The sequence below is a fragment of the Triticum aestivum genome, chromosome 2A (assembly GCF_018294505.1).
Source record: "Triticum aestivum cultivar Chinese Spring chromosome 2A, IWGSC CS RefSeq v2.1, whole genome shotgun sequence".
NCBI classification, from domain to species: domain Eukaryota; kingdom Viridiplantae; phylum Streptophyta; class Magnoliopsida; order Poales; family Poaceae; genus Triticum; species Triticum aestivum.
This window is the reverse complement of record NC_057797.1, coordinates 57,428,786-57,500,874: the sequence shown is the minus strand read 5'-3', so window position 1 is coordinate 57,500,874 and position 72,089 is coordinate 57,428,786. Positions and strand designations below refer to the sequence as shown.

The following is a 72,089-nucleotide window of genomic DNA, read 5'->3' as shown; positions in this document are numbered from 1 at the left end:
AAGTAATCCCGTGGCCAAACACGTTGTCTTCTTATTTATCATAACATCATTCTGAAAAGTCGCTCTTTGACCAGGACTGGGTAACAAAGGCAAAGATGATCAGGTGTTTGGCCCCCCGTTCCCGAAGGCTCGGCCAATCCAGTACTAGCCAGAATGCTCGAGCCCGCGCCTTATCAGGCGCCCGCAGGGGAAGATAAAGGGGGAAATAAAGAGGCTGAAAGCAGGCCTCACTCATTATTCATCCAAACCAAGGGAATTAGCGCCTCCACGAAGGAGGACAACCAGGGAGAAGAATCTGAAATTCCCTCTCCCCAAGGAAGGAATAGCACCACCTATGAAGACCTGGAAACAAAGGTTTCCAAACAGGGGAAGAAATCTTCGCCAGAGGGTCCTGCCTCAGAGGGTACTCTTGCCGCACAGTGCCCGCAAGGGGATCAGCCCTCTACCGAGTTGTAAGTAAACAAAAAGTACTTAATAGTAAAAATATCCTACATTACTTCTGAAGACAATAACCGAAGCATATATGTTTGTAGTTCAGATCGTAGCCCTTCTCGACAGAGTTCGTCTTCGGGGGATCTTTTTCCGGAGATGATGGAGAGCGAAACACCTCCCCATGCCACCGCGCCTCATGAGGCGTGCGACCCTGAAGTGTCGTCGTGGAGGGTTTCTCCTAATCCGCCAAGGCCAAAGGGTAATCCTTCAGCCACCCGAAGTCCTCAGTATTCGGCTCCTAAAGAGAGCAACAGAAAGAGTCCGGAACCATACGGTGTGTGATCGGACGCACTGAAGGATCTTCTGGAGCAAGCGACCATCTCAGAAGCGCATCGTACGCTAATGGGCACGGTGATTGAGAGGATTTCATCCGCCGAAAGCGGGTTGCATGAAGCTTTTATGAATCTGTTGAAAGGCTTTGAGGTACGTGAAATAGTGTATGTTTTTGACAGTACTGCACACGTTAGGTGTGCCCTATGCAAATAGTAGCCCTTGAGACTCTGGTTGCCGTTGAGAATGGCGACAAATAGAGGATCATAGTCCCAGGTAATAATCAGGCAGCCTTCATGTGCAGGTGGCTGAAGGTCCGGTGGCTAGCCGGACTGATGAGTTTGCCGAGCTGAAGCGGCAATTTGATGCGGCAGATGCCAACATCGTGCTTGTCAACAAGCGGCTCGACGAGGCATAGGGTATGTGATATCTTCGGTAATCAACACATAGTAAGAGGAGCATGATGTCAGTATCTTTAATATGTTGTGACTGCAGATGGAGCTGCCGCCGTGGAGACCCTTTGGGCGGAACTTGCCCGAGCCAAGGAATAAGCCAGGAATAGTGATGCGGCCGCTCTAAAGGCGGTCGAAGAGCTACGGGCCAAATAGTCTGCGCATTGCCAAAGCACGGAAAAAATAGCCAAGATGGTCATTGAGTTGAAAGATGCCGCCGACCGTTACCAGCTTCTTGAAAAAGAAAGCTGAGCGAAGGCGACGGACCTGGAGAAGGCCATGGTAGCAGCCAAGGAAGCCCGCTCCAAAATCAGAGCGGCGAAGGAGGAGCTACGTCAAGCTGGAGATATCGTGGCTGGGAAGCCCTTTTTGTTGTGGACAAAGTTCAGAGATCTGAAGTATGCCCCTCTTGATCAACTATGGAGTTCTGTAGACGCATACGTGGATTTGGCAGCAAGTGCTGCTGATGCGGCCGAGTACTTCAAGGATCAAAAAGATCGTGAAGTGGAAAAGCTGTTCTGGTCACAGTTCCATGTTCCAGTGTGTCCGCTGCTGTTGAATGAGCGAATGGCCGAGTGGGCCGAGCTCCATAGGTTGTCCGAGCTTGCCATGAGGTCTGTTGTGGATCATCTGTGGCCGGAAGGGCCAAGGCCGAATATTTATTTTAGCTTAGTGCAACAGTTCCTTGGTGTTGTGCCGCACATCGACACTATGAAAAGGTCGGCGTGCATAGAGGATGCGTGTATGGCACTTGCCCGTATCAAGACATACTGGGTAGAGATGGAGGCCACCGCTATTGCAACCCAGAGTTCGGTCGTAGGCCGAGTACTCTGCCGAGCACTACTTTGAAGAAGTCCTTGAAGGCACTCCTTCAATAGAGGCTCAGTGCTCGAAGAATATTATATTCTAGTGACATGTATTCCCATTGTAAAAACAATGTTTTATTGAATTATAAAGGATGTGTTTATACTTTTGCCTGAAAGTATTATGATGCCTCCTGTGCGGCCGTTTATGTATATATGTATATAACCTGAAAGTTTGCAGTCGTCGACTTTAGCCCCCACGCATATAATGCAGGGGTGTTCACAAAAAATGTGTATTCACACTTGATCCAATGTCTTGGTCCATTAAGGAGGTGGTAGCGCAGCGAACGAGGCAATCGGACTATATTGCTTTAACACTTTCACTTAGCCATAGGAGTTTGACGGTGGGACTACTATATAGCCCCTGGTACCTCCGCGCTCGCCCGAATACGGTGCGCGTACGTACATGACCGGGAAACGGCCCTTTGTTAATGCGGAGGAATCCCGAAGATTCCGCTAAGTCATCGAGTGGTTGACCAGTCTTGCGCTTTATCATGACAGTTAGTTTTCGGCTTTCTCTACTAGGTGCTCATCCGGATGAACCAGGGCACAATCGCAGTAGTTCTCCCAGTGCCGCCTTAGCCGATAGAGCGGAATGTAAGGTAGCAAAGCACGGGAGCCGGGCAAACCCAACATTTGACCAAAGACATGATTCGGAGCTGATGCATATAAGGCCAAACTCGCAACGCCGAACACTCCCTAAGGTATTCGGTCTTTATAACATATGTCGGGCTGAACAATGCCCTTAATAATAAACCCCGAGTGTCTAGGTACGTGCAATATTCTGACGTGGCGAAATGCCAATAACGTCAGCATCCTTCTCGGTTGTATTGAGTATCCGAAGGATGTGAACAACAAGAGACAGTAAAAAAAAGGTTTACGCAGGGTCTTAATCTGAAAAGAAACCTTTGAGCGGGTCCCTGCTGCACGTCTGCGCCTATATCTCCGTTGTGTCGTGTCCTGGACGGGTGCAGCACGATTGTCATCTATAAAAGAGAAGAACTTAGGTGAAAGTTGTCGTGCCAAAAAATTGGTTATTCTCGATAAACCATTAAAATTCAAGATAAGTCAAGTTGAGCCGAACTAGCCCTGATTACACGCGGGAAGCCCCTGGTACCGTCTATGAAGGTTTAACCATCAAACCAATCTCAGGTATATCTAGTAATGCGCCGGACTCGTCGAACCGTGTCTCCGGTCTTGACGACCTGTCATTTATTCTGGTTGGTGAGGTCGTCTAGTGCTCGGCTGTTAAAGCCGCCGCACGTTCTTCCACGCGTAGAGAACGCTCAATATTTCCACTAACTGTGATGGTGCCACATGGACCAGTGTAGCGACCAGACCTCAAATGGTCTGATCTCTGTGCTTTGGTGTCATCCCTGGATCAGTAATGCTGACACCACACAGTACTCGGAGGATTTATAGAAGAGTAGCAATCACACACTTATTACATCGAGTGTCTCAAAAGAGAACTTATTACGATAAATATGGCTTAAGGCCATCTAATAATGTTAACAACGGAAGGCTTGGAAGATAAGTGAGTCCATCAACTCCAACTGCATCACTTCGTATAGAACCACGACCTAAAAACTCCTTAATCGTTGTCTGAAAAGTCTGCAACATTAACGTTGCATCCAAAAACGGGTCAGCACATGGAATATGCTGGCAATGTAACACATAGAGAGTAATGGAATGAAACAGCTATACTATATGCATATTTGGCTGGTGGAAAGCTCTATGGTTACAGTTTAATTTGTGTAAAGCCAATTTTTCCCTACTTCAAAGGAATAAATTTATTTAACTATCATGGTAGTGGTTAAACATTGAGAATGGTTGACAGCATTCTCAATCCCAATTAAGCATCATCATTAAACATAACCCAACAAAATTAATTTAGAGTAACATGTTGAGATTCACATGAAAATCCAAGTACTAGATATTCAAGATGTCCATAACCGGGGAAACGGCTAATCATGATTAGTTTGTTACACTCTGCGGAGGTTTGCGCATTTTTTCCCACAAGACTCGATCGACTCCGTTTGGTTTCTCGCACTACATGGTGTTTGAGAAGACGGATGACCGAGACATAGTCTTTCAGAAGCGCTTGCACCTTACGATCGGGTAGACCGTACCACCTACATCCCCTACATCTGGTAGTCTACCACTGTAAGAGTTCGCACAACTTAGCCAACTATGCTAGAGCCCATAATAGCTTGTGGCTGCACACGGAAGTTTCTAGTATGAATAGTCTCATGATCCCTTTGAGCCTAGGTGGCGGTCCAAAAGAAAACAGGCAAGTCCTGGAATACCCAGGTGCCTCAATCCACCCAGATGTGTGTTTAAGTTGCCACCTTAGATAAACCATTAATTAACAATCTCACATCTGTCATGGATATCACTCACCCAATCCACGTCTACTAGCATAGCATGGCATAATAAGCAAACATAGAAGTAACTCCCAAAGGTTTGATAATAAACAGGTATTAGGTACTACCTCAACTACTTCCCATCCCACAATTTAATTAGATCCTAATCAAGCAATGTGTGAGGATTGATCTAATGCAATAAAACTGGGTAGTAGAAAAGGTATGATCAAAGTGTTACTTGCCTTGCTGATGATCTGCGAAACCTAGAGATTCGAAGTAACAAGCGGCGCACTCCGGGTATTCTATCGCAGACAAACAAACAAGCATACAATAAGTACTCATCTAATGCACAGGTAAAACTCAAATAAGAGATCTAACCAGAAGGTTCAACTTAAGAACTCCGGTTGGCAAAAGAATCAAATTGAACGAAGCAACGAAAGTCAAACGGCGAAAGAAAACAACTTCGTTCTAGTAATCTGGATCTAGGGCAAATTTTACAGTAGAAAAATCTTGTTTAAGTTGGTTAAACGGATAGAGGGTTTTGAGACGAAACTCTAGGCGCTTGAATCGCCTGATTCCGATAAACGAGCAAAAAGTTAGACTAAAACGAAAATCGGATCAGGAATCGCAATCAGAAAAATCGCGGATTTAATCCGAGAAAAAGAAAAATGATGAACGCTCGCTAGAACGAACGAATGGACGAACGCTCGCTATTTAAATAAACTGGCAAAACTGATCTATTTAAAAAAACCGAAACTAAAAAAACCAACGAAAACCAATCTTTTTTTAAACGATGGCACGGAAGTCGAGGCGGCGGCGAACCTCGGCGGCGGAATCCGGCGGGCTGCGGCGGCTGCGGCGGGAGGCGGTGGCGGCGCCGGGCGGCGGCGCGGGGTCGGGTCAGGTGGCTGGGCTAGGGTTTCCCCCGGGTGGGCTGCCCCAGCTTATATACCCTAGTCGGGCCGGAGTCCTAGTCGGACACGGCCCGTTAGGTCGGTTCGTTTTTTTTAAATTATTCCGCTCGGAAGAAAAATAAAAAGAAATACTAAATGGACTCCAAAAATTCCAAAATAAATTTTCACGGGCTTCTAAAATCAAGCCGCACAAGGTGAACATTTATTTGGGACCCAAATGCAATTTTGAAAAACGCAATTTTTTCCTAAATTCAAATAAAACTCCGAAATAAAATCTTATTTGATTTTATTATTAAATCCTCAATATTTCTTTATTTTGGGAAAGTCATTTTATTCCCTCTCTCATATTTTGTAATAGAAATAATTGATGATAAAATAAATAAAATCAAATGATCCTATTCTCAAAATTTGAGAAAACTCAAATATGAAAATAACAAAATCCCCAACTCTCTCCGTGGGTCATTGAGTTGCGTAGAATTTCTAGGATCAACCAAAATGCAAAATAAAATATGATATGCATTGTTGATCTAATGTATAACATTCCAAATTGAAAATTTGGGATGTTACAAACCTACCCCCCTTAAGATGAATCTCGCCCTTGAGATTCGGGTTGGCTAGAAAATAGGTGAGGGTGGTCCTTGAGTAAATCTTCCTCTAGTTCCCAGGTGGCTTCATCCTCCGTGTGGTGGCTCCACTGAACTTTGCAAAACTTGATAACCTTGCTGCGGGTAACTCGGCTGGCAAACTCGAGAATCTTAACTGGTTTCTCCTCGTAGGTCAAATCGTTATCCAACTAAATAGTTTCCAAGGGCACTGTGTCTCTCAACGGTATGTCAGCCATCTCCGCATGACATTTCTTTAACTGAGAAACGTGGAACACATCATGAACTCCTGACAATCCTTCGGGCAATTCCAACTTGTAGGCCACTTCTCCCATACGCTCCAAAACTCGATATGGTCCTACAAATCGTGGCGCTAACTTCCCTTTAACCCCAAAACGCTTTGTTCCCCGAAGTGGAGATACTCGAAGATAAGCTCTATCTCCAACTTCGTAAACTGTCTCCTTACGTTTAGAATCTGCATAACTTTTCTGTCTGGAGTGGGCTACCTTGAGCCTATCGCGGATCAACTTCACCTTCTGTTCAGACTCTTTAATCAAGTCAGGTCCAAACAACTGGCGGTCTCCAACTTCGTCCCACGATAATGGTGTCCTGCACCTCCTTCCGTACAAAGCTTTGAAAGGGTCCATCTTTAAACTGGTTTGGTAACTGTTGTTGTAAGAGAACTCTGCATATGGCAAATTATCGTCCCAACTAGATCCGTAATCTAGCGCACAAGCTCTCAGCATATCCTCCAAAATCTGATTGACTCTCTCGGTCTATCCATCTGTCTGTGGATGAAAAGCTGTACTGAATTCTAGCCTGGTACCCAAAGTTTCGTGCAACTGCTTCCAGAACTTTGAGGTAAACTGGGTTCCTCTATCTGATACGATACTCCTTGGAACTCCATGCAAACATACGATCCTGGTCATGTATATCTTTGCCAACTTAGCACTGGTGTAAGTGGTCTTTACTGGGATGAAATGAGCTACTTTTGTCAATCGATCGACTACAACCCAAATTGAGTCATAGCCTGAACGGGTCCTGGGTAATCCCGTGATAAAATCCATGCCTAGCTTATCCCACTTCCATTCGGGTATCGGCAATGGTTGTAACAATCCTGCTGGCTTCTGATGCTCTGCCTTTACTCTCTGACATACATCACAAACTGCTACACACTCCGCAATATCCTTCTTCATTCTGGTCCACCAGAAAATATCCTTCAAATCCAAATACACCTTGGTATTTCCTAGGTGAATCGAATATGGTGAATCATGTGCCTCTTGCAGTATCAACTTCCTGATCTTCGGGTCATTGGGCACGTAAACGCGGTCTTCAAACCATAGGGTGTCGTGCTCATCCTCATGAAATCCTTTAGCTTTTCCTTTGCTCAGTTTCTCCTTTATAGCGGCAATCTCTTTGTCATCTTTCTGAGCTTCTCTGATTCTATCCATCAAGGTTGACTGAATCTCCAATGCTGCTACATAGCCTCTCGGAACTATTTCCAAACACAGTTCATGAAGATTTTCTGCTAACTCCCTTGGTATTTCTCCCGTCATTAATGTATTGACATGGCTCTTACGGCTTAATGCGCCAGCTACTACATTAGCCTTTCCGGGGTGATAATGCAATTTCATGTCATAATCCTTAATAAGCTCCAACCATCTCCTTTGTCTAAGATTCAACTCCTTCTGGGTGAAAATGTACTTCAAACTCTTATGATCCGTGTACACCTCACAATGATTTCCAATGAGGAAATGTCTCCATGTTTTCAATGCATGCACTACGGCTGCTAATTCCAAGTCATGCGTGGCATAATTCAACTCATGAGGTTTCAGTTGTCTTGAGGCATATGAAACAACTCTCCCTTCCTGCATAAGCACTGCTCCAAGTCCTCGACGTGAAGCGTCGCAATACACCTCATAATCTTTGGTCTGGTCTGGCAAAATCAATACTGGTGAGGTAACTAAGCGTTTCTTCAACTCCTGGAAACTGGCCTCACATTCCTCTGTCCATATGAACTTGGTATCTTTCTTCAGCAACTCAGTCATAGGCTTCGCAATCTTTGAGAAATTCTCAATAAATCTCCGGTAGTATCCTGCGAGTCCAAGAAAACTCCGGATCTCTCCAACTGTTGTTGGGGCTTCCCACTTGGTCACGGTTTCAACTTTAGTGGGATCAACTGCTATACCTTCTCCAGATATAACGTGTCCGAGGAATCCTACTTCCTTCAACCAAAACTCACATTTGCTGAACTTGGCATATAATTGATGTTCTCTGAGCTTTCCAAGTACCAAACACAAATGCTCCTTATGCTCCTCTTCATTCTTCGAGTAAACCAGGATATCATCAATGAACACTACGACGAACTTATCCAAAAACTCCATAAACACTTTGTTCATCATGTTCATAAAATATGCAGGTGCATTAGTCAGACCAAATGACATAAAGGTATACTCGTACAGCCCATACCTGGTGGTAAAAGCTGTCTTCGGAATATCCTGTTCTCGAATCTTCAACTGGTGGTATCCTGATCGCAGATCGATCTTGAAAAATACCTTAGCTCCTTGCAATAGATCAAACAGATCGTTGATCACTGGTAGTGGGTACTTGTTCTTGATCGTTACTTCATTCAATCCTCGATAATCAACAACCATCCTTAACGATCCATCCTTCTTCTCCACTAGTAGTACTGGCGATCCCCAAGGTGAAGAACTTGGGCGAATATATCCTTTATCCAGTAACTCCTTAATCTACTTCTTAATTTCCACCAAATCCTTTGCGGGCATCCTATATGGTCTCTTTGATATTGGACCTGTGCCTGGCAATAGCTCAATCAAAAACTCAATATCTCTATCCGGTGGCATGCCTGGCAACTCCTCTGGAAATACATCAGGGAAATCCCTTACCACTGGTACTTCCTCCTGCACAACTCTTGTTAAGCAATTTACTTGAGTCCTCTTTGGCACATGCCGGGATACATACTTGATCCTTCTCCCTTCTGGGGTGGTAAGCAAAATCGACTTACTAGCACATTCTATATTCCCTTCATACTTTGATAACCAATCCATGCCTAATATCACATCCAATCCTTGGGATTCCAATACTATTAGGTCTGAGGGAAAAACATAGTTACCAATCCTTAATGGTAACCGATCACACCATAGACTAGCCACATACTCTGCTCCGGGCGAGGTTACTAACATGGGTGACCTAAGGGCTTGGGTTGGTAGGTTATACTTATCCACAAATCCCCTTGAGATGTATGAATGCGATGCACCAATATCAAAAAGAACGAGTGCAGTAAATGACTTAACCAAAAACTTACCTATTACTGCATCGGGCTGAGCTTCAACCTCCTCCACGCTAACGTGGTTCACCTGTCCCCTGTTGAAAGGGTTCGGCTTCTTCCCAGAACTTCCATTGCCATTTTGGCCTTCAGGACATTCATTGGCATAATGTCCGGTCTTCTGACACTTAAAACAAGTGACTTGGCTTAGGTCCTTCTTGGCTGGGGTTGATGGGTTGGTGCGGTTCTGGCCGTTGCTTCCTCCATTGCCATTACCATTCTTGGTGCCATTGTGATCGTGCGATCTACCTCCTCCATGGGTATGCTGAAAATGTCCTCCCGGTCTAGGGGTAAAACGTGGCTTCTGCTGAGCTCCTGAATTGTACTTCCCTTGTCCATACTTCCTCTTGCGATTCTCAATTTGTTGCTGCTTCCCTTCAATCATAAGAGCACGATCTACCAACTCCTGGTAGTTGTTGAAGGTTGCTACCATCAACTGCATGCTCAACTCATCATTCAGTCCTTCCAGAAACTTCTCCTGCTTAGCTGCATCCGTAGCGACGTCATCTGGGGCATAACGTGCTAACTTACTAAACTCCTCCACATACTGGCCAACTGTCCGTCCTCCTTGGCGCAAGTTGCGAAACTCACGCTTCTTCATGGCCATAGCTCCTGCTGAAACATGGGTAGTACGAAAAGCCTGCTGAAACTGGTCCCATGTGACAGTATCAACTGGGAAAGTGGCTGTGAAATTCTCCCACCATGATGTTGCGGGTCCTTCTAGCTGATGTGCGGCAAACTTCACCATCTCCGCATCTGTGCATCCTGCTGTGGTCAACTCCCTAGCTGTCTTGCGGAGCCAATCATCTGCTACTATCGGCTCGGTGCTACTGGAAAACACCAGCGGATTCAGCCTAAGAAAACGGGCTAAGTGGTCAACAGGTGGTGGTGGTGGTGGTGGGTTGTTGTTGTTGTTCCCTTGATTCTGATTCTGGACTAGCAACTGCATCAATGTGTTCTGCTACTGGATCAACTGGGTGAGCTCCGATGGAAAGGCAAATCCGGGGTCACGTCTCGAAGGCATCTGAGGGTTTAGAAGAGATGAGATATAAGAATAGAGGGGGTCTAAAGAGAAAACACTACCCATATGCACATGAGGCAAAAGCAAACAATTCACTTCAATCAATCAAACAAAGGCATACAATCAATCTAACTATCGCAAAAGTGCTCGGACTACTATATTTACATGGTGGACTACTTCTACTAATGGGGTGGTCTACTAGAAATATTCTTCGGTTGCAGACTCCATGATATCTGCTCCAGCTTCATCAACATGGTCATCATCGCTACTATCTGGTTCCGAGTCGGTGCCGTCGATGATGATGTAGTCTTCCGGGCTAATTTCTTTGGGTTCTTCGTCTTCATCTACTGGCGTAGGGCCTCCCATAAATATTCCAATCTTCTTGATCAGGTCGTCATTCTTCTCCACCAATACTTCAATTTCCTCTTCATAATCTTCACGTGTAGCCTTTAGTTCTTCCTCCAGTTCATTGATTCTTGTCTTAGCCTTCTTCAGATCTATCATGTCGGCGCACATCTGGTTCTCCTGTCGTCGAATGTGCTGATTTAACTCCTGGATAAAAGCTGCGATTGACCTATCCTTCATGGTGTTGATCATCTCCCAGTGCTCATCTCGGCGTCCACAAATCTGGTAGATAGTATCCTTGAGATCCTTGTGGTCGACTTCTCCAATGCGTCCCATGGCGATGTGAGCTGCCATGCTCTTTCCTAGACTCCAAGTTGGTGCATCAAAAGAAAACTCTATGGGCTCAGTGACTGGCATGAACGTCCTCCCTGAAACTTGAACTTAAATCATCCAGTGCTCTTCTTCAGGTAAAGTGGCGTTGTAGGTTCCCGTGAAGCTTGGTACTCCTATGTTCAGGTATCTAGTGACTTCCTTCAAGTGTCATCCAAAGGGTGTATCTTCATCCGGTTGTGTGAACTTGTTCCTTGCATCCGCCATCCTAAAGAGTAGAAAATATGAGAAGTCAGAAGAGAAGAGAATGGATAGTGATCTAGGTATTTTGCTTAGTGGTCGTGTCCTACAGACAGCATGTGCTCTGATACCATCTCTGTAGCGACCAGACCTCAAACGGTCTGATCTCTGTGCTTAGGTGTCATCCCTGGATCAGTAATGCTGACACCACACAGTACTCGAAGGATTTATAGCAGAGTAGCAATCACACACTTATTACATCGAGTGTCTCAACAGAGAACTTATTACAATAAATATGGCTTAAGGCCATCTAATAATGTTAACAGCAGAAGGCTTGGAAGATAAGTGAGTCCATCAACTCCAGCGGCATCACTGAGTATAGAACCACGACCTAAAAACTCCTTAATCGTTGTCTAAAAAGTCTGCAACATTAACGTTGCAGCCCGAAACGGGTCAGCACATGGAATATGCTGGCAATGTAACACATAGAGAGTAATGGAATGAAACAACTATACTATATGCATATTTGGCTGGTGGAAAGCTCTATGGTTACAGTTTTGCGTAAAGTCAATTTTTCCCTACTTCAAAGGAATAAATTTATTTAACTATCATGGTAGTGGTTAAACATTGAGAATGGTTGACAGCATTCTCAATCCCAATTAAGCATCATCATTAAACATAACCCAACAAAATTAATTTAGAGTAACATGTTGAGATTCACATGAAAATCCAAGTACTAGATACTCAAGATGTCCATAACCGGGGACACGGCTAATCATGATTAGTTTGTTACACTCTGCAGAGGTTTGCGCACTTTTCCCCACAAGACACGATCGCCTCCGTTTGGTTTCTCGCACTACATGGTGTTTGAGAAGACGGATGACCGAGACATAGTCTTTCAGAAGCGCTTGCACCTTACGATCGGGTAGACCGTACCACCTACATCCCCTACATCTGGTAGTCTACCACTGTAAGAGTTCGCACAACTTAGTCAACTATGCTTGAGCCCATAATAGCTTGTGGCTGCACACGGAAGTTTCTAGTATGAATAGTCTCATGATCCCTTTGAGTCTGGGTGGCGGTCCAAAAGAAAACAGGCAACTCCTGGAATACCCAGGTGCCTCAATCCACCCAGATGTGTGTTTAAGTTGCCACCTTAGATAAACCATTAATTAACAATCTCACATCTGTCATGGATATCACTCACCCAATCCACGTCTACTAGCATAGCATGGCATAATAAGCAAACGTAGAAGTAACTCCCAAAGGTTTGATAATAAACAGGTATTAGGTACTACCTCAACTACTTCCCATCCCACAATTTAATTAGATCCTAATCACGCAATGTGTGAGGATTGATCTAATGCAATAAAACTGGGTAGTAGAAAAGGTATGATCAAAGTGTTACTTGCCTTACTGATGATCCGCGAAACCTAGAGATTCGAAGTAACAAGCGGCGCACTCCGGGTATTCTATCGCAGACAAACAAACAAGCATACAATAAGTACTCATCTAATGCACAGGTAAAACTCAAATAAGAGATCTAACCACAAGGTTCAACTTAAGAACTCTGGTTGGCAAAAGAATCAAATTGAATGAAGCAACGAAAGTCAAACGGCGAAAGAAAACAACTTCGTTCTAGTAATCTGGATCTAGGGCAAATTTTACAGTAGCAAAATCTTGTTTAAGTTGGTTAAACGGATAGAGGGTTTCGAGACGAAACTCTAGGCGCTTGAATCGCCTCATTCCGATAAACGAGCGAGAAGTTAGACTAAAACGAAAATCGGATCAGGAATCACGATCAGAAAAATCGTGGATTTAATCCGAGAAAAAGAAAAACGACGAACGCTCGCTAGAACGAACGAACGGACGAACGCTCGCTATTTAAATAAACCGGAAAAACATATCTATTTAAAAAAACGAAACTAAAAAAACCAACGAAAACTGATCTTTTTTTAAACGATGGCACGGAAGTCGAGGCGGCGGCGAACCTCAGCGCCGGCGGCGAGGCGGTGCGGCGGCGGCGGCGGGCGGCGGCGGCGGCGCGGGGTCGGGTCGGGTGGCTGGGCTAGGGTTTCCCCCGGGTGGGCTGCCCCGGCTTATATACCCTAGTCGGGCCGGAGTCCTAGTCGGGCCGGCCCGTTAGGTCGGTTCTTTTTTAAAAAAATTATTGCGCTCGGAAGAAAAATAAAAAGAAATACTAAACGGACTCCAAAAATTCCGAAATAAATTTTCACGGGCTTCTAAAATCAAGCCGCACAAGGTGAACATTTATTTGGGACCTAAATGCAATTTTGAAAAACGCACATTTTCCCTAAATTCAAATAAAACACCGAAAAACTCTGAAATAAAATCTTATTTGATTTTATTATGAAATCCTCAATATTTCTTTATTTTGGGAAAGTCATTTTATTCCCTCTCTCATATTTTTGTAATAGAAATAATTGATGATAAAATAAATAAAATCAAATGATCCTATTCTCAAAATTTGAGAAAACTCAAATATGAAAATAACGAAATCCCCAACTCTCTCTGTGGGTCATTGAGTTGCGTAGAATTTCTAGGATCAACCAAAATGCAAAATAAAATATGATATGCATTGATGATCTAATGTATAACATTCCAAATTGAAAATTTGGGATGTTACAACCCGGCATCTTAAGCTTAAGAGAAGCGTAATGTGGTACCGCATTAAAACGAGCGAAAGTTGTTCTTCCGAGTAGTGCTTGATAGCCGCTTCGGAATGGAGCAATGGCGAAGTCTAACTTCTCACTTCGGTAGTTGTCGGGTGAACCGAATACAACCTCTAGTATTAGAGAGCCCGTGGAGCGGGCCTCTAGGCCTGGTATTACTCCCTTGAAGGTAGTATTACTGTGGCTGATTTTTGTCGGGTCTATCCCCATTTTACGGACTGTGTCCTGATATATCAGATTTAGACCACTGCCGCCGTCCATTAGGACTTGTGTGAGATGGTATCCATTTATTATTGGGTCTAACACCAAGGCAGCCAATCCTTCATGCCGAATGTTTGTCAGGTGATCCCTGTGGTCGAAAGTGATCGGGCAGGCCAACCAGGGTTTGAACTTAGGGGTGACGGGCTCTACGGCGCGTATGTCTCAGAGTGCATGTTTGCTTCTCCTCTTCGTCACGTGGATCATGTTTGCTGTTTTAACCTCTGGTGGGAATTTTTTCTGTTCTCGGTGCTTTGCTGGCGAGGTTCGTCCTCGTCTTCGCTTGGTGTCTCCCTCCCCTTGTGTTCGGCGTTTAGCTTACCGGCCTGCTTGAAGACCCAGCATTCTCTGTGGGTGTGATTTGCAGGTTTATCGGGGGTGCCATGAATCTGACATAGTTTGTCTAGAATCTTGTTTAGGCTGGACGGTCCATCTCTGCTGCCTTTGAAAGGCTTTTTCCGCTGACCTGGTCGAGAGCCCCTGAATCCGGCGTTTACCGTAGTATTATCTGGGCTGTCTTCTTTATTTTGGTGCTTGCTTTTACTGCGTCGTGGTTTTCCATTGCCATCACTGACTTCGGATGTGCTTGGGTCACTGGTGCTACTGCGGGCTAACCAGCTATCTTCGCTCGCGCAAAAGCAGGTCATGAGGCTTGTCAGGGCTGCCATTGTTCTAAGTTTTTCTTGGCCGATGTGTCTGGCGAGCCATTCGTCTCGGACGCTGTGCTTGAAAGCTGCTAAGGCTTCGGCGTTCGGACAGTCGATGATTTGGTTCTTCTTAGTGAGAAACCTGTTCCAAAGCTTTCGGGCTGACTCTTCGGGCTGTTGAATTATATGACTTAAATCGTCTGCATCCGGAGGTCGGACATAGGTCCCTTGAAAATTATCCCGAAAAGCATCCTCGAGCTCCTCCCAACTTCCAATTGAGTTTTCCGGGAGGCTTTTCAGCCAGTGCCGAGTTGGTCCTTTAAGCTTGAGGGGCAAGTACTTGATGTTGGGGAACATAGTAATTTCAAAAATTTCCTACGCACATGCAAGATCATGGTGATGCACAGCAACAAGAGGGGAGAGTGTGTCCATGTACCCTCGTAGACCGAAAGCGAAAGCGTTAGCACAACGCGGTTGATGTAGTCGTACGTCTTCATGATCCGACCTATCAAGTACCGAACGCACGGCACCTTTGAGTTCTACACACGTTCAACTTGATGACGTCCCTCAAACTCCGATCCAGCCGAGTGTTGAGGGAGAGTTCTGTCAGCACGACGGCGTTGTGATGATGATGATATTCTACCGACGCAGGGCTTCGCCTAAGCACCGCTACGATATGATCGATGTGGATTATGGTGGAGGGGGGCACCGCACACGGCTAAGAGATTAAGAGATCAATTGTTGTGTCTATGGGGTGCCCCCTGGCCACGTATATAAAGGAGTGGAGGAGGAGGGGGGCGGCCAAGAGGAGGAGGCGCGCCCAAGGGGGGGCAATCCTACTCCAAGTAGGTTTTGCCCCCCCCCCCCTTTCCTATTCCAACTAGGAGAAGGGGGAAGGAGGAGGTGGAGAGAAGGAAGGAGAAGGGGGGTCGCGCCCCCTTCCCTTTCCCAATTCGGACTAGGGCAAGGGGGCTGCGCGCCACCTCCTGCTGCCTCTCCTCTTCCACTACTTTGGGCCCATGAGGCCCAATAACCCCCGAGGGGTTCCGGTAACCCCACGGTACTCCGGTATATATCTGATAACCCCCGGAACCATTCCGGTGTCCGAATATAGTCGTCCAATATATCAATCTTCATGTCTCGACCATTTTGAGACTCCTTATCATGTTCGTGATCACATCCGGGACTCCGAACAACCTTCGGTACATCAAAACTCATAAACTCATAATATAACCGGCATCGAAACGTTAAGCGTGCGGACCCTACGGGTTCGAGAACTATGTAGACATGACCGAGACATGTCTCCGGTAAATAACCAATAGCGGAACCTGGATGCTCATATTGGCTCCCACATATTCTACGAAGATCTTTATCGGTCAGACCGCATAACAACATACGTTGTTCCCTTTGTCATCGTTATGTTACTTGCCCGAGATTCGATCGTCGGTATCTCAATACCTAGTTCAATATCGTTACCGGCAAGTCTCTTTACTCGTTCCGTAATACATCATTCCGCAACTAACTCATTTAGTTGCAATGCTTGCAAGGCTTAAGTGATGTGCATTACCGAGAGGGCCCAAAGATACCTCTCCGACAATCGGAGTGACAAATCCTAATCTCGAAATACGCCAACCCAACAAGTACCTTTGGAGACACCTGTAGAGCACCTTTATAATCACCCAGTTACGTTGTGACGTTTGGTAGCACACAAAGTGTTCCTCCGGTAAACGGGAGTTGCATAATCTCATAGTCATAGGAACATGTATAAGTTATGAAGAAAGCAATAGCAACAAACTAAAAGATCAAGTGCTAAGCTAACGGAATGGGTCAAGTCAATCACATCATTCTCCTAATGATGTGATCCCATTAATCAAATGACAACTCATGTCTATGGTTAGGAAACATAACCATCTTCGATCAACGAGCTAGTTAAGTAGAGGCATACTAGTGACACTCTGTTTGTCTATGTATTCACACATGTATTATGTTTCCGGTTTAATACAATTCTAGCATGAATAATAAACATTTATCATGATATAAGGAAATAAATAATAACTTTATTATTGCCTCTAGGGCATATTTCCTTCAGTCTCCCACTTGCACTAGAGTGAATAATCTAGTTCACATCACCATGTGATTTAATACCAATAGTTCACATCACCATGTGATTAACACCCATAGTTCACATCGACATGTGACCAACACCCAAAGGGTTTACTAGAGTCAATAATCTAGTTCACATCGTTATGTGATTAACACCCAAAGAGTACTAAGGTGTGATCATGTTTTGCTTGTGAGAGAAGTTTAGTCAACGGGTCTGCCACATTCAGATCCGTAAGTATTTTGCAAATTTCTATGTCAACAATGCTCTGCACGGAGCTACTCTAGCTAATTGCTCCCACTTTCAATATGTATCCAGATTGAGATTTAGAGTCATCTGGATCTGTGTCAAAATTCGCATCGACGTAACCCTTTACGACGAACCTTTTTGTCACCTCCATAATTGAGAAACATATCCTTATTCCACTAAGGATAATTTTGACCGCTGTCTAGTGATCTACTCCTAGATCACTATTGTACTCCCTTGCCATAAACAGTGTAGGGTATACAATAGATCTGGTACACAGCATGGTATATTTTATAGAACCTATGGCCAAGGCATAGGGAATGACTTTCATTCTCTTTCTATTTTCTGTCGTGGTCGGGCTTTGAGTCTTACTCAGTTTCACACCTTTTAACACAAGCAAGAACTCTTTCTTTGACTGTTCCATTTTGAACTACTTCAAAATCTTGTCAAGGTATGTACTCATTGAAAAACTTATCAAGCGTCTTGATCTATCTCTATAGATCTTGATGCTCAATATGTAAGCAGCTTCATTGAGGTCTTTCTTTGAAAAACTCCTTTCAAACACTCATTTATGCTTTGCAGAATAATTCTACATTATCTCTGATCAACAATATGTCATTCACATATACTTATCAGAAATGTTGTAGTGCTCCCACTCACTTTCTTGTAAATACAGACTTCACCGCAAGTCTGTATAAAACTATATGCTTTGATCAACTTATCAAAGCGTATATTCCAACTCCGAGATGCTTGCACCAGTCCATAGATGGATCGCTGGAGCTTGCATATTTTGTTAGCACCTTTAGGATTGACAAAACTTTGTTGTTGCATCATATACAACTCTTCTTTAATAAATCCATTAAGGAATGTAGTTTTGTTTATCCATTTGCCAGATTTCATAAAATGTGGCAATTGCTAACATGATTCGGACAGACTTAGGCCCTGTTTGGTTCGGCTGTGGATTTCTAAAAGCAGCTGTGAAAAATCTGCTGTGAAAAAACAGCTGTGGAAAATCTGATGTGAAAGAGATGTAGGTCATTTGGCAAACCAGCTGATACAGCTTTTTCAGATTTTGGCCCGCAGTGGAATCAGATTTTGGAAAGCACGTCCTGCGCTGCTTCCGCTTTTGGTTCAGATTTTGGCAGCGGATTTCTGGAATCGGATTCTGCTGGGTTCACCCTTTGGTTCAGATTCTGCTGCACGGTAGCGGAATCGGTCGATAAAAGTTGAACCAAACAGGGCCTTAAGCATAGATACGAGTGAGAAACTCTCATCGTAGTCAACACCTTGAACTTGTCGAAAACCTTTTGCGACAATTCTATCTTTGTATATAGTAACACTACTATCAGCGTCTATCTTCCTCTTGAAGATCCATTTAATCTCAATGGCTCGCCGATCTTTGGGCAAGTCAATCAAAGTCCATACTTTGTTCTTATACATGGATCTCATCTCAGATGTCATGGCCTCAAGCCATTTCGCGGAATCTGGGCTCATCATTGCTTCCTCATAGTTCGTAGGTTTGTCATGGTCAAGTAACATGACCTCCAGAACAGGATTACCGTACCACTCTGGTGCGGATCTCACTCTGGTTGATCTACGAAGTTCTGTAGTAACTTGATCTGAAGTTTCATGATCATCATCATTAACTTCCTCTCTTGTTGGTGTAGGCATCACTTGAACTGATTTCTATGATGAACTATTTTCCAATTCGGGAGAAGGTACAATTACCTTATCAAGTTCCACTTTCCTCCCACTCACTTCTTTCGAGAGAAACTCCTTCTCTAGAAAGGATCCATTCTCAGCAACGAATATCTTGCCTTCGGATCTGTGATAGAAGGTGTACCCAACAGTTTCTTTTGGGTATCCTATGAAGATTTACTTCTCCATTTGGGTTCGAGCTTATCATGTTGAAACTTTTTCATATAAGCATCGCAGTCCCAAACTTTAAGAAACGACAGCTTAGGTTTCTCGCCAAACCACAATTCATACGGTGTCATCTCCACGGATTTAGATGGTGCCCTATTTAACGTGAATGCAGCTGTCTCTAATGCATAACCCCAAAACAATACTGGTAGATTGGTAAGAGACATCATAGATCGCACCATACTTAATAAAGTACAGTTATGACGTTCGGACACACCATTACACTGTGGTGTTCCAGGTGGCGTGAGTAGTGAAACTATTTCACATTGTTTTAACTGAAGGCCAAACTCTTAACTCAAATATTTTACCTCTGCGATCATATCGTAGAAACTTTTATTTTCTTGTTACGATGATTCTCCACTTCACTCTGAAATTCTTTGAACTTTTCAAATATTTCAGACTTGTGTTTCATTAAGAAGATATACCCATATCTGCTCAAATCATATGTGAAGGTCAGAAAATAACGATACTTGCCGTGAGCCTTAACACTCATCGGACCGCATACATCAGTATGTATTATTTCCAATAAGTTAGTTGCTCGCTCCATTTTTCCGGAGAACGGAGTCTTAGTCATCTTGCCCATGAGGCATGGTTCGCAAGCATCAAGTGATTCCAAAAGTCCATCAGCATGGAGTTTCTTCATGTGCTTTACACCAATATGACCTAAACGGCAGTGCCACAAATAAGTTGCACTATCATTATTAACTTTGCATCTTTTGGTTTCAATATTATAAATATGTGTATCACTATGATTGAGATCCAACGAACCATTTTCATTGGGTGTGTAACCATATAAGGTTTTATTCATGTAAACAGAACAACAATTTATTCTTTTACTTAAATGAATAACCATATTGCAATAAACATGATCAAATCATATTCATGCTCAACGCAAACACCAAATAACACTTATTTAGGTTCAACACTAATCCCGAAAGTATAGGGAGTGTGCGATGATGATCATATCAATCTTGGAACCACTTCCAACACACATCGTCACTTCACCCTTAACTAGTCTCTGTTCATTCTGCAACTCCTGTTTCGAGTTACTACTCTTAGCAACTGAATCAGTATCAAATACCGAGGGGTTGCTACGAACACTAGTAAAATCCACATTAATAATCTGTATATCAAATATACCTTTGTTCACTTTGCCATCATTCTTATCCGCCAAATACTTGGGGCAGTTCTGCTTCTAGTGACTAGTCCCTTTGCAGTAGAAGCACTTAGTCTCAGGCTTAGGACCAGACTTGGGCTTCTTCACTTGAGCAGCAACTTGCTTGTCGTTCTTCTTGAAGTTTCCCTTCTTCCCTCTGCCCTTTTCTTGAAACTAGTGGTCTTGTCTACCATCAACACTTCATATTTTTCTTGATTTCTACCTTCGTTGATTTCAGCATTACGAAGAGCTTGGGAATCGTTTCCGTTATCCCTTGCATATCATAGTTCATCACGAAGTTCTACTAACTTGGTGATGGTGACTAGAGAATTCTGTCAATCACTATCTTATCTGGAAGATTAACTCCCACTTGATTCAAGCGATTGTAGTACCCAGACAATCTGAGCACATGCTCACTGCTTGAGCTATTCTCCTCCATCTTTTTAGCTATAGAACTTGTTGGAGACTTCATATCTCTCAACTTGGGTATTTTCTTGAAATATTAACTTCAACTTCTGGAACATCTCATATGGTCCATGACATTCAAAACGTCTTTGAAGTCCCGATTCTAAGTCGTTAAGCATGGCGCACTAAACTATCAAGTAGTCATCATATTGAGCTAGCCAAACGTTCATAACGTCTGCCTCTACTCCTGCAATAGGTCTGTCACCTAGCGGTGCATCAAAGACATAATTCTTCTGTGCAGCAATGAGGATAATCCTCAGATCACGGATCCAATCCGCATCATTGCTACTAACATTTTTCAACATAATTTTTCTCTAGGAACACAATAAACTCGGAGCAACATCGCGAGCTATTGATCTACAACATAGATATGCTAATACTACCAGGACTAAGTTCATGATAAATTAAAGTTCAATTAATCATATTACTTAAGAACTCCCACTTAGATAGACATCCCTCTAATCCTCTAAGTGATCACGTGATCCATATCAACTAAACCATGTCCGATCATCACGTGAAATGGAGTAGTTTTCAATGGTGAACATCACTATGTTGATCATATCTACTATATGATTCATGCTCGACCTTTCGGTCTTAGTGTTTTGAGGCCATATCTGCATATGCTAGGCTCGTCAAGTTTAACCTGAGTATTCTGCGTGTGCAAAACTGGCTTGCACCCGTTGTAGATGGACGTAGAGCTTATCACACCCGATCATCACGTGGTGTCTGGGCACGACGAACTTTGGCAACGGTGCATACTCAGGGAGAACACTTTTTATCTTGAAATTTAGTGAGAGGTCATCTTATAAAGCTACCGTCGAACTAAGCAAAGTAAGATGCATAAAAGATAAACATCACATGCAATCAAAATATGTGACATGATATGGCCATCATCATCTTGTGCCTTTGATCTCCATCTCCAAAGCATCGTCATGATTTCCATCGTCACCGACATAACACCATGATCTCCATCATCTTGATCTATATCAATGTGTCGTCACATGGTCGTCTCGCCAACTATTGCTCTTGCAACTATTGCTATCGCATAGCGATAAAGTAAAGCAATTATTTGGTGCTTGCATCTTATGCAATAAAGAGACAACCATAAGGCTTCTGCCAGTTGCCGATAACTTCAACAAAACATGATCATCTTATACAACAACTTATATATCATCACGTCTTGACCATATCACATCACAACATGCCCTGCAAAAACAAGTTAGACGTCCTCTACTTTGTTGTTGTAAGTTTTACATGGCTGCTACGGGCTGAGCAAGAACCGTTCTTACCTACGCATCAAAACCACAATGATAGTTTGTCAAGTTAGTTCTGTTTTAACCTTCTCAAGGACCGGGCGTAGCCACACTCGGTTCAACTAAAGTTGGAGAAACTGACACCCGCTAGTCACCTGTGTGCATAGCACGGCGGTAAAACCAGTCTCGCGTAAGCGTACGCGTAATGTCGGTCCGGGCCGCTTCATCCAACAATACCGCCGAACCAAAGTGTGACATGCTGGTAAGCAGTATGACTTATATCGCCCACAACTCACTTGTGTTCTACTCGTGCATATTACATCAATGCATAAAACCTGGCTCGGATGCCACTATTGGGGAACGTAGTAATTTCATAAAATTCCTACGCACATACAAGATCATGGTGATGCACAACAACAAGAGGGGAGAGTGTGTCCACGTACCCTCGTAGACCGAAAGCGGAAGCGTTAGCACAAAGCGGTTGATGTAGTCGTAGGTCTTCATGATCCGACCAATCAAGTACCGAACGCACGGCACCTCCGAGTTCTGCACACGTTCAACTCGATGACGTCCCTTGAACTCCAATCCAGCCGAGTGTTGAGGGAGAGTTTCGTCAGCACAACGGCATGGTGACGATGATGATGTTCTACCGACGTAGGGCTTCGCCTAAGCACCGCTACGATATGATCGAGGTGGATTATGGTGGAGGGGGGCACCGCACACGGCTAAGAGATCAAGAGATCAATTGTTGTGTCTATGGGGTGCCCCCTGGCCACGTATATAAAGGAGTGGAGGAGGAGGGGGCCGGCCAAGAGGAGGAGGCGCGCCCAAGGGGGGGCAATCCTACTCCAAGTAGGTTTTGCCCCCCCCCCCCTCCGTTTCCTATTCCAACTAGAGAAGGGGGAAGGAGGAGGTGGAGAGAAGGAAGGAGAAGGGGGGCCGCGCCCCCTTCCCCTTCCCAATTCGGATTGGGGCAAGGGGGGTTGCGCGCCACCTCCTGTTGCCTCTCCTCTTCCACTACTTTGGGCCCATGAGGCCCAATAATCCCCGGGGGGTTCCGGTAACGCCCCGGTACTCCGGTATATATCCGATAACCCCTGGAACCATTCCGGTGTCCGAATATAGTCGTCCAATATATCAATCTTCATGTCTCGACCATTTCGAGACTCCTCGTCATGTCCGTGATCATATCCAGGACTCCGAACAACCTTCGGTACATCAAAACTCATAAACTCATAATATAACTGGCATCAAAACGTTAAGCGTGCGGACCCTACGGGTTCGAGAACTATGTAGACATGACCGAGACATGTCTCCGGTCAATAACCAATAGCGGAACCTGGATGCTCATATTGGCTCCCACATATTCTACGAAGATCTTTATCGGTCAGACCGCATAACAACATATGTTGTTCCCTTTGTCATCGGTATGTTACTTGCCTGAGATTCGATCGTCGGTATCTCAATACCTAGTTCAATCTCGTTACCGGCAAGTCTCTTTACTCATTCCGTAATACATCATTCCGCAACTAACTCATTTAGTTGCAATGCTTGCAAAGCTTAAGTGATGTGCATTATCGAGAGGGCCCAGAGATACCTCTCCGACAATTGGAGTGAAAAATCCTAATCTCGAAATACGCCAACCCAACAAGTACCTTTGGAGACACCTGTAGAGCACATTTATAATCACCCAGTTACGTTGTGACGTTTGGTAGCACACAAAGTGTTCCTCCGATAAACGGGAGTTGCATAATCTCATAGTCATAGGAACATGTATAAGTTATGAAGAAAGCAATAACAACAAATTAAACGATCAAGTGCTAAGCTAACGGAATGGGTCAAGTCAATCACATCATTCTCCTAATGATGTGATCCCGTTAATCAAATGACAACTCATGTCTATGGTTAGGAAACATAACCATCTTCGATCAACGAGCTAGTCAAGTAGAGGCATACTAGTGACACTTTGTTTGTCTATGTATTCACACATGTATTATGTTTCCGGTTTAATACAATTCTAGCATGAATAATAAACATTTGTCATGATATAAGGAAATAAATAATAACTTTATTATTTCCTCTAGGGCATATTTCCTTCACTTGATGGCATGGAGATCGTCTCCGCGAGCCATATGGATATGGAGGATAAAGTTCTCAATCCAGACCCCAGGGTCTGTGGTCCCGTCGTATGCCTCTATGTTCACTGGTTTGAATCCTTCTGGAAATTCGTGGTCCAGCACCTCATCGGTGAAACATAGGGGGTGTGTGGCACCCCTGTATTTGGATGTATCATGGCGTTCAGACGGTTGTGGTATTCGGTTTTGGTTTTGTGCCGGAGCGCGCTTCCTAGATCCATAGATGGATCAGGTCATACTAGTTTTTTGGCGCAAGTCCTCACGTAGATCATGTGTTGACTTATGTGCGGCCTTGTTAGCCGCTCTATCGCGGTCACAAGGTGGTTGATCCGGCCGGTTGGCCATTTTATTTTTTCGGCTGTGTGGGCTCTAAGGCCTCATCGTCAAATTCAGGTAATAGCTTGTGCTTTGGATAGCTCTTTGTGTGGTAACTTTCACCATACTTTTCTTCGTTGTCGAGCACTTTGTTCCACCTGCTGTTGAGCGTATTTTGTGTGGCCTTAAGCCTTTGCTTCTGCTTCTTCAGACTCCTCGCTGTGGCAATAAGCCTTCTGCGGAGGTTCTCTTGTTCCAAGTGCGTTTCCGGGATGATGTGTGCATCTTCATCTGGACTGTTTTCCTCCCCAAAGGGGGTTTGATGAGATTTATCCTCGGTGTCGCCGTGTTCGGACATCGGATCCGTACTATGTTCGCCGTTTGCAGTTTCATCGTGCTCTGCCGCTGGGTCAATGTGGTCGTCATTTCCTGTGGAGTCGACTGGAGTGTTATTTTCTCTTGCGCTGTTATCGTTGTTTTTGCCGAGGCGGGATTTTGAGAGGCGCCTACACCGACACTTTGATTGCTTCTCGAGGGAGCTATTCTTCGCTGCATCATGCCGTTCTTCGTCATTGTTTTCTTTGGGTGTATCCACCATGTATATGTCATGTGGTGAAGTGGTTGTCCAGCGCCCTGTGGGCACTGGTTCCTGTTCCACTCCTGCATCGTCGTCCATGCCGTCGATGTCTTCGGAGTCGAAATCGAGCATGTCGGTTAAATCATCGACAGAGGCTACTAAGTGGGTGGTGGGTGGGCAGCGAATTTCTTCGTCGTCCGCATCCCATTCTAGCCGGACATAGTTCGGTCAAGGATCTCCTGACAAGGAGAGAGACCTTAATGAATTTAGCACGTCGCCGAAAGGTGAGTGCTGAAAGATATCCGTGGAGGTGAACTCCATGATCGATGCCCAATCAGATTTGATAGGCACGGACGCAGGCGGCTCAGAGTCCGTGGCCAGAGACGAATCCAGTGGTTCGGCAACACGGCTCTCGTAAGGGGTGAAGTCAGTATCCGGCTCCATCGCCACTGAGAGTGCGGCCTCCATGGTGGGGTCTATCCCCCCGTCCTCGGATGGCGCAATTTGCTCCGGATTGAGGGCCGGAGTAGTTGCAGGTGTGATCTCCCGAACACTGTCCGATGGCAGAGTTACGTCATGCTCGTCGTGATTGTGCGGCGCACCTGACATGGGCTCGAATCCGTCGAAGATCAAGTCTCCACGGATATCGGCAGTGTAGTTTAAGTTTCCGAATGTGACCTAATGGCCAGGGGCGTAGCTCTCGATCTGCTCCAAATGGCCAAGCGAGTTGGCCCGCAGTGCGAAGCCGCCGAATACGGAGATCTGTCTGGGGAGGAAAACCTCACCCTGGACCGCATCGTTACCGATGATCGAAGGAGCCATCAAGCCTTACGGTGACGGCACAGTGGAACTCTCAATGAAAGCACCAATGTCGGTGTCAAAACCGGCAGATCTCTGGTAGGGGGTCCCGAACTGTGCGTCTAAGGCGGATGGTAACAGGAGGCGGGGGACACGATGTTTACCCAGGTTCGGGCCCTCTTGATGGAGGTAATACCCTGCGTCCTTCTTGATTGATCTTGATGATGTGAGTATTACAAGAGTTGATCTACCACGAGATCGTAGAGGCTAAACCCTAGAAGCTAGCTATGGTATGATTGTTGTTGTCCTATGGACTAAACCCTTCGGTTTATATAGACACCGGAGGGGGCTAGGTTTACACATAGTCGGTTACAAGGGAGGAGATCTACATATCTGTATTGCCAAGCTTGCCTTCCACGCTAAGGAGAATCCTATCCGGACACGGGACGAAGTCTTCAATCTTGTATCTTCATAGTCCAACAGTCCGGCCAAAGGATATAGTCCGGCTGTCCGGAGACCCCCTAATCCAGGACTCCCTCACTCCATGACATTCAAAACGTTGTTGAAGTCCCGGTTCTAAGCCGTAAAGCATGGCACACTGAACTATCGAGTAGTCATCATCTTTGCTCTGCCAGTCTGGTGTTGCTCCTGCAGCAGGTTTGGCACTTAGCAGTGCTTCCAGGACGTAATTCTTCTATGCAGCAATGAGGATAATCCTCAAGTTACGGACCCAGTCCGTGTAATTGCTACCATCATCTTTCAACTTTGCTTTCTCAAGGAACGCATTAAAATTCAACGGAACAACAGCACGAGCCATCTATCTACAACAAACATAGACATGCAAAATACTAGCAGGTACTAAGTTCATGATAAATTTAAGTTCAATTAATCATATTATTTAAGAACTCCCACTTAGATAGACATCCCTCTAAACATCTAAGCGATCACGTGATCCAAATCAACTAAATCATAATCGATCATCACGTGAAATGTAGTTTTCAATGGTGAACATCACTATGTTGATCATATCTACTATATGATTCACGCTCGACCTTTCGGTCTCAATGTTCCGAGGCCATATCTGCATATGCTAGGCTCGTCGAGTTTAACTTGAGTATTCTGCGTGTGCAAAACTGGCTTGCACCCGTTGTAGATGGACGTAGAGCTTATCACACCCGATCATCACGTGGTATCTGGGCACGACGAACTTTGGCAATGGTGCATACTCAGGGAGAACACTTTTATCTTGAAATTTAGTGAGAGATCATCTTATAATGCTACCGTCAATCAAAGCAAAATAAGATGCATAAAAGATAAACATCACATGCATCAATATAAGTGATATGATATGGCCATCATCATCTTGTGCTTGTGATCTCCATCTCCGAAGCACCGTCATGATCACCATCATCACCGATGCGACACCTTGATCTCCATCGTAGCATTGTTGTCGTCTCGCCAACTATTGCTTCTACGACTATTGCTACCGCTTAGTGATAAAGTAAAGCAATTACAGGGCGATTGCATTGCATACAATAAAGCGACAACCATATGGCTCCTAGCAGTTGCCGATAACTTGGTTACAAAACATGATCATCTTATACAATAAAATATAGCATCATGTCTTGACCATATCACATCACAACATGCCCTGCAAAAACAAGTTAGACGTCCTCTACTTTGTCGTTGCAAGTTTTACGTGGCTGCTACGGGCTGAGCAAGAACCGTTCTTACCTATGCATCAAAACCACAACGATAGTTTGTCAAGTTAGTGATGTTTTAACCTTCTCAAGGACCGGGCGTAGCCACACTCGGTTCAACTAAAGTTGGAGAAACTGACACCCGCCAGCCACCTGTGTGCAAAGCACGTCGGTAGAACCAGTCTCGCGTAAGCGTACGCGTAATGTCGGTCTGGGCCGCTTCATCCAACAATACCGCCGAACCAAAGTATGACATGCTGGTAAGCAGTATGATTTGTATAGCCCACAACTGACTTGTGTTCTACTCGTGCATATAACATCAACGCATATAACCAAGCTAGGATGCCACTGTTGGGGAACGTAGTAATTTCAAAAAAAATCCTACGCACACGCAAGATCATGGTGATGCATAGCAACGAGAGGGGAGAGTGTGTCCACGTACCCTTGTAGACCAAAAGCGGAAGCGTTAGCACAATGCGGTTGATGTAGTCGTACGTTTTACGATTCAACCGATCAAGTACCAAACGCACGGCACCTCCGAGTTCTGCACACGTTCAACTTGATGGCGTCCCTCGAACTCCGATCCAACCGAGCTTTGAGGGAGAGTTTCGTCAGCACGATGGTGTGGTGACGATGTTGATGTTCTACTGTCGCAGGGCTTCGCCTAAACACCGCTACAATATTATCGAGGTGGACTATGGTGGAGAGGGGCACCGCACACGGCTAAAAGATCCAAGAGATCAATTGTTGTGTCTATGGGGTGCCCCTCTCCTTCGTATATAAAGGAGGGGAGGAGAGGGCCGGCCAAGGGGAGGAGGCGCGCCCAAGGGGGGAGTCCTACTCCCACCGGGAGTAGGACTCCTCCTTTTCCTATTTGGAGAGGGAGAGGGAAGGAAGAGGAAGGAGGGAGGAAGGAAAGGGGGGCCGGCCCCCTTCCCAATTCGGATTGGGCTTGGGGGGGGGCGCCCCCTCCCTTGCTCCTTCCCCCTCCTTTCCACTAAAGCCCATTAAGGCCCATATACCTCCTGGAGGGTTCCGATAACCTTCCGGTGCTCCGGTATTATCCCGATCTCACCCGGAACCATTCCGGTATCCAAATATAGTCGTCCAATATATCGATCTTTACGTCTTGAACATTTCGAGACTCCTCGTCATGTCCGTGATTATATCCTGGACTCTGAACTACCTTCGGTACATCAAAAACCATAAACTCATAGTATAACCATCATCGAACTTTAAGCATGCGGACCCTACGGGTTTGAGAACTATGTAGACATGACCAAGACACGTCTCCAGTCAATAACCAATAGCGAAACCTGGATACTCATATTGGCTCCTACATATTCTAGGAAGATCTTTATCGGTCAAACCGCATAACAACATACGTTGTTCCTTTTGTCATCGGTATGTTACTTGCTCAAGATTCGATCGCCGGTATCTCAATACCTAGTTCAATCTCGTTATCGGCAAGTCTCTTTACTCGTTCTGTAACACATCATCCTGCAACTAACTCATTAGTTGCAATGCTTGCAAGGCTTAAGTGATGTGTATTACCGAGTGGGCCCAGAGATACCTCTCCGACAATCGAAGCGACAAATCCTAATCTCGAAATATGCCATCCCAATAAGTACCTTCGGAGACACCTGTAGAGTACCTTTATAATCACCCAGTTATGCTGTGACGTTTGGTAGCACACAAAGTGTTCCTCCGGTAAACGGGAGTTGCATAATCTCATAGTCATAGGAACATATATAAGTCATGAAGAAAGCAATAGCAACAAACTAAACGATCAAGTGCTAAGCTAACGGAATGGGTCTAGTCAATCACATAATTCTCCTAATGATGTGATCCCGTTAATCAAATGACAACTCTTTGTCTATGGCTAGGAAACATAACCATCTTTGATTAACGAGCTAGTCAAGTAGAGGCATACTAGTGACACTCTATTTGTCTATGTATTCACACATGTATCATGTTTCCGGTTAATACAATTCTAGCATGAATAATAAACATTTATCATGATATAAGGAAATAAATAATAACTGTATTATTGCCTCTAGGGCATATTTCCTTCACAGTGGTGGCCCGGTAGTGCTTGCTCGTGGTGGTGTGGGTGCTGGTGGCTAGTTTCTGATGGGGCTCCGCCTTTCTTTGCGGGGTCGTGAGGCGTGGGAAGATGGCGTGATGGTGGCTCATGGTGGGTTATGATGGGGGCTAGCATGGGGGTGGAGGGTCAGAGGCTCCGACGGCCGGCACTACCGATGCTTCCCGATGACCAGAGATGTCGGTCCTGAGCCGCTCCCCGTTGAGATCTAGAGTGACTAGATCTGACGGGGCTCTGACTATTGTGTCCTTCAGAGGTGCTGCCGGCAGGTGGCTGGCGACGCGATCCCGAGTGCGAGGGCTTTCTCCAACCCCGCGGTCTAGTGCTTGCTCGCTAGCCAGCCGTGGTGGCGATGTTACCCGGCTATGGCCCACCTCTGGCTGGCCGTGAGGTGGGACCTCAAGGGTTGGTGGGAAGGTGCCTACCTCCCCTCCGGGAGGTGGTGTCTGCGTGTTATGGCGTCAGTGAGAGGTTCGTAGTAGGATGCCGGGGCGGGGGCCTTGGGTAGCGGGCTACTCGGTCGGCTATCCGATAGGTCATCGAGTAGCGGTGGTGGCGATGCTCCTCGGTCGTGTGGACGACGAGGAGTGTTGCATTGGGAGGCCTTGGCGTCCTCTCTGCCACGGCATGGGAGGTGCCCAGATCTTGCTCTGGTGATCTCGGCTTCATCGTGGCGACTGGCTCAAATCTTGTATGGCTCGGGGAAGCGATTGGGTGAAAGCTCTGTGCTTCGGCGCCAACAACGACGACACCCGCGGGTGCCGCTTTCCTCATGAGGACGTTGCGTAGCTCACTTCCCCCGTCAGAGCTCCTGGTAAATACCTTGGTCCGTTTCGTCGAATGCGGCAATGGCGACGCTTTGTGCCGTTCTCCCTCTTGAGGGTGTTGCCGAGGAGCCCGTGTGTCGTTGGTCGTTGCTAGTGTAGTCTTTAGGTCCTGCTTTTTTCTTGCTTGGTGTCATAGTCGTGTTTCGACCATGTATCGTGTCCCTTTTTTTGAGTTCTGCTTTGTTTGTGGGTTTCGTCACCACCATGTATCGTTCGCCATGTACTTGTGATCTTTGCTTTACCTATAAAGCGGAGCGAAAGCCTGTTTCTGAGAGGGAACAAAAACTCCTTGACCCGTGACAATACCACCTTTTCAGCGAAAAGATAAGCTTCAAACTCAGTCGTTAATTTGTATCAGAAGTTTTGAACTTTTGGAATCAAGGGTGGTGTAGAGGTTAGCGAAGCAAGGCTCTCGTGATTTTACAAGAGGGCGGTTAGATGCAAGTGCTTAGGTAGTAGCGTGTTATTTTCTGCCGTTCTTGCAATTGGTTTATGCTTACTCCTACATGCAAAAAAAATAATGTCAGGACCAACAGACATAGTATATTAGGGTGAGACAGACATATGCCAAACATGTGATGAGATGCAGGCGTTCATATGCAGATTTTTGGTCTAAGTTAGCTGCGTGTCATCTGATGGCCATGCCGTGGATTTCCCGATCCTATCACCAGGGGAAACTGTGCAAGGTGATTTAGTGCGGTTTCATATCGTGAATGATACTCCCTTCGTCCCATAATATAAGAGCGTTTAAAGAGTACATACTATTTAAAAAGAAGCATAACAGAAGATAAAGTTACAGCGGTTATAAACCGCACTTCCGGATTTAGTCATATGGTTTCACTTTCTAACAAAATCCAGTAGAATCGAGGTTGGAGCAGCCGGACCGGTATAGCCTAATATTTCAGTCACTGGTGTGACTAGTCAGCAGTGACAGTGGCATTCCTACTCCGACATGGACAGCTGAGAGAGATCGATGTTAACTCAATCCAGCATACTGTCAACTGCTCCGATACAAAAAACTTTGCATTACCGCGCCATCTGCTTCCGCAATCAAACACGTGCCCAGGGCTGGAACGAGTCCTTCATGTTTGCCAATGCATTTTGTGCTTGTGACCAAGGCTAGATATAGCCGACACCGCTTTGCAGCATCAATAGCACATTAGCTACTTCGTACTAGTATGATTTAGGCCTTAACGACCGATGGGTTGGCAGGCCTTAACGACCGATGGGTTGGCACGATGCTTCGCCGGGGCCGCCGTGTTGATACTTCTTATAGTCATGCCGGTTTAGTGCGTCCGACGACCGGCTTGTCCCCGGGAAGCCGCTCTCCCCTGGCTCCACCATCGTCTCCGACGGCGGTGCCTTCGCCTTGGGCTTCTTCGCCCCCTCCAACTCCACTCCCACCAAGCTGTACCTGGGCATCTGGTACAATGACATCCCTGAGCTCACCGTCGTGTGGGTCGCCAACCGAGAAACCCCGGCCACCAACACCACTTCGTCTGCATCACCGACACTCTCCTTCACCAACACCTCCAATCTCGTTCTCTCCAGACGAGATGGTGGTGAACGTGTTCTTTGGGCAACAACCAACGTGGGTGCTGCACCAGCGTCATCTCCCCCGACGACGGCAGTGCTTCTGAACACCGGCAATCTCGTCATCCGCTCGCCAAACGGCACCATGCTGTGGCAAAGCTTTGAACACCCGGCCGACACGTTCCTCCCCGGCATGAAGATCCGGCCGGTACAGGTACGGGCGCGTATGGACAACGAGCGCATGGTGGCCTGGAAGGGCTCTAGCGACCCCTCACCAGGGTGCTTCTCCTTTGGGGTCGATTGGAACACGCTCCTCCAGACGTTCCTCTCGGACGGGTCACGCCCGGTGTTACGTAGCGCCACATGGATGGGAGACCTAGTGATGAGCCAACGCATGAACAACAACTCCATTATCGTCTACACCGCCTTCGTTGACAACGAGGAAGAGATATATATGTCACGTACACCCTCTCCGAAGGTGCCGCCCACACAAGGTACGTGGTGACGTAGCTACTCAGGCGAGTACCAGCTCCAAAGCTGGAGTAGCTGGACATCGACATGGGATGTCCTCTGGAAGTGGCCGTCCGCCGAATGCACCCGCTACGGTTACTGCGGCCCATACGGCTACTGCGACGAGACGGTGTTGCCAGCCCCATCATGTAAATGCCTTGACGGTTTTGAGCCAGCAAACATTGAGGAGTGGGCAAATGGTAGGTTCTCGACCGGCTGCCGACGGAAGGAGCCGTTGCACGGTTGCGGCGATGGTTTCTTGGCCTTGCCAGGGACGAAGTCACCAGACAGGTTCACTCGCGTAGGCGGTGGCGGGAGTACATTCGAGGAGTGTGCCGAGTGCAACCGCAACTGCTCATGCGTTGGGTACGCATATGCGAAATTGAGCAGCGGCAGGTCCGGCGGAGATGTGGCAAGGTGCTTGGTGTGGGCTGGGGAGTTGGTTGACACCAGAAAGTCTAGCGCAGAGCTCGGCGGAGAAACACTCTATATTCGGCTTGCAGGCATGGATGCATCTACTGGTACAAAACTCGGTTTCTTGCTCTTTCTCCAACTTTTTTTTGAGTAATTCTCGCTCTTTTATCCAATTGGTTCCCCTACTGGTTTTGTCATTTCTTCCTCTTTTTGTTGGTGGTTTTTGTCTTCGCTTCCATATTTCTCTCTCCACAATGTTTTTTCTCTTATGGTATACATATGTTTTTCTCTTATGGTATACATATTTCCTGCATAGGTAAAAACTCTCAAGGACAAGAGCTCTTTTATGGTACCCTGCGTCAACTATTGGCCGTCCAATCATGAAATCTAATGGTGGCGATCGTTCAGTACTGCTCCAATTTGCCAAAAGAATGGCAAGCGGTATAGCTTGCGCTCCTTCGCTCAGGTCCTCCAGTATCAAATCCTGATGGCATTTTGGGAAGTAACAGCCCGCCCGTCTCGACCTACGGCCGGGGACTCGACCTCCGCGGCGATGCCGGCTGGGCCGGCAAGGTGCAGCACCTTCGAACCGACGTCTATGCCTTCCGGACTGGCGCACGCTGCTCGCCCGCGATGGCGACTGGCTGCTGGCTGCGGGCTGCCCCGACCTGCCCTCTCGGATCGTGCTGACTGCGGAGGCGGGAGCGGACGAGTAGCAACTGCTGTGCTGCGGCGTGTGCACGGCAGCTGTTGACGCGGGTGTGGACTGTGGAGGCGAACGGGCACGCGTGGCTGGGTGTGTGCATGCGGGACAAGCTCCAGGGGCTCATCAATGGCGGACAGAGGGCACCGGCTTCAGCAAGACGATGCTACGATAGATGAAAACGACGGGAAAGAGGCGCGGAGGAGCGGCAGGTCAGCACAGGCTCGATGGACGCGACGTGATGGCCAGGGACGCAGTGAAGACGGCGAGGGAGCGCGTTGGTGCCGGTGGTGATCCTCGGGTGCGTCGAATAAGACGAGCTCAAGGCGGAGGTCGTGGTCGAGAACGACGGCTCGGGGGGTGCCTCCGTCCAAATACCGGAGCAGGAGGTTGAAGGAGACCGTGGAGGAGTCGTGGGACATGGCGGCGGGGCTTCCCGTCTTGGTTCTCCGTCACCATTATCTGCCGATCCACGACGTCGCTAAAGTTCATTCAGAAATCTATCTCTATTGCTATCCTACCCTCACAAAATATACCGCTCCCTTCCCTGTTAGCAGTATAGGGTACCGTAAAAACTCTCAAGGACAAAGAGCAATGCAGTGAGGATTGTGCTACCAGTTTTTGGCAGCAGTGTTCTCGTGCTCATATGCATCTCCCTGGCATGGTTCAAATTCAAAGGTACCTTTAGTTACTAATCCTTAGGAAAATTTGTATTAGACCAACTTGGAAGTCAGACGCCTACTACCATAGTATGCCGTCACAATTTGGTTAAAAAATCTTCTCGACCACTTGAATAAGTAAAAGTACAACAAATAACGTTTAGGCGTTTTTTTTTGTTTGGCCACTATGAGAGCGTTGTAACAATAACATGCAGTCTAGTAGCAAAAAATATGGAAAGCAACCGTTGCTCTTAAAACACTCACTATATAAAAGGGGACAGGAAAAGCATAACAATGTCCAACATGGTGCAAATGGACTCAAATGTCATCTGTGTTTTTCTCGGAGTGAATTGCAAAAAAAAAACACCACATTTATTGGGAGCCCCAAAAATCTGCGGTTTTCCTTACTAAAATTCTCAATAAACACTGATGATAGGTTTGAAGTGATTAACCTAATTTTTTACAGACCAGGCCAGTTGTAAGTGCTGACATGGCACAAAATTGTCAACATCGTTTATAAGGGGGAGTCTAGGGATCTAGGGGTGGTTTCCCAACACATGTATTTTGATTGCATGCATGGGTAGTTTTCCTTCAACTATGTCAGGTGATAGCCATATTGTCCGGTTGGCAATTTTGCCATGGTGGCAGCCATGCCTTGTCGGCTATTTCTTATTGTTTCATGAATTCATACATGGAAGTGTAACAAACATTAGTAGTTGCCGATGTCAAACTTATTTCTTATCCCTATGATATGCTCATTGAAATGACTGTAATATCATGGGAGCAGGCAAGAAATTTAAAAGGAGAAAGAACAAGAATATTAGGGTGGATAATGCGAGTACCTCTAATGAGCTTGGGGAAGAAAATCAGTCCCATGATCACGAATTCCCGTTTGTAAGATTTGAAGAAGTTGCCCTCGCAACTCACAATTTCTCTGAAACATACATGATTGGACAGGGAGGTTTCGGCAAAGTTTACAAGGTAACTCGTACAATATAAAGTTTTTGGTACTCATTCTAAATTAGGAGGGTAAATTTGTTCATATTTAAAACTGAAGTATAATGTTTGAATTATATTTATCTAGGGGATGTTAGGTGGTCAAGAAGTCGCAGTCAAGAGGCTAAGCAAAGATTCTCAAGAAGGAACAAAGGAATTCAGGAACGAAGTAATTCTAATTGCCAAATTGCAACACAAAAACTTGGTTCGACTTCTGGGATGTTGTGGTGAGGGAGATGAAAAACTCCTGATATATGAGTATCTACCTAATAAGAGCTTAGATGCCACCCTTTTTGGTAAATATCCAGATATACTCACTATGGTTTCTGAAGACAACTCAAAAACATTTGATCTAACATTTGCTCTATCTACAGATGACTCGAGAAAATTGTTGTTGAATTGGGGAACACGGTTTAGCATAATCAAAGGGGTCGCAAGGGGACTTCTTTATCTTCATGAAGACTCAAGGTTGACCATAATTCACAGGGATCTTAAAGCTGCAAATGTTTTGCTAGATGTAGATATGAAACCCAAGATAGCTGATTTTGGTATGGCAAGAATCTTTGGTGATAACCAACAAAACGCAAATACCCAACGCGTTCTCGGAACATAGTGAGTAGCCTTGTAAGCCAACAACTCATGCTGACTTGTGAACAATTCAACTCCTGTTTGCTAACTCTTTCGAGTGAAATGCTCAAGCAGTGGCTACATGGCCCCTGAGTATGCGATGGAGGGCATCTTCTCTACCAAGTCCGACGTCTACAGCTTCGGCGTGTTACTACTAGAGGTCGTCACTGGTATTAGGAGAAACTCTAACAGTCAGACATCAAGTTTTCCTAACCTTGCAGTTTATGTGAGTACACACAAGATTTCTCACAGCTTTCAACATCATAAGTATACCAGGATTTTGTTTTTTGAAACTGTTTCCGTTCAACAACCTCACAGAAGACATGTGACCGTTTTTATTGTTGCAGTCATGGAATATGTGGAAGGAAGGGAAGACGGAGGAATTGGCAGACTCATCTCTCATGGATACATATTCACCAGACAAAGTTTTGCTCTGCATCCATGTGGCACTCCTGTGTGTGCAAGAAAATCCAGATGATAGGCCCCTGATGTCAACTGTTGTGTTCGTCTTGGAGAATGGAAGCACCACGCTTCCAGCCCCCAACCGCCCCGCCTACTTTGCCCGGCGGGGCATAGAAATGGAGCAAATTATGGTTGACATTCAGAGCTCTGTGAACGATTGTACTCTTTCGGAGATACAAGGGAGGTGAAAGATTCTGATCTAGTACTATATATGTGTATTAGAAATCTATTGCCTGAGAAAATGGTCTTTACATAGTTGGTTGGAGGGGCACCATCTTCCAAAGTTTTGTTTACTGCGTTCTTTTAGTATCGTTAGCAATCTCAGTTTGCAAAAGAGAATTACTAATCATCGAGAAATTTAACCGATAACCAGCGAAAGTTCCGCATGAATCGATTCGGTGAAGATGATAGGCCACTGATGTGCTTACTTAGAAAGGAAATATGTGCTTCCTTTACAATAGAATGGCACGGTCAGACAATCAGCTTTAAAAGGTAGGAAGACAAGCAGGTTGATTAGTAGCCAAGACTCCATCATGGATTTCGAGTCGCTCGACTAGTCACGACTAGTCGTCGACTAGTCGACGAGTCGCAGTTCCAGGGCCGACTCAGCCTCTCAACTCGACTCCTGGGATGAGTCGAGCGACTCGCGCGACTAGTCTCGACTAGTCGCGGTTTTTGGGTCGAACGACTCGAGGCAGTGCTGGATCTGGAGTACTCTCCCGCCGCCGTGCTACTGCTGATGTTGTTGTGCTGCCTCGCTGCTGCTGAAGCTGAAGCTGAAGCGGCAAGAGGAGCGGGCTGGGAGGAGGAGCGGTGGCAAGAGAGCTGCTGCGGGGGAGTTGAGAGATCCATCGGTGGGAGGAGTGGTGGACTGATGGCAAGAGAGTGGCAGCAGAATGTGTGGTGAGGGAGGAGGGAGTGTGGATTGTGGATTAGGTCACGGGAGGAGTATATAGCTACTAGATGGGCTTTTGGGCCACAGGGAAGTGCATAACTAGTGGCCCATCTCTCAGTTGGCCCTGGTTACTGCTGCTGGTGGTGTGCTCCTCCCCTCCTCCCCTGGTTGCTGCTGCTGCCGTGCACTTGTGCTCCTCCCCTGACTGCCTGCTGCTTAACTCACGTCGACTCGTCGCCATGTCGACTCGTCGACCGTGAGTCTAGACTAGTCACGACTAGTCTAGAGTCGCCCCTCCCAAGCGACCCGTCGACTCATCGACTCGAAAACATTGGACTCCGTAGATAGGGCGTTAGGAATATGTTCTTGGGAAGAAACGCTGAGTGGGAAGACGAACATCAGCTGATCAAAACCAACTCTTATTAGTTATTGGGTTCAAGTTCGTTTCTGGGCGGGTGTTGCAGCAGCAGTGCATCTCTTTGGGTTGCAAGTAAGTTTCCCCACTCTGACATAGAGATGGAGCCCATTATAATCCTAACCAAACGAACCCAGTTACACAAATTTCAAGTAGCCTTTTGATTTGCATATTTCAAATACACGGGAATAGGAAAAGGACGGGATATGGAATGCTGGGGCTATTGAAACCTATTGAAATTTAAAACAAAGGAATATGGAACCGAAGTTATTTGGTTGCATCATAGGAGAAATACGTGAATTTTCATTGGGGCCTATTCAATTTGCAGGATTCTCAAAATGCCCGATGGATAAAACACATGAATTGGATGTCATGACATGCCATTTTCTACATAAATAGGAACCACATGAATAAGCAAGTACAAATAGTTTGCTGTGGCATAGAAAAACCACATGACTTTTTGAAGGATTAGGTGCATAAGACATATTTGACATTTAAACAAAGGAAAACTTTCAATAGGTTCGATCATGAAATTTTCCATTTTTTCAATTGAGAGCATAGTGGGCCATATGAAAACTTCCCAAATACAATACAAATCAAAGCTTCATGAAAAATAATTATAAAGATTCTATTCCCATAATTTTCTGTGAAATTATTCTGAATCAAAGATCAAGAATTAGTTGTGTGCCATAGTAGCCAAAGATACATTTCCATGAGACAGGAGCCAATGGAAACTCGGTAATAGAATGCAGTGCATGAATTTTTTCTATGTGACACAATCCTGCAATTAAAACAATGTTCAAGATCTCACCGCTGAGGAAGGAGATTAAGGTAACAATGTTCAAGTCCTTTTGTTGTAAAACTAAACAAAAAGAATGTCATTTTCTAGTGAAAGACCAAACAAGAATGCATTGTACTACTACGACCTGGATGTTGGTGCTTGATGGAATGCATTCTAATTTTCTTTGCCATACCAAGTGATGGTGATACTTGGTCTAGCATATATGCGCTTATATCACACATGGAGCAAAAGCACTATAAACATGAATTTTGAGTCTAGAATATAGTATGTGTTTATATTGAGTATTCATATGTCTGCAGGAAACCCACAAACTTGCACATTCATACAACTGTACGAAACATGCAGACTTGTAACGAGATTTACACCAGCAATTTTCACATTTCTTTTGTTGAGCACTTAGAGGGGCATCTAAATTAAAGCGAAAAGACTTTCAATTGCAGATGGCCTGTGACGGACACAATCGCCTCTCTTTTCACCCATTTTCTCTGTTTCTTATCTGACAAAAGTTTACAGAGACGAATGCAACTCCAGAGTTTCATAAGTTTCCTGTTCTGAACAAAAAGGTCGGTGGAGTTTCAAACAGGCATTAAGCAGCAGGACGCAATATCAAGTACTGATCTCTAGTTTGAATGGCATAACCTAAAATTTTGTACCAGTAATTCATAATACAAATTTCCATTAGTACTGTTTATTTATTATTATGTTGACAAAGTAAACATCTACTAATTTCGCGGCACGTACATCATTCATGGTGATGGGTCCGGAGCAGTATCGCCTCTTGGGGAGACAGCAACGATGGGGCTCCGCACGACATGCTTCTCCGATACCCAGCTCAAGCTTCCCTCCACGTGCAGCTCCTCGCCCAAGCCGTGGCTGCTCACAGACACGCTGAAGGTCTTCTTCTCTCCAGTTTTGGAGAATGCCAGCGTCTCCGGGGAGACACGCACTGTCAGTGATCTTGGCGCATCCACCTTCGCCGTGAACGTCGAGTTTGCTGGCCCAACGTTCGTCACAGTCCGCTTCACTGTGAATGGCGTCGATGTCGCTGACACGGTTATCGTCGGGTAGTTAAGCTGCACAGCGTGGACCTTGGGCAGCTTCGCACAGGTCAAGCTTGAGTTGCGCACGATGGTTGCTAGGCCGCTGTCACCGAGGAGCCAGCAGATGTAGCCGGCGTAGTCGGTGACACTGAGGTCATACAACAAGCCAGGATCTGCGGCTCTGGTCGGGTTCACATGGCCGGCGCCTGTGTCATACACGCCGGCCTTCCTATGTTGCTCGTCCAAGATTGAGCCACCAGTGCTATTAACGATGTCCGACGTCGTTAGGATGGCAGACTTGATGGCGGCTGGCGACCAGTCAGGATGGATGCTTTTGATAAGCGCAGCGACACCACTGACGTGTGGCGTTGCCATGGATGTTCCTGATATGATGTTGAAAGTGCCCTTTCCAGAGCCCGTGCTTGGCGGCCACGCGGCGAGGATGTTGAGGCCTGGTGCCAATATATCCGGCTTTAGGATGCCGACGGCGATGACGCTTGGACCACGGGAAGAGAAAAAGGGCACGACGGGGGCCGGACGGACACCAAACAGTGTGTTGTTGTAGATGAGAGAGGCCACGGAGCTGCTCTCTGATGACGCGGCATAAGCTATGAGGACATCGCCGTCGGCCGCGCTCACCTGTACAGCACTGGAGTTGTAATCCTGAACCATGGTGGCGTAGCCGCTGATTTCATCGTTGAAAAGCACCACACCAGCCGCACCAGCACCCACTATTCTGTGGATGTTGGATTGTTGAGTCTTCGACCTAGTGCCTTCGCAGACCAAGATCTTACCGGTGATGCCACTGCCACTCTTGTAATTGCAGCACCGTCGTTCCTCGGAGTAGAGGAGAGGGTGTGACTTTGAACTCGGACTCACTTTCTGGGTAAGTGCTTCTCCGTCGATGCTCTTGCCATTGCCGAGATGCAGGCTGGCAGCAAAGCTCCGATCCACGGAGCCGGCGGCGACCGTGAGCAACCACGGCGCCTCGTTGGTGATCGAGCCCGGCCTCGGACCGCTATTGCCGGCGGCGCACACCACGAGGATGCCCTTGGACACAGCACTGAATGCACCGATAGCAATGGGGTCCTCATCGAAGCTGGCACTCGTGTCACCGCCAAGGGAGAGCGAGAGCACGTCCACACCATCCTTGATGGCCTCTTCTAGGCCTGCCAGTAACGGTAGATTGCTTACAGCGGCTATTGGCGCATACCTTGTACATGGCGATGTGAGCGCCAGGAGCAATTCCGGCCGCGGTGCCCTCGCCCACGCCCGCACCATGGTATGATGCGCCGGTGACGAAGTTCCCGGCGGCAGTGGACGAGGTGTGCGTTCCGTGCCCCTCTTTGTCGCCAAATTCATCACCCTGAACGAGTGACTTGGCACCGATGAGCTTGTTGTTGCACCGGGCCGCCTTGCACGAGCCCTTCCACCTTGTTGGGGGTGGCGAAACTCCATGATCGTCAAAGGAAGGGTGCATCGCATAGAGACCGGTGTCGAGTAGTCCAATGATGACTCCCTTCCCGTAGCCAGCCCGGCTCCAGAACCCGGTGCCGTTCTTTAGCCCGAGGAACTCCGGCGTGTGGGTGGTCATGAGCTGCAGCGTTCGGTCCGGGAATGCACGCACGAACCCTGGCTTCTTAGCCATAGCGTCGAGCTCAGCGTCGGTGAGCCTCACGGCGAAGCCGCTGAACACCTCGGTGTAGGAGTGGAGAAGGCGTGGCTCGCTGGACTCATCCACCAACGAGGTCGGCAAGAAAGACTCGTGCCACTGGCGGTGGGCGTCTTCGCCGGTATTCGAGCGCGATGGCTCTACGAGCACGATGTAAGCACGAGAAGCAACGGATTCTGTGGCATTTTGGTGTACGCTTGTGGCATCTGGATTGATATAGCAGAGTGAGAGCGTAGGAAAGAGGATTGCGAGCAAGAGAAGTGGCACGGAGAGATTCGTAAACGACGCCATTCCTCAAGCCACGAACAGCTACACGAGGAAGATGATGGCAATGCTGGAATAGGATCAATCACCGGGTAATCTTTATACAGCACGAATGATTAATGCGTTGCCTTAATTTTTGGCATGTATTGATCACCGGGAAATCTTTATACAGCACGAATGATTAATGCGTTGACTTATTTTTGGCATGTGTTAGATAAATCCAGCGCATCTTGGTAACACATTAATGACTTTAATTTGCGCTAAATCTGGAAGATATGATAAGGCTACTGGGATGGCAGGAACGTGGGTAATGCATCTACCCGGGATAGGGGATGTGGGGAAGGATATTTTCCATTCTGTTGATGATATTGAATAAATATACTCCTACTGAAGTATCTGCGAAATTGGAGGACAATTAATTTTTCAAAGTTAATACCTGCTGGTTCTGTATCCCCAGATATGATCTGCTACCATCTCATAAATGAGTACGTACTACTCCCTCTATACCGAAATACATGTCGCTGGAGCATCAATCTGCTACTCCAGCGACATGTATTTCGGTACAGAGGGAGTATATGTCAACAGATCCTTGAACAAAAATATCGTAGTAAATGACAATGTCTTAGCCATGAAATCAGGTGAGGTTGAACGGGTCATTTTCTATTGCGCTCAAAACGAGTTCTATCAACAGATTTTTAAACGAAAATTAGCAGGAGCTGCACTAAGAAATGGGAGAAAATGGCACTTTTTTTTTGCGGGGTTAAAGGGGCTTTCATTGCTCAGCTTGGAGGAAGATCCCCCATACATAGTTCCGGTACATTAGCAAGTCCAGATTTTAACCATATGAAAGTCCTAGCTTCTACTCAGCCAAACTCAGCTAGTCTATGCCCAACATAGTTTTGTGTCCTACTAATATGAGCAATTGAACTTTCTCTTTCATCAAGAAGTCTCTTAGCTTCAGAAATCATCATCGCATGTTGCGATTTATCTTCCTTCATTGACCGGATAGCCTGCACAGCAATCAGGCTGTCCATCTCCACGTCCACCGGCAAAGGAGACCATTGCATGGCAAAATTTAGGCCTTCGAGACATGCCGCCAGCTCCGCTTGCAAAGGATCTGCACAGAAGAGAAGGTTTCTGCATGCCGAAAAAATAATCGCCCCACTACTATCCCTCAAGATCATGCCTGCACCAGAGGCGGGGCAGTACGAACCGTCGACGTTCAGTTTAACACGCCCAGGGGCTGGGGCCTGCCACATATTATCCGGCGTTGGCGTGTTCTCCTGGTGCCTTGCCGGCGCCCTCTTCGCCACGGGCGCAAGCACCATCTTGCCCTTCATGTGATCACCGTCCGGGTCTCTTTGGATAGCAACCAAAGATGCTTCATTGCTGAGCAGGAACTGGCATGAAGCCTCCACTGGGGGTGGCCTCTTCTCATGGACGATTTCATTCCGAACATGCCATGCACGCCACAACACCATAAGGACCCTCATGCGGTCATCAACCTGCAGGGGGTACAACACGCCGAGCAGCCACTCGATGCCCGTTGGCCTAACAGAATTGATGTCCGGTAAGCTCCAATGTTTCGCCATGGCTCGCCACAGTTCCACGGCCCGGGGGCACATGCAGAAAACATGGAACGTATACTCTCGTTCCATAGCACATAGCGGACATGTATCAGTAACCTCCAAGGTTCTCGCTTTTTTGTTTGCCCAAGTGGCTAGATAGTTGGATGCAAGTTTCCACGCGAATATGTGCACCTTTGGTGGAGCAGGGCACCTCCATATAGAGCGAGACGGTACGCACTTCGCATCGAAAAGACGCCCGAGCGCTCAGCCGCCCAAGCAATGAAGTCGTCCGAGCGGCGAGATGAAGCTTTAATCTTCATAATCTTCATGACATCCACGGGAAGAAAATATTGTTGTAGCAAGTTCACCTTCCAGTTCCCATGCTCGTCGAGCAGTTGGCTTACACGCCGTAGCCGGCAGCGACGACCTTGGGGGGAGATAGGCCCTCTCGCTAGCGGGTGGGGGATCCACTGGTCCCGCCATATGCGCACCGAGGCTCCATCACCAATGCGCCAAAATATGCCCTTCTTGAGTAGTTCGAGGCCATGGACGATGGCCTGCCAAGTAGGCGAGGCGTTTCCGCAAGAGACCGTGTCCTCCAAGTGGTCGTCAGGGTAGTAGCGAGCTTTTAGAACCTGCGCGCATAGGCTATCAGGGTTAGATAAAAGTCGCCACGCTTGCCGGGCGAGCAGGGCTTGGTTGAAAAGGCGAAAATCCCCGAATCCAAGCCCTCCCCCTATCTCCTTCGGTTTTATCAAAGTGTCCCATGCGCGCCAATGTGTCTTCCTCTTCCCTTCCCTCGCTCCCCACCAGAAGTTTCTAACCATGCGTGTGAGATCATCACAAACACTTCGCGGTAACCGGAAGACCCCATAATGTACGTTGGTAGGGATTGGGCCACAGCCTTGATCAGAATCTCTTTTCCACCTTGGGATGCATCTTCTCCCCATGCTAGTATCCTCTTGGTTAATTGCTCTTGTAGACTTTGGAAGCGTCCTTTTGACATGCGACCCGTTGGCGTGGGCAGTCCCAAGTATCTCTCCTCGAAATGCAGGTTCTGCACTTGGAGCTCTAAGGTGACAGCAGTTTGGTCGTCCAGCCGGCACTTGGTACCAAACAAGATGGATCATTTTGAGGGATTGATCACCTGCCCCATACACCTTGCATACTTGCTCAACGCATCCTTGATCTCCGTGGCCTCCGCTACATTTGCCTGAAAGAACAGCAGTGTGTCGTCCGCGAACAGGAGGTGTGATATACCATACGCCCTAGGGCACACTCGCACCGGATTAATTAGGCCTTGCTGCACCTTCTGTCTCAAGAGAGCGCCCAAGCCATCTGCAACAAACAGCAAGAGAAATGGTGATAAGGGATCTCCTTGCTGTAGCCCGCGGGACGGTGCGAACGAAACCGAGCTAGCTCCATTAACTCTAATGCTATATGTCACCGAGGTCACGCACGTCATGATCCAGTGCACCCACCGGTGATCAAAGCCTAGCCTTTGCATCATTCGCCGTAGGAAATCCCAGTCCACTCTGTCATAAGCCTTAGAGAGGTCAAGCTTGTACGCACACGCGCTTCTGTTCGGATCCTTCTCTTGTTTGATGGCATGAATACACTCAAAAGCTATGAAAGCATTATCAGTGATTAGTCTGCCTGGCACAAAAGCACTCTGTTCTGGGGCAATGATCTCATCCAAAAGTGGCCGCAACCGGTTCACAAGGCACTTAGAGATCACTTTGTAAATTACATTACATAAACTGATGGGTCGAAACTCTATGAGACTAGTTGGGTCATTAACCTTGGGAATCAAGACAATGGACGTGGCATTAACACCATCGGGCATTATCCCCGACTCAAAGGATTGTCGCACAGCTAGGATGATCTCCTCCTTCAAAGTGCCCCAGTGCCGCTGGAAAAATCTAGCAGAGAAGCCATCGGGTCCGGGTGCTTTTAGGGGCCCTATTTGGAAGAGGGCATCACTGATTTCCTTGTCCGAGAAAGGGCCACACAATTTAGTATTCATGTCTGCAGTAATCTTAGGCTCAAAAAGCTGGATAACTTTCTCCGGATCAATGTGTGTGTCGGCTGCAAACATGCCTTCAAAGTATTCATGTGCCATTTTCAACATAGTGTTCTGATCCTGCTGCCATACGCCATTGGAGTCTTTCAGACCTTTAATTCTGTTTTTCCTAGCTTGCCACACAGCTTTGCGATGGAAAAACTTTGTATTCCAGTCTCCTTCTTTCAACCACGCAATGTGTGAGCGTTGCAGCCATAGCATCTCTTCCCGGTACAGCAACTCATTCATAGCATCCATTTCCTTCCGGATCTCTGCTATGTTTGCATTCATGTTTAAGAGCTCTTCTAATCGTGTCCGTGATTTTTCAAGTTCTCTAGTGACGTTTCCAAACTTTTTATTGCTTCATGAGTGCAGCTTGCCCATTATCTGACCCAATGCTAAATGGACATCCCGCAAATTCCTCTTGCTTCCTGCTTCTCTCTAGGCTCTAGCCACCACTTCATCTAGAGCTGGTTCGCGTTCCCACATGAGCTCATATCGGCGGCAGCGCCCTGGCCTTGGCGCCGTATCAGGTATACAGCACACCAAAACAGGGCAGTGGTCCGAGCACGGGGACACCAAGTGCTTCACTGAAGCGTCCGCAAACATATCACGCCATGCGTTTGTTGCCACTGCTCGATCCAACCTCACCTGGACATTTGCTTGCCCAGCTCTTCTATTATCGTATGTGAACTGGTAGCCTGCAAAACCCAGATCAATCAGTCCACGAGTTTCCAAAGCATCTCTGAATATAAGCATTTGCCCTGGGGCGCGCGGCGTCTCAGACATATGCTCATAGTCCCACATCGCTTCATTAAAATCACCGACCAGCATCCACGGCAGATTACTCATGCTATGCAGCCGGCGGAGGCCATCCCAGACCAAGCCTCTATTTTCCACCCTTGGTTCCCCATACACAAAAGTGATATGCCAAGGTGGTTCTGTTGGAGCCAAATGGACATACACATCAATCCAATTTTTATTAGCCTCCTTGACTTCGACTATTACAGACTCATGCCAAAATAAAGCAAGACCTCCACTTTGACCTTCACTACTGACCCCCTCCAAAACCAGTTAGGCCTAACTGAGGGCGAAGACGAAACATTTTATTTTTTGGTTGTCTAGTTTCACATAAAAACACAAACTTCGGGGAATGAGCACCCACAAGTGCTACAAGATCGCGAACTGTCCGAGAGTTCCCCGCCCCCCGGTAGTTCCAACTTAGGCAATTCATTGCTCCTGACGGGGCACCACAGACGGCCCCGTCAGTTTACCGGCGGCCCCCGGGCCGGTTGCCTCCATAACATCCTTACACTCCATGTCCCAGCCAGTCCCCTCCTTTGAAGCTCCTATAGCAGAGCTCTCCAGATCATGGTCCACTTACCCTCTCTTTGGGGTTCCACCCGTAGGTATGTCCATAAAAGGCACAAGGGCCTTCTCTGCATTTTCCACCTGGGCTTGCTCGTACACCTTGTCACCCTGCCTTTTCCCTAGCACTGAGTCATTTATATCCATGGATTCAGAGGCCGAGCTGATAGAGTAGCCCGGTGCATCGAGGTCATGCAACGCTGGGATCATGTCATCCGGCCCCAGGCCTTCTGTATTTTTAGTCAGCGAACCATTCTTCCTGCTAGCAAGAACTTTCTTTGTTGGAATTGGACCTTTCTTCCTTTGCTGTTTCTGAGTTGTATGCTTGGTCTGACCTTGTGTCTTAGCCTCAAACTTGTTCGTCATCTCCCTCACCTTACTACACTCCGGTTCTTCATGTCCCTTTCGCAGTTCAAGGTTCCGGATATCTGCCGCCAGTATGGTTTCTTCCTCCTGCACACCCTTGGACTCCCCTTCCTCAAAGTCATCCAATGCGTCCACACGTGGTGGAATCTCATGTTGCTGCCGCTGGTGCATCCGGTGCGAGCTAGCATGGCTGGACGAGCTTCTCGCCGCTGGTGACGCTCCCTCGGCCTCTCCCAGGTTGAAGTTCAGGTCTCGACGGGCTCGAGGTTGTCCTGGAGAAGGGGTGTGTGCGGCTCTGAATTCATATTTCTTGAACGGTGAGCATCGGAGCGTTGTATCATAACCTTTTGAGGCAAAACCCCTGATTTTCTTCTCACAAGCATCCTCGTCATGTCCCATAAACCCACAGTGGAAGCAAAAGTGCGGAACACGTTCATATTTGAGCTTGAAAGTAGCCCTTTTAATTACTCCCTTTACCGGATACTCCAGCGTCACTTCCTTCTGTAAGCGTCTGTTGTATGGCACCTCCACTCGAATCCTTAGGAACTCGTTGGTGCCATGTCCAACAGCCGGCGCATCCACATCAATGACTTCTCCGAGAGTGCTTCCCAGCACTTGACCACAGAGTCTAGTTTGTTTCTTGTATGGAACATCAAAGACACGAACCCACACAGGAACCGTATCAAGTTTATACTCCGACGGCCTTGCCTCAACATCAAACGGCTTCACCAACAAGGCGTGTCCGCTATAGATCCATGGCCCTCCCCGGGGGACAAATCTGAAGTCACCTTCCGAGGCAAAGGTGATCACAAAGTAGTTCTTCCCATGGGGCTTGAATTCTACCCCTGTCCTTAGGCGCCAAACTTTCTCGAAGTGGTCGGATAGGGTTTTGGCTGATGGCCTTTTCTGCACTCTATACAACCCCATAAGCCTCCATGATGGCGCAATTTCCTCTTCCTCATCCTCGTCATCGCCAAAATCTACTAACACAAAGGCTATGTCATCCATGTCCACATCCCTTCCAGATGCGAGTCCACCATCTCCGGCAGGCCTCCCTCCGATCTTGGTGCGTCCCAGTTCCCCGCTGAGTTCTCTTCCTCTTATGCCCTACCCTTATCAGGCACCTCCTTTGCAGCCACAAGCGCACCGCCGCCGGACGGCTTCGGGTGGGTAGGAACCTCACCAGTTCCCCCATGATCACCCCCACCATCAGCGGCAGCTAGCGAGCGTTGCATCGTCAGCGCCTTGTGTTGTAGGTTAGGGTTTTTGGTGGGATGCCGCAGCGAAGGACTCAGGCCTTGCGCTTCGATCTCTCCTATGTTTATCAATTGACTACCAGGGTCTCGGCCTCCGCGATAGCCTTGGTTAGCGATCTGCGGCGGACGACCCAGACTCGTAGACGGCTTTGACTTCGGGAACGTAGCGGGGACGGACTCTTTGGCGCTCTCCGATCGACTCACGCGCCGGTGTTCCGGCGGCGGGGCAAGATCGCCCATGGTCGCCAGCTCAACCCTAACCCTAGCGCAGCCAGACTATAGAGAAATCAAGACAGCTACTACGGGGAGAAAATGACACTGACAGAGTGGGTGAATGGAAGGTCTGCCCTTGGCGTTCCAGTGGACAAACCTTCTGGTGCTCAGCGAATCAGATTATACTCTACAAACAGGCAGAAACACAAGATAAGGATTGAACCAAGATGAGACGACCTCCTTGGAAAAGGAACCGGCGACGACCATTCCTAGTGCTGGGGGAGAAAGCTGTGCCTTTTGCTTTGGGGAAGAAGCTCGAGAGGGTATGTGACACGACACCGGATTCTGCTTCTTAGACCCCATCGCCAATACCACCATTGCCATCACCTTTGCCAGAAGACGATGATCCCTGCACCTGTGGTAGCATGTACAGAAGAGAAACGCTGAGAAAGATAAGTTGTGATTCGATCGGACCTTGCACTGAGGTCACTCAACAGCATCATCGCCTTCATTAACAGCAATAGGCTTTTTTTTTTGTTTGACGAAAAGCAACAGCGTCGCAATCCAGTGATTAAGAAGGGAAGAGCAGTTTACAAAGCTCACAATGAGCACAACAACAACTCAAATTCTCCAGGGGGAAGAGAGACGACAACATACAACAAACACAAACACGCTATAAGGAGCTTCAGAGGTCTCGGAGGATCAACCAAATGCAGCAGGATTTTCATATAACCAAGCAAGGCGGGCGCCTTGAGCTTTGGCCCCCTAGTTGCTTGCCACCCGACAACACCCCTCAAAGAGAGGGAGGTGTCTCGTATGGAACAAGGTGATATAATGGGGATCACAACTCGCTAACCCGGCTTGGCTTACGATGAAAACACAGACCTTGATCAGGCACCCATATAAAGTCAGATAACAGCAATAGACTGGTTGTAAGAAATTGAGTAATAACATTTTTGCATTACTAAATCCTTGACAGGAAACATCTAAGCTGAGACCTCTTATTATTGCAGACGCGTTTCACAATGCAGCGAATGATAATCATGTTTGCTGGACCAGCCTAGCTAAGAAACATCTAAACTGAAGGTCTGAAGCGTGGAAAAAAAGCAAACCTAAACAAAGTGGCACCGGTCGTGTAACCATCGATCACCAAGCCTCCCCCAACTTCGTCTGATCGAAGTAGCAGCCAGTGGGCCCGTCGCCAGGCGCCAGCGCCAGCATCACCGCGCCCCTCGCGCCTTCCTCCGGCGGGAGGACCCCCGTGTTCCAGTTGATCTCCGTCTTGACGAACCCAGGGTGCACGCAGTTGATGCGCATCTCTGGGTGCCGCCTCGCCAGGATACGGGTGTAGAGGTTCACCACCATCTTGGACATGCTGTAGGCCGGCAGCATCATCGGCCACCCGGCCGCCTCCAGCCGCCCGTTCTTCATGTCCTCCAGGAACTCGCTCAGCATGGCCTCGATCCGCGCCTCGTCCCAGCTGTCGGCATCGCGCAGGGACTCCCGCAGCTTCTCGTTCGGCATTCTCTGGTGGACACAGTACAGGTGCGGTTAGGCCTGGTGACTAAAGTTGCCATTTACATTTTTGACTACAGTTATTGTTGCAGCAAGCGATAAACCTGCAGCTCTGAACGAAGGGAGGAGGTGTTGATGATCCTTGCTCCTGATGTGGATTTCTTCAGCAGAGGAAGGAGAGCTTCTGTTGCCCATTTCAGTCCATAGTAGTTGGTGTTTAGACATTTTACTGCCTCATCGTATGTTTGTACAATCACCGATTCGATCAGATGGGCTGCTTTGCCCGATAGCTGAACCAGAAAGGCATATCAGAAACGATATTGTAATTAAATGCATAATTCAAAATCTCCCGTGAGCACATTGTACCAAAATCAGGCATGAATATTCTTACTACAGTTCTAGGAGGCATACAGATGCAAATGTGCGCTTTTGTGCAAGATTTGCAAGTTCCGTCCAAAGCAAGTCGACAAGTTACAAGAAATCACTAAAAGACATGCTACTAAGTAGGGAAAGGATGCTATTTTGTAGCGTATCAATCAAATAATTCACTTCAAATTCAATGTGCTTTTTTGAGATAAAAACAGATAAATCAGTTTTGTAACAGTGTCAATGCTTAGTAAGGTAGTAGTATTACTAAACACACTTGTATTGTATGCCACTCAACATTTGTGGAACCCCTCATTATGTCACTAACGAGGTGGTTCCAGCCATATGTCCATGAGACAGTGTGTGGCATACGAGGGAGGAATAGGTCCATTCTAGCGAACATTCAAGCAGTTCGAAGACTGGTTTTGCTAACATGGATCTAAATCAGCATTTCATTTTCCCATGTAAGAAGCCACATCAGCGGATTTTGCCACATCAGCCCATCTGTATCCCTTCAATATTTGGGTTGAAGCACAAGTTCAGAAAATCAGTTGAAAGTTGATTTTAAATCAAAGCTGAAAGTCGGAAAGGTGTCAAATAGAAAGTTTTTAGTTCAATTTGGAAATTCAAAAGCCTACAGAATGATACTACTGTCTGATTCCCCTTTCTCATGGACGGTATTGAAATCATTCTCAAGTCTACACACCCACATTTTTTTCTCTTTTCTGAGAAATACATACCCACATCTTAGGATCAATGTTGAGAGCTCTCAGGCCTTCCTGGTCTACTGCCACCCCTCCAACACCTGCATTGTTCACCTGCAGTGTCCATCCTATCTTCATTATAGGGACTCACAAAAGTACAAACGGCAAGAAATTCGCTACAGAAGAAGAAACAAAGATTTTACCAAAATGTCGAGCTTCCCATATCTGGTCTCGATATGTCGTGCTAATGTGGCACGGCTACCAGCATCCAGTATATCGAGCTGATGGAAGATTATGTTGGAGAGGTTAGATTCACGGCAAAGGGACTCGACCGCAGCTTTTCCTTTCTCCTCATCCCTTGCTGTGAGAATGACTGTCACACCTTGGAGAGCAAGCTGGCAGCACACCTCTATGCCGATCCCTCTGTTTCCACCAGTGACCACAGCAAGCCTGAATCACACAGAGAAAAGTTTAGCGTCCTTGCTCGTCGATCGTCGTCAAGAGGAAAACAATGCGAATTTCGGAGATGACGCTTATCACCTTTCAGGGATTGCCTCATGGTCACTCATTTCCTCGAGCCTATGGAACCATCAAAGCCAGTTTTGTTTCGTCAGTTAGCTCATAGTGAGTAGACGCAACTAGTAATTCAGTAAGTTATGCTGGAAAAGTGGTGATGGTGTGGGTGGGTCTTGATATAAAGATGCAAAAATGTGCGTGCATTTTCTCGAATCATTGAACTACTGGGTACGACCGAATCATCTGAGATGCTAATCTGACGAAGATGGTTGTGTTACATTCAGTGCAGCTTCCTGCGCCGGATCTGCTGCTACACGACTATATCCCGACGGCCGTGTACAGTTTGCTTGCTACCGTTTACTGAGGTAAAAAGAGGGGGGCCTGAGCCTGACCTGTGCAGGGGTGATACTGGCGACGCCGCTGCGGCGGCCACTGAAGGTGCGGGCTTCTTCTCTGTGCGAGTGGCAGCGAAGCTAGTCTGCTGGAACAGCGCGCTTGGTCGGTGGAGCGGCGACGGGAATGAGGTTAAGCTCGGCCGGCGGCTGGGAGACGTGCTAGCGGCGGCGGTGGTGGCGGCGAGGTGATGGCTCATCTGGATGGGTCAACCAGCTTTTTTTTTTTTTTGAGGGAAATGGGTCAACCAGCTGAGCCAGTGGGGAAAGTGAAGGCGCCCACGTTCTCGAAAGGAAACGAAGGGGCCGAGATAACAAGGCCTTCAGGCCCATACAAAACATCGTACTAAACATGCACTAATTTGCGTCAATTAATTTGGATCAGAGAGAATACATTTTTTGTATATATCAGTAACTTTTTTATACATGCATGTTTAATTATTTTTAAATACATAATTAACATTTTTTTTCAAATATATTATTTGATGTCTACTTTTTTCATGCTGTACATTTTTTGTATACATCAGGAATATGTTTTATACAAATTATTGTTTTCTAAATACATAGGTAACATTTTCTCAAATTTATGTTTGATTATCTATTTTTTTATAAAATTTATACATTTTTCATATACATAAGAAAAAGAAATTTATACACAATTAAAATTTTAAATACCTGACTAACATTTTTTTAAAGATATATTTTAATGCCTATCATTTTTCATACATGTCACACATTTGCCGTATACATCAAGAACATATACATGTTCAATATTTTTGAAATACATTATTCACATGCGAACTGTGCATAACTCTAATGGTTAGGTTTCTTGTGGTGTAGGCACTGATGGTCGCATTTTTCTGGATTTATTTCAAGTCTTCCGGCGATGCGTATTCAACTATTCATTGAGAAAAGACGTTCTCGTCGACTACGAAGATGTCTGTGGCGACTTCGTCAGTCTCAAGATATTGTGCCGGCTCAGTATCTCAGAGGTGCTATAAGGATTGAGTGTATATGCGTGTGTGTGTGTGTGAGCATCTTCGTTTGTACTGTGTTCAAAATAAATAAATACATTAGGGTGCGTGTTTGTGTTCATAGGGTTGAGTGTATATATGTGTGTGTGAGTATCTACGTTTGTACTGTGTTCAAAAATAAATAAATACATTATTAGAAAAATTATATTATCATCATTTTTCAACTACGCTAATAAATTTGGTACGTTGCTCTAACATTTTTTGAAATCATGGGGTTTTATAAAAATAATCAAATTTAAGTTTTGAAATATATCTATTCAAATCTTTTGTATTTTTAAATTTGTCACTATCGGAAAACCTCTATAAGAAACCAACGATGAAAGAAACGATAAAAGCGAGAGGGGCGTGAGCACTAATGTAGCATGTGTTAAAAAAGGGAACGCTGGTCCATAAGGCCACGTGCACGGAGATTTACCGGCTGTCAAAGACAAGGTCAAACCGGCTCCGGTATGGAAGCGGCGACAGCGACACGTCGGCGGCTGACGACGGCAATGGTCGTTTGGTTGTCTTATGTTTGGGTGCTTTGTACTTCTTATGAATCTTTATAATAGATCTGATATTTTCGCAAAAAAAAGACCTAAAAAAATGTTAAAAGTGTATGAAAAATTCCTGATGTATAAAAAATGTAGGCATGTGTTGATAAAAAGGAAAGAAAAAAAAGACTGAAATACCTAAGATAACCAATGAAAACCAAAGAAAAAACAAAGAAACTCGAAGGAAAATGGAAAATAAAACCAAAGAAAAACTGCTACAAACATTGTAGAACCGATAAGAAAACCCATAGAGAAAAATACTTGCGCCAGAGCTACAGTATCGGGTCGGTCCAGTAGAACCCTGCCAGAGACGAGCCAGAGCTACGTCTCGCAATGCTCACAAGTTACCTGAAGTCTGAAGTAACCCCCCTAAAAAAATCTGAAGCCTGAATTTATCTGCATGTTTCTTTAGGAAAAAAATCGCATTCTTGTCATTGTAAAAAAGAATATGTTCTCTTAGTAGTTAGTACTAGCAAGCCATTGGCATTCATGCCCAGATTCCCCAGAAGTTAACTGAACATGGACAGAAGGTTCATGATTGCACACGATCCAAGCGCAAGCAACAAATCCGGACCTCCAATGTCATCCCCGTGCAGCGAACTGATCGAACGCGACTTACAAGGAGACAGTCGATCTACCTAAGATTCGACAAGATCCAGAGTGATCCTGCATGCCGAGCCAGAAGGGAGCACGCACGCCATCTGTTGCTGCCGATTGTAACTTTGCTCGCCGCACTCCGGGAGATCGCATTATCCTACACCACCAGTTCGTTGTTCAGAGAACCTGTACGCCCTGAGGAAGAGGATGGCATGTGCTTGGCACTTGGCAGACTGGCCCGTGGAAGAAGCGTCCATTTTTTTAGGCCGAGATCGTCTCGGTTACAGCAACCGCTACGTGAGCTCGTGCCTACACTGACCTTGGCAGACGCTGAAGGAAAGGTCGTATGTCAACTCAAATTATCTACTGATTGACAGTATTAAGGAACTGAAGCGCAGCTATCGTGGGATTACTTTGGCTTAACTATCCATTGCTGTTGCAGCCGGAGACATGGGCGACGGGCACACATTGGTAGTACGATATGATACACACCCCTGACCTGCAAGTTGCTGGCGCTAGTTGACCTGCCCTCGTTCTTAATCCAACCATCAACGTCCCGGCCATAAACATAGCTGCACACTTGTGCAGTCCTTTTCTCCCTTCTGGAGTCTGATCCTGTGGATCATTCAGTCGATTATTCTGCATATTAATTCCAGCTGTCTCACTCCAACGTCTGAGCAGATGTGGTTGGGCATTGAGGTTGAAGAGGCAGTGATCCACTAGGAAATCAGAAAGGGCGGCCGTCGTTGTTAATTTTTGTGAGTTTTGCCAGTGTGCGTCTGTGGAGGCGGCTGCTGACCTGGACAACCTGCCGACACCTAAAGAAAGATATCCACGCGGCGAAATGGTACGCGCCTACGTGGGCCCTGCGAGAGAGATGTGTGTTCGCGCGATCGATCGATCAATCGAGCTCATCGTGTAGACAGAGCCAGGCTGGTAATGGCAGCGAGGTCGATCTGGATAAGTTAATGTGTGGCCTCCCCAACAGTTGTTGCAGGCCACTTGGGACTGCTACATGTGGGTAGGACCGGCTAATGATCGTCTTAGTTTTGAAATTAACATGTGAAAAAGCAAAGGACGACTGCCTATACGGTTATGCGTACGGCAATCATCTAATTTTTGCCCTGGCCCCCGGTTCATTTTGCTTTCCCCCTCAGGCCTAACCCTAGTACATCTGAACTACTGGTGTCAAAAATGCTCTTATATTATGGGACGGAGGGAGTAGCATCAAATAGAAGCAATGTATCGCCAACATAGTTGTGGCAACAATTGCAAGATAGCACTTGTAGACATGTCAAGTTAAATGAGGAGAGGGACAGTTGTGTGTGGACGCTTACTTCTTCTGGCCAGTTTTTCAGTCAAGTCAATGTATTTAGTGCAAAAGCCTTACAAGTGAAATGTCCTTCTAGAAAACTTTGGTTCCTGAAAATTGCCTCCAAATATTAAAGTGTGCGTGCGGTTAATGCTTAAAAATGGCATACTGACTAAAGATAATAATCTACTTAAGAGGGGTTGTGTAGGCAGTGAGAAATGTAGATTTTCTGAAGGTAAGGAAGATATAGGCCAACTTTCAGCCATTGTTCGCTTGCTAAATTTGCTTGGGGGTGGACAGTTGGGCTTTGGGGGTCAAGCTGAATTTAAAACTCAATTCATGAGCTTTGTTCATGGATTTTCCATTTCCCGGGCGCCGGGCGGGCTGAGGGTTTGGTTATTGTAGGGGTTACTGCTGCCGTCTGGGGTATCATTAAATTTAAAAACCTTCATCCCTCTGAACTAACTAGTGCAATTGTTCAAGCTGCTCACCAGATATATTTTTTCTCTGTTGTCCAGAAGCGAGGATGCACAGTTGCTTCCGCATATGGCGGCTGGATTTTTTAGCAGGAAGCAGAGCAGTCTGCCCATGGTGTTGCGGATCGCGGGTGATGTTCTTCTGTGGCCACTGGAAGGAGAACTGATGTCTTGGTGTACATAGTCGTGTTTTTGTTTCTGGCTCAGATGTTTTGTTTTGTTTCTTACTAGTGACATAGGTGAGATGTGCAACTACATGCCTAAAATATACAAACAACCCAATTGCATATTTCCGAACTCAAAATTGCATTTAAAGTTATAGTTTTTTAGGTTTTGAAATGCACCAATACAAAGTTACACACCAAAACTTATACTCCCTCCGTCCCAAAATAAATGTCTTTCTTAAGATGGTGATGAGTATTGTGGGAATTTCAAAAGCTTTTGTTAGCGGGGATTTGGACCCCCACAGAGCGACTAATTCATAATAAATTAGGGCTCTGGTCCTCAATTTTTTTCAAACACATACTAGTTCTTTTCAAGCCCTCCAAACTTAATTTATCTAATGTGGAAAAAAAATAAAATACACATACCACCAAACTAATGGAGACTAAATAGGAATGAGTTGCACAAAAAATCCATGTGGTAGTAAAGTTTAGAAATTTGCAACTATAAACTCCAAAATGCAAAAAAGAAGTAAAAAATGTGCAACTACATGCTTCAAAATATACAAACAACCCAATTGCATATTTCTGAAGTCAAAATTGCATTTAAAAAAAAATACAATTTTGGGTTTTAGAATCCACAAATAGAAAATTACACACAGAAACTTGTATAGTTATAGCCTTTTCGACATAGATGTTTTGTTTTGTTTCTTACTAGTGACGTAGGTGAGATGTTTTTGGGTGTTGGGTCACCAGATTACTTATCTGCTGCCCACCCTAAGGGGTCGATTATGTGGTGAGTGTTGTGAGCGTTTTAATAAGCTCTTGTTTGGGGGAAAAATCCTATACGACCATGTCGTATGTGCCTACACTGGAGACCCACTTCTGCATCTGACACCTGTCATACCGAATCTCAAAGCAAGAACCGTCGTTTTCATCTTGCAGCCCACTCCGATTCCCACGTTCAGAAAAACATCCCCATCTCTTTACATCTCGCCGGCGATGGCGCAGCTCCGGATCAAGTAGCAGCCTCTCTGCCCACAGCTAGCTGCCTAGGTCCTCCACACCAACGGGGACTAACAGGGCGGTGCCTGATGTCTACTACAGAACCTTCTTCTTGTAGATGTTGTTGGGCCTCCAAGTGCAGAGGTTTGTAGGATAGTAGCAAATTTCCCTCAAGTAGATGACCTAAGGTTTATCAATCCGTGGGAGGCATAGGATGAAGATGGTCTCTCTCAAGCAACCCTGCAATCAAACAACAAAGAGTCTCTTGTGTCCCCAACACACCTAATACAATGGTAAATTGTATAGGTGCACTAGTTCGGCGAAGAGATGGTGATACAAGTGCAATATGGATGATAGATAAAGGTTTTTGTAATCTGGAAATATAAAAACAGCAAGGTAACTGATGATAAAAGTGAGCGTAAACGGTATTGCAATGCTAGGAAACAAGGCCTAGGGTTCATACTTTCACTAGTGCAAGTTCTCTCAACAATAATAACCTAATTGGATCATATAACCATCCCTCAACATGCAACAAAGAATCACTCCAAAGTCACTAATAGCGGAGAACAAACGAAGAGATTATGGTAGGGTACGAAACCACCTCAAAGTTATTCTTTCCGATCAATCTGTTGGGCTATTCCTATAAGTGCCACAAACAGCCCTAGAGTTCGTAGTAAAATAACACCTTAAGACGCAAATCAACCAAAACCCTAATGTCACCTAGATACTCCAGTGTCACCTCAAGTATCTGTGGGTATGGTTATACGATATGCATCACACAATCTCAGATTTGTCTATTCAACCAACACAAAGAACTTCAAAAGGTGCCCCAGAGTTTCTACCGGATAGTCAAGACGAAAACATGTGCCAACCCCTATGCATAAGTTCACGAGGTCACAGAACTCGCAAGTTGATCACCAAAACATACATCAAGTGGATCACATGATATCCCATTGTCACCACAGATAAGCATGTGCAAGACATACATCAAGTATTCTCAAATCCTTAAAGACTCTATCCTATAAGATAACTTCAAAGGGAAAACTCAATTCATCACAAGAGAGTAGAGGCGGAGAAACATCATAAGATCCAACTATAATAGCAAAGCTCGTGATACATCAAGATCATGCCAACTCAAGAACACGAGAGAGAGAGAGAGAGAGAGAGATCAAACACATAGCTACTTGTACATACCCTCAGCCCCGAGGGTGAACCACTCCCTCCTTGTCATGGAGAGCGCCGGGATGATGAAGATGGCCACCGGAGAGGGATTCCCCCCTCCGGCAGGGTGCCAGAACGGGCCTCGATTGGTTTTCAGTGGCTACGGAGGCTTCTGGCGGCGGAACTCCTGATCTAGGTTTCTTTCTGGAAGTTTTGGCTTATATAAGAGGTGTTGGAGTCGGGGACAAGTCAGGGGGTTCCCGAGGCGGCCACGAGGCAGGGGGTGCGCCCAGGGGGGTAGGGCGCGTCCCCCACCCTCGTGGTGGCCTCGGGACTCTTCTAGCCCACCTCCGGTACTCCGTGGGCTTCTTCTGGTCCAAAAATGATCTCCGTGAAGTTTCAGGTCAATTGGGCTCCGTTTGATTTTCCTTTTCTGTGATACATAAAAACAAGGAAAAAATAGAAACTGGCACTGGGCTCTAGGTTAATAGGTTAGTCTCAGAAATCATATAAAACATCATATAAATGCATGTAAAACATCCAAGGTTGATAATATAATAGCATGGAACAATCAAAAGTTATAGATGCGTTGGATACGTATCAAGCATCCCCAAGCTTAATTCCTGCTCGTCCTCGAGTAGGTAAATGATAAAAACAGAATTTTTGATGTGGAATGCTTTCTAACATATTTATCAATGTAATCTTCTTTATTATGGCATGAATATTCAGATCCATAGGATTCAAGACAAAAGTTTAATATTGACATAAAAATAATAATACTTCAAGCATACTAACTAAGCAATCATGTCTTCTCAAAATAACATGGCCACAGAAAGTTCATCCCTACAAAATCATATAGTTTGGCCATGCTCCATTTTCGTCACACAGGAATGCTCTCATCATGCACAACCCCGATGACAAGCCAAGCAATTGTTTCATACTTTAGTAATCTCAAACTTTTTTCAACTTTCACGCAATACATGAGTGTGAGCCATGGATATAGCACTATCGGTGGAATAGAATATGATGATGGGGGTTATATGGAGAAGAAAAAAAGGAGAAAGTCTCACATCGACGCGACTAATCAAAGGGCTAGGGAGATGCCCATCAATTGATGTCAATGCAAGGAGTAGGGATTGCCATGCAACGGATGCACTAGAGCTATAAGTGTATGAAAGCTCAACAAAAGAAACTAAGTGGGTGTGCATCCAACTTGCTTGCTCACGAAGACCTAGGGCATTTGAGGAAGCCCATTGCTGGAATATACAAGCCAAGTTCTATAATGAAAAATCCCACTAGTATATGAAAGTGGCAAAACAAGAGACTCTCTATCATGAAGATCATGGTGCTACTTTGAAGCACAAGTGTGGAAAAAAGGATAGTAGCATTGTCCCTTTTATTTTTTTTATTTGGCCTTTCTTTTTTATTTGGCCTTTCTTTTTTTTATTTGGCCTTTATTTTTTTATTTGGCCTTTCTTTTTTCTTTTTTTGGGACAATGCTCTATTAATGATGATCATCACACTTCTATTTATTTACAACTCAAAGATTACAACTCGATACTAGAACAAAGTATGACTCTATATGAATGCCTCCGGCGGTGTACCGGGATGGGCAATGAATCAAGAGTGACATGTATGATAAATTACGCATGGTGGCTTTGCCACAGATACGATGTCAACTACATAATCATGCAAGGCAATATGACAATGATGATGTGTGTCATGATGAACGGAACGGTGGAAAGTTGCATGGCAATATATCTCGGAATGGCTATGGAAATGCCATAATAGGTAGGTATGGTGGCTATTTTGAGGAAGATATAAGGAGGTGTATGTGTGATAGAGTGTATCATATCACAGGGTTTGGATGCACCGGTGAAGTTTGCACCAACTCTCAAGATGAGAAAGGGCAATGCACGGTACCGAAGAGGCTAGCAATGATGGAAAGGTGAGGGTGCATATAATCCATGGACTCAACATTAGTCATAAAGAACTCACATACTTATTGCAAAAATCTACAAGTCATCAAAAACCAAGCATTACGCGCATTCTCCTAGGGGGATAGATTGGTAGGAAAAGACCATCGCTCGTCCCCGACCACCACTCATAAGGAACGCAATCAAAGAAACACCTCATGCTTCAAATTTGTCACACAACAGTTACCATACGTGCATGCTACGGGACTTGCAAACCTCAACACAAGTATTTATCAAATTCACAATAACTCAACTAGCATGACTCTAATATTACCATCTTCATATCTCAAAACAATCATCAAGTATCAAACTTCTCATAGTATTCAAAGCACTTTATATGAAAGTTTTTATTATATCCCTCTTGGATGCCTATCATATTAGGACTAGTTTTATAACCAAAGAAAATTACCATGTTGTTCTAAAGACTCTCAAAATAATATAAGTGAAGCATGAGAGTTCATCTATTTCTTCAAAATAAAACCACCGCCGTGCTCTAAAAATATATAAGTGAAGCACTAGAGCAAACGACAAACTACTCCAAAAGATATAAGTGAAGATCAATGAGTAGTCGAATAATTATGCAACTATGTGAAGACTCTCTAACATTTAAGAATTTCAGATCTTGGTATTTTATTCAAACAGCAAGCAAAACAAAATAAAATAAAATGACGCTCCAAGCAAAACACATATCATGTGATGAATAAAAATATAGCTCCAAGTAAAGTTACCAATGAACGAAGACGAAAGAGGGGATGCCTTCCGGGGCATCCCCAAGCTTAGGCTCTTGGTTGTCCTTGAATATTACTTTGGGGTGCCTTGGGCATCCCCAAGCTTAGGCTCTTTCCACTCCTTATTCCATAGTCCATCGAATCTTTACCCAAAACTTGAAAACTTCACAACACAAAACTTAACAGAAAACTTGTAAGCTCCGTTAGTATAAGAAAATAAATCACCACTTAGATACTGTTGTGAACTCATTATAAATTCATATTGGTTTAATATCTACTGTATTCCAACTTCTCTATGGTTCATACCCTCCTATACTACTCATAGATTCATCAAAATAAGCAAACAACACATAGAAAACAGAATCTGTCAAAAACAGAACAGTCTATAGTAATCTGTATCAAACGTATACTTCTGGAACTCATAAAATTCTCAAATAAATTGGTGGACCTGAGGAATTTGTCTATTAATCATCTTCAAGAAGAATTAATTTAATAGCGCTCTCCAGTAAAAAAGGTAGCTAATCTCGTGAGCGCTAAAGTTACTGTTTTTTACAGCAAGATCGCAAAGACTTCCCCCAAGTCTTCCCAAAGGTTCGACTTGGCACAAACACTAATTAAAACATAAAACCACATCTAAATAGAGGCTAGATTAATTATTTATTACTAAACAGGAACAAAAATCAAGTAACAAAAATAAAAATTGGGTTGCCTCCCAACAAGCGCTAACATTTAACGCCCCTAGCTAGGCATGATGATTTCAATGATGCTCACATAAAAGATAAAAATTGGAACATAAAGAGAGCATCATGAAGAATATAACAAGCACATTTAAGCCTAACCCACTTCCTATGCATAGGGATTTTGTGAGCAAATAATTTATGGGAACAAGAATCAACTTTGTAGGATCTAGAAGTAGATGTGTCTAAAGGGGGGGGGGGTGATTAGATACTTAGTGCTAAAGTTGCAATTTTTAAGCTTTTTCGGTTTAAGTGGGGTTTAGGCACAATTTCAGCACACGCAATACATATCAAGCAAGCATGCAAAGAGTATATGAGCAGCGGAATGTAAAGCATGCAACTTGCAAGAATGTAAAGGGAAGGGTTTGGAGAGATCAAACGCAATTGGAGACACGGATGTTTTTCCCGTGGTTCGGATAGGTGGTGCTATCCTACATCCACGTTGATGGAGACTTCAACCCACGAAAGGTAACGGTTGCGCGAGTCCACACAGGGCTCCACCCAAGGGCAACGGTTGCGCGAGTCCACACAGGGCTCCACCCACGAAGGGTCCACGAAGAAGCAACCACCCACAAAGGGTCCACGAAGAAGCAACCTTGTCTATCCCACCATGGCCATCGCCGACGAAGGACTTGCCTCACTAGCGGTAGATCTTCACGAAGTAGGCGATCTCCTTGACCTTACAAACTCCTTGGTTCAACTCCACAATCTTGTCGGAGGCTCCCAAGTGACACCTAGCCAATCTAGGAGACACCACTCTCCAAGAAGTAACAAATGGTGTGTAGGTAATGAACTCCTTGCTCTTGTGCTTCAAATGATAGTCTCCCCAACACTCAACTCTTTTTCATAGGATTTGGATTTGGTGGAAAGAAGATTTGAGTGGAAAGCAACTTGGGAAGGCTAGAGATCAAGATTCATATGGTAGGAATGGAATATCTTGGTCTCAACACATGAGTAGGTGGTTCTCTCTCAGAACATATGAGTTGGAATGGTGTGTGTGTTCTGATAGCTCTCTCTTCGAATGAGAAGGAGGTGGAGGGGTATATATAGCCTCCACACAAAATCCAACCGTTACACAGTTTTCCAATCTCGGTGGGACCGAATCAATAAACTCGGTCGGACCGAAAATGTAAACCTAGTGACCGTTAGTGATTTCGGTGGGACCGACTGGATCAACTCGGTGGGACCGATGTGCTAGGGTTAGGGTAAATCCAAAACTCGGTTTGACCGATTACTCAAACTCGGTGGGACCGATTTGGGTAATAAGTGAAACTGAGATTTGGTCAAGCAAACTCGGTGGGACCGATTGCATATCTCGGTAGGACCAAGAATATTGCAATGGGTAACAGAGAGTTTGCAAGCCCATCTCGGTGAGACCGAGATCCCATCGGTGATACCGAGCTGATTAGGGTTTGGCAGTGGCTTATGACAAGTGAAACTCGGTGGCGCCGGATAGGAAGAATCGGTAGGACCGAGTTTGGCTTAGGGTCTAGGTCATATGTGGATATGGGAAAGTGGTTGAGGATTTTGGAGCATATCATTAAGCACATGAAGCAAGAGGCTCATTAAGCAACACCTCATCCCTCCTTGATAGTATTGGCTTTTCCTATGGACTCAATGTGATCTTGGATCACCAAAAGTAAAAGTGAAGAGTCTTGAGCTTGAAGCTTTAGCCAATCCCTTGTCCTTAGCATCTTGAAGGAGTTCCCACAACCTTTAGTCCATGCCACTCCATTTTTGAACTTATCTGAAACATGCTAGATAGAAGTGTTAGTCCAACAAGAGATATGTTGTCATCAATTATCAAAACCACCTAGGGAGCACTTGCGCTTTCAATCTCCCCCTTTTTGGTAATTGATGGCATCATACATCAAAGCTTTAGATAAAGATATAAAGAACAACAAGTAAAGCTTTGGAAGGACATGTAACGAGCATAGGCTCCCCCTACATGTATGCACTCATGTAAATATGAAATATAGAGGCATGTGAGAGCATAACCATGACAGAGTAGGCAATGTGTTACATGCATCTTGGCCATATGCATCAGAGCAAAAGATTATCAAGGAAAATACCTTCATGCTCATGAGTCCTTCTTGCAAACAGTATGTACATAAGCAAGAACTCCTCATACTCATGTTTTTGATGCATATACTTACCTTGTGGTCTTGAGTTGGCTTAGGATGGAATGAACCTGCACAAACAAGGTTAGATAACAAAGGTACATCCACTAGCCAGAGCAAACAAAAGAAACCACAAGAATACCAAGACTGGGATGACATGTAGAGAGTGAGTACAAGGTACCACATTGAATTCAACATGTCCCCAAGAATAAAGATATGCAATGAATTTGACTGATTTCTTTTCCTTAGGTGTCTTGCTCCCCCTGAATCGTACATGGGATATTGGGAGAAGATAGGAAACAGAAAATCAGAGCTGAAAGATATGAATATAACTTAATTCAAATGAGTTCATATGAACATGTCTTTCCCCCAAAAAAGACATGTGGCATCTCTCCTCTTGAACATCAAGCATCTGGGATCCTTGAGTATTTCTCTCCCCCTTGAGGTCTCTCTCTCCCCCTTAATACTTTCTCTCTTGTAGGTTTGGTCCTTGAGACTGTTTCTCTCCCTTGATGTGATATCTCTCTCCTACAAGCTTTGATGTGAACTCTCTCTCCCCCTTTGACATCAATTTCCAAGAAGGTTTTTCCTGGAATCCATCGAATAGGTTTGGTCCTTGAGATTTAGTACAAAGCAGAGGATAAAATTGTGATGCTTGTGGAGGACAAGATTCATTGAGTGAAGCTGGATCAGAAGAAATGTAGAACAAGTGGCAAAGTGGTTTTCTGATTGCAAAGTCGGTGGCACCGAGTGGCATATTTCAGTGGTACCGAAAAGATTCGGTTTGACCGAAATTTGCAAGTCAGTGAAACCGAGTTTACACAGAGAAAAACACTTGTCACCTCAGCTCATTAGTCAAGTAAGATCTCACAAAGATTTGCAAAGAATTAGCTAAAGGATTTGCAAGGAATTTGATGCAGAAATATGCAGAACAAGAACAAAAAAGAAAAGAGTGAGAGTTTCTAGATGAAGTTTTTTTTGGAAAAAAGAGAAAGAAACTAAACATGCATGAGACAAATGCAATAACACAGAAAAGAACACAAGAGAACTTCATCTAGAGTTGGGCGGTGACATAGTCACCTATGTTAGAGTATATTGACTTAGGAGTCAAGTGAGAACACTTGATCATAGGTCATACTCATTGTTTAAGCTCAAAATGGGGTTACCACTTTTCGTTTAAGCATCTTGATGTATTCACATCTTGTTGAGTTGCTTTGACTCATGCCTTGGAGTAAAGCTTCTCTAAGATGGAACAACATACCTTGGGTGGTGGTGTGGTTCTTGCTCATGTAGTTGAACTTGTGTGGGTGCTCAAGGTTGATGTAGCTCATCAAGAGTTGGGAGCACCACTTGGAGTTTGAGTTCATCTACCTACATGGGTTAGTTCTTGCAAGTAAGAGCACTTGTGTATCCAAAAATGACAATCATGAAGCTTAACATAGAATTTGTCAAAGGATATGTTTGAATGGTTTTGTGCTTCCTTGTCTTCAACCACTTTTGTGTAGAGTCTTGGTCTTGTAGAGATTGCTCAAGATGTGAGTGAGTCGCAATCTCATGGAATTAGATTCAACCAAGCACCTACATGGGTTAGACAACATGCAAGGTGCAAATATATCCAAGACATAAGATAGTTATCATAAGAGATACATCATGGATTAGTTATAAGCTCATGTCTTGCATGTATCCAATGGAGTTTCTACTCCAAGTTCGAAGCATCAATGATGTTCAATTCTCCTCTCAACCTGCAAAACACTTTCTCATCAAGCGGTTTAGTGAATATATCCGCTAATTGCTTATCGATGCGAACATGCTTAAGGTTGATGTCACCCTTAGCAACATGATCTCGAATGAAATGATGACGAACTTCAATAAGCTTAGTTCGAGAATGTTGTACAGGATTATGACCAATTTTGATAGCACTTTCATTGTCACAAAGCAGTGGAACATGTTTCACATAAATCCCATAATCTTTAAGAGTTTGGGTCATCCAAAGTAATTGAGCACAACATGAACCAGTGGCAATGTATTCCGCTTCAGCGGTGGATAAGGATACCGAGTTTTGTTTCTTGGAAGACCAAGACACAAGAGATCTACCAAGAAATTGACAAGTACCCGAAGTGGACTTTCTATCAACCTTGTCTCCGGCATAATCTGAGTCGGAATAGCCAACAAGATCAAAAGAAGACCTCTTAGGATACCAAATGCCAAAATTTGGTGTATGGATTAAATATCCCACTATCCTTTTCACAGCCTTAAGATGACAATCTTTAGGAGCAGCTTGATATTGTGCACACATGCACACACTTAGCATAATATCGGGACGTGAAGCACATAGGTATAACAATGAACCAATCATAGAGCGATAAACCTTTTGATCAACAGGTTCACCATCTTTGGTCAAATCATTATGTCCACTAGTAGGCATGGGTGTAGACATACCTTTGCATTCTTGCATATTGAACTTCTTGAATAAGTCCTTGGTGTACTTTGTTTGAGAGACAAATGTACCTTCCTTAGTTTGCTTGATTTGCAACCCGAGAAAGAATTTGAGTTCACTCATCATAGACATCTCAAACTTCTCTGACATTAGCTTTCCAAACTTTTCACTAAAGAGAGGGTTAGTTGAACCAAATATGATGTCAACAACATAAATTTGGCATACAAATAGTTCTCCATTAACCCTTTTAGTAAAAAGAGTAGAATCAATTTTACCAATTTCAAAACCACTTGTAGTAAGGAATTTGGTCAAGCATTTATACCATGCTCTAGGAGCTTGTTTAAGACCATAAAGAGCTTTGTGAAGTTTGTAAACATGATTTGGTTTCTTAGGATTGACAAAGCCGGGAGGTTGTTTGACATAAACCTCCTCCTCTATTTCTCCATTTAGAAAAGCACTTTTAATGTCCATTTGGTACAAGGTGATATTATGGTGATTAGCATAGGCAAGTAAGATGCGAATGGACACAAGTCTAGCAATGGGAGCATACGTCTCACTGTAGTCCATACCTTCGACTTGTGTGTATCCTTGGGCGACGAGACGTGCTTTGTTGCGGACCACTTGTCCATCTTCATCTTGCTTGTTGCGAAACACCCATTTGGTACCAATGATGTTGTGGTTGTTGTCGGGCTTCTCAACCAATGTCCAAACTTGGTTTCTCTCAAAATTATGTAGCTCTTCATGCATAGCGTTTATCCAATCCGGATCTTCCAATGCTTCTTCAACCTTCATTGGTTCAATGCTAGAGATGAATGAATAGTTTTCACAAAAGTTAGCTAAACGAGTTTTTGAGCGAGTGATTCTCCCGGTTTGTATATCATTGAGGATTTGCTCGACGGGATGATCTTTGGCAATTCTTGCTCGAACTCGTGAGAGCTTTTGCTTGGGTCTTCATTGAACATCTTATTCATCTTGTTCTTCTTCTTGGCCTTCTTCATTGTTGACGTCGTCGTTCTCTTGTCGTGGTGGAGAAGGAGGTTGTTGATGTTCATCTTGACGTACTTCCTCGTTTTCTTCATCTTGGTGTGTCCCACTTGTGGATGCTTCCGTGTCGATTCTTGGTTCACCTTGTTGTGAAGTAGAAGCTTCCACTTGGATGGATGAAGTACTCTCCTTCACCTCTGTTGGACGAATTTTGCCAATGGACAAATCTTGAATTGCTTCTGAAGGGTCTTTGTCTCCTACATCAATTGGCAATTGCTCTACTTGCGAGCCATTAGATTCATCAAACTTCACATCTACCGTCTCTTCAACCTTTCGGGTGAAATTGTTGTAGACACGGTAACTGTGAGAGTTTGATCCATAACCAAGTAGAAAACCTTCATGAGATTTAGGAGCAAACTTTGAACGACGATGCTTATCAAGAATGTAGCACTTTGAGCCGAATACTCGAAAGTATCCAACTTGAGGCTTGTTACCGGTGAGGAGCTCGTATGCCGTCTTGCCGAGTAGCTTGTGAAGATATAAGCGATTTGTTGCGTGACAAGCTGTCTCAACCACTTCTGCCCAAAAGTGCTTTGGCGTCTTGTATTCATCAAGCATTGTTCTTGCCATTTCGATGAGCGTCTGGTTCTTCCTCTCAACAACTCCATTTTGTTGAGGTGTGTATGTAGCCGAGAACTCGTGTGAAATCCCTTCTTCGTCAAGAAAGGTGTCCACATTTGTGTTCTTGAACTCCGTTCCGTTGTCACTCCGAACCTTCTTGATCTTCACATCAAACTGATTTTGGGCTTTCCTAGCGAAGTTTCTGAAGATCTTCTGGACCTGCGACTTGTCATTAAGAAAGAACACCCACGTAAATCTTGAAAAATCATCAACTATAACTAGACCAAAAGAATTTCCACCGAGACTCTTGTAGGCATTGGGACCAAAAAGATCCATGTGAAGCAGCTCGAGAGGCCTCCTTGTGGTCATGATGTTCTTCACGGGATGTCTTCCTCCAACCTGTTTACCTGCTTGACAAGCACTGCAAAGTCTATCCTTATCAAATATGACATCATTAACTCCAAGGATATGATTTCCTTTAATAAGCTTGTCAAGGTTTCTCATGCCAACGTGACCTAGTCGTCTATGCCACAACCAGCCTTTTGAGGATTTAGCAACAAAGCAAGTTTTAGGTTGTGCCTTTTTAGAGAAATCGACAATGTAAAGATCACCTCTATGCATACCCGTAAAGACCATTTTATGATTGTCTCGACGAAATACTTGGCAATCTACCTCAGTAAATAGGACATTCAAACCGAAATCAGCAAGTCTAGATAATGAAAGTAAGTTGTAGCCAAGAGATTCAACGAGCATGACATTTTGAATGGAACTATCATGTGAGATGGCCACCTTACCAAGGCCAACCACTTTACCCTTTGAATTATCACCAAAGGTGACATATTTTCGAGGGTCGTTGTTTTCAGCAAGTTCACGGAACATCTCTTCATCTCCGGTCATATGATCAGTGCATCCACTATCAAGAACCCATTCCTTTCCTCCTGATTCATATCCCCGAAGATTTGCCATAAGACCAAAATGTCTCATTGCATTATCAAGATCGGAGTCACTATCATCATCATCATCATAATATTCATGTTCATCATGATCTCGTGACTCATCATTTCCTAGAGAGGGTAATTCATTAGATAAATGATCAAAGTGGTTACTTTTATGAATTCTTATAGCTTTGAGTATGATATCATTAATGATTCCAACATCTCCTTTAGCATGCTTAAGATTGGCAAGTTCAAGAAGACATTTGCCAAAACTAGGATCACTAGAGTTCATCTTACTCAAGGCAATAGATTTATGGAGAATTTCATCCAAAGTTTTCAAGGAGTGATTGGGAAACCGTTCCTCAAGAAATTTCCATATAGTATAGGCGCAATTTTGAGTAGGCAAACTAGCAATCAAATCTTTGGGCAATCCTCTAATGATGAGCTCAATAGTTCTAAGATTGCGAATCATGACAATATCTTCATCTAGGGTAGGATGCAAGGGATCAATATGGGGTGCACAAGGGCTAGCAATATAGTTGTTCAAATGATATTGATTGAAGATTACAAGCATCTCATTTTTCCACTCATGAAAATACTTTCCATCAAGAATAGGCACTCTATGTCTAAGACTTCCTAGAGTAGACACATCCATCTTCCTCCAATGGTGATTAAACCAAGGCAATGGAGACCAAAGCTCTGATACCACTTGTAGGATCTAGAAGTAGATGTGTCTAAAGGGGGGTGATTAGACACTTAGTGCTAAAGTTGCAATTTTTAAGCTTTTTCGGTTTAAGTGGGGTTTAGGCACAATTTTAGCACACACAATACATATCAAGCAAGCATGCAAAGAGTATATGAGCAGCGGAATGTAAAGCATGCAACTTGCAAGAATGTAAAGGGAAGGGTTTGGAGAGATCAAACGCAATTGGAGACACGGATGTTTTTCCCGTGTTTCGGATAGGTGGTGCTATCCTACATCCACGTTGATGGAGACTTCAACCCACGAAGGGTAACGGTTGCGCGAGTCCACACAGGGCTCCACCCAAGGGCAACGGTTGCGCGAGTCCACACAGGGCTCCACCCACGAAGGGTCCACGAAGAAGCAACCACCCACAAAGGGTCCACGAAGAAGCAACCTTGTCTATCCCACCATGGCCATCGCCCACGAAGGACTTGCCTCACTAGCGGTAGATCTTCACGAAGTAGGCGATCTCCTTGCCCTTACAAACTCCTTGGTTCAACTCCACAATCTTGTCGGAGGCTCCCAAGTGACACCTAGCCAATCTAGGAGACACCACTCTCCAAGAAGTAACAAATGGTGTGTAGGTAATGAACTCCTTGCTCTTGTGCTTCAAATGATAGTCTCCCCAACACTCAACTCTCTTTCATAGGATTTGGATTTGGTGGAGAGAAGATTCGAGTGGAAAGCAACTTGGGAAGGCTAGAGATCAAGATTCATATGGTAGGAATGGAATATCTTGGTCTCAACACATGAGTAGGTGGTTCTCTCTCAGAACATATGAGTTGGAATGGTGTGTGTGTTCTGATAGCTCTCTCTTCGAATGAGAAGGAGGTGGAGGGGTATATATAGCCTCCACACAAAATCCAACCGTTACACAGTTTTCCAATCTCGGTGGGACCGAATCAATAAACTCGGTCGGACCGAAAATGTAAACCTAGTGACCGTTAGTGATTTCGGTGGGACCGACTGGATCAACTCGGTGGGACCGATGTGCTAGGGTTAGGGTAAATCCAAAACTCGGTTTGACCGATTACTCAAACTCGGTGGGACCGATTTGGGTAATAAGTGAAACTGAGATTTGGTCAAGCAAACTCGGTGGGACCGATTGCATATCTCGGTGGGACCGAGAATATTGCAATGGGTAACAGAGAGTTTGCAAGCCCATCTCGGTGAGACCGAGATCCCATCGGTGATATCGAGCTGATTAGGGTTTGGCAGTGGCTTATGACAAGTGAAACTCGGTGGCGCCGGATAGGAAGAATCGGTAGGACCGAGTTTGGCTTAGGGTCTAGGTCATATGTGGATATGGGAAAGTGGTTGAGGATTTTGGAGCATATCATTAAGCACATGAAGCAAGAGGCTCATTAAGCAACACCTCATCCCTCCTTGATAGTATTGGCTTTTCCTATGGACTCAATGTGATCTTGGATCACCAAAATGTAAAAGTGAAGAGTCTTGAGCTTGAAGCTTTAGCCAATCCCTTGTCCTTAGCATCTTGAAGGAGTTCCCACAACCTTTAGTCCATGCCACTCCTTAGCATCTGAAACATGCTAGATAGAAGTGTTAGTCCAACAAGAGATATGTTGTCATCAATTATCAAAACCACCTAGGGAGCACTTGCGCTTTCAAACTTGCATAGGAAGGTAAAGCAAGCAAAACTTCAAAACTTTAAGCACATAGAGAGGAAACTTGATATTATTACAACTCCTACAAGCATATATTCCTCCCTCATAATAAATTTCAGTAGCATCATGAATAAATTCAACAATATAACCATCACATAAGGCATTCTTTTCATGATCTCCAAGCATAGAAAATTTACTACTCTCCACATAGGCAAAATTCTTCTCATTCGGAATAGTGGGAGTATCATAAGAAACTCGAATACTACAAATTGTTTCCACATTAAAAGAGTAATATTCAGGAAAAGGGTAATCATAATCATGAAAAGTTTTAATATAATCATCACTACTTTTTATAGCATACGTGTCATCACAATAATCATCATAGGTGGCAACTTTGTTCTCATCATAATCGATTGAAACCTCTTCCAAGATAGTGAAACTATCACTAAATAAAGTCATGACCTCTCCAAATCCACTTTCATATTTATCACAATAAGATTCAACATCCTTCAAAATAGTGGGATCATTACTTCCTAAAGTTGACACTGTTGGGAAACGTAGCAGAAATTCAAAATTTTCTACGCATCACCAAGATCAATCTATGGAGTAATCTAGCAACGAGGGGAAGGAGAGTGCATCTACATACCCTTGTAGATCGCTAAGCGGAAGCGTTCAAGTGAACGGGGTTGATGGAGTCGTACTCATCATGATCCAAATCACTGATGATCCTAGTGCCGAACGGACGGCACCTCCGTGTTCAACACACGTACAGCCCGGTGACGTCTCCTACGCCTTGATCCAGCAAGGGGAGAAGGGGAGGTTGGGGAAGACTCCATCCAGCAGCAGCACGACGGCGTGGTGGTGGTGGAGGAGCGCGGGACTCCAGCAGGGCTTCGCCAAGCACTACGAGAGACGAGGAGGAAGAGAGGTAGGGCTGCGCCAAGAGGGAGAGGATCTCGTGTGTCTTGCAGCCTCCAATACCTCAAGTATATATAGGGGAAGGGGAGGGGCTGCGCCCCCACCTAGGGTTCCCTCCCTAGGGGTGGCGGCAGCCCCCAGATCCCATCTGGGTGGAGGCCACAACGGGGAGAGGGGGAGGCACACCTGGGGTGGGCCTTAGGGCCCATCTGCCCTAGGGTTTGCCCTCC

At 45.3% G+C, this 72,089-nt stretch overlaps 1 protein-coding gene and 2 pseudogenes across 1 annotated transcript; 1 reads left to right on the top strand and 2 right to left on the bottom strand.

The window, feature by feature from the left end:
• The first annotated feature begins 29,974 nt into the window (after window positions 1–29,974).
• Window positions 29,975–36,528, top strand: LOC123191495 (receptor-like serine/threonine-protein kinase SD1-8; annotated as a pseudogene).
• A 2,670-nt stretch (window positions 36,529–39,198) lies between these two features.
• Window positions 39,199–41,455, bottom strand: LOC123187435 (subtilisin-like protease 4; annotated as a pseudogene).
• A 7,707-nt stretch (window positions 41,456–49,162) lies between these two features.
• LOC123187436 (short-chain dehydrogenase/reductase 2b) lies at window positions 49,163–52,003 on the bottom strand. The gene is made up of 6 exons (XM_044599306.1): window positions 51,755–52,003; window positions 51,387–51,425; window positions 51,050–51,296; window positions 50,883–50,960; window positions 49,881–50,066; window positions 49,163–49,788 (listed from the first exon to the last, which is right to left on the bottom strand). Exons 1-6 carry the CDS (start codon window positions 51,952–51,954, stop codon window positions 49,408–49,410), a joined length of 1,131 nt encoding a protein of 376 aa, XP_044455241.1. The 5' UTR covers window positions 51,955–52,003; the 3' UTR covers window positions 49,163–49,407.
• Window positions 52,004–72,089: the final 20,086 nt, after the last annotated feature.

Excerpts from the sequence above, each read along its gene's own strand:
- LOC123187436 (XM_044599306.1), bottom strand. The coding sequence starts at position 51,954 with ATGAGCCATCACCTCGCCGCCACCACCGCCGCCGCTAGCACGTCTCCC. Across the intron at positions 51,426-51,754 it reads CCAGTATCACCCCTGCACAG|GCTCGAGGAAATGAGTGACC; the intron begins GTCAGGCTCAGG and ends ATGGTTCCATAG. Across the intron at positions 50,961-51,049 it reads ATGGGAAGCTCGACATTTTG|GTGAACAATGCAGGTGTTGG; the intron begins GTAAAATCTTTG and ends TGGACACTGCAG.